This window comes from Euprymna scolopes, chromosome 10 (genome assembly GCF_053919585.1).
Source record: "Euprymna scolopes isolate OS-2025 chromosome 10, ASM5391958v1, whole genome shotgun sequence".
In the NCBI taxonomy this organism is placed as follows: Eukaryota; Metazoa; Mollusca; class Cephalopoda; order Sepiida; family Sepiolidae; genus Euprymna; species Euprymna scolopes.
In genome coordinates, this window is record NC_136491.1 from 143,187,743 (window position 1) to 143,259,831 (window position 72,089).

Sequence of the window (72,089 nt, forward strand, 5' to 3'; positions counted from 1 at the left end):
CGTTGACAAAGCAGACGTTATAGATAGAGAAAATGTATTGAGGTTGCTGTTGTTATTGCGAATGTTAGTAAAGCAGAATTTATAAAAGTATATTATAGTATTGCGAACGTTAGCAATGCATAATTTATTGATAAATATATTATTACGAACGTCTACAGAGCAGAATTTATTGAGGTATACTTTAATGTCGTAATTTTAGCAATGCTTGATTTATTGAGATGTACTTTATAATTGCGAACGTTAGCAAAGCAAAATTTATTGAGGTATATAATATTATTGCGACGTAGGAAAAGCAAATTCATTCAGTGATATTATATTATTGCAAATTTTAAATAGCATTGTAAAGTATATTATATTCCTTCAAATGTAGGTACAGCTAAATTATATTATTGCTAACGTTACCAAAGATTAAATTATTCAAGAATTTTATTATTATCGCGAATGTTGTAAAAGTAGAATTGTTTGGATATTTTATTATTTTTTTTCACACCAGACTTTTTTGCGATATATCATGTAATTTAAAAGCAGATTTATTAGGACCGTCAGAGATGCATAATTTGAGATAGATTATACTATTGGAAACTTTCGCAATGCAAATTAAGTTGAAGTATATGACGGCATCACAACAGTTTGCAAAAAAGACATAACTAAGGAATGTTATACAATTGCGAACGTTGGAAAAGCATAATTTATTGAGTTATATTATGTTATTGAGAAAGGTGAAAAAGTTTAATTTATTGAAGTATATTTTATTGCGAACGTTGGCAAAGCATAATTTCTTGATGATTGGTGATATTATAGCGAACGTTTGCGAGACATCTTTTATTGGGGTGTTTTATGTTATTGCGAAAGTTGGTAAATCGGACTTCATTGAATTATATAATAGTTTTGCGAACGTTTGCAAATCATAAATTATTGGAGTATGATATATTATTTCGAATGTTAGCAATACATAACATATTAATATTTAATGTTATTGCGAATATTGGCAACAATAAATTAATTTAGGAGTATTAGATTATTGCATACGTTGGCACTACAGAATTTATTAAGGTGCATTACATTATTGCGAACGTTAGCAATACATAATGTCTTGAGATATATTATTGTGCACGTTGGGACAGCATAATTTATTTAGGTATATTATATTATTGAAAACATTGGAAACTATGTCTCCTCGTAGATAGTTTTGCAACGATTAATACGAAACTGAACCGATACTCCTTGTTATGAAAAATGCCCCATGACTCTTAATTGAAAACTGAAAGTATCTTCCTTTAATAATAGACACATACTTAATACCTACTACTTCCACTTATTCGCATCTATTGAAAACCTGTCCATGTATCTATTTACCTAATTACACATGACGCAAAACTTACCTACTGTTTTATCCGTACTGTATTGCATTAAACATTAACCCTCCTGTTATCTAAAATATACAGAGATTGGGCACAACTCTTAGTTCAATTTTTCATACCTACTCATACTGTAACGTTATCCTATACCTAAGCTAACATATAAATAAAATAAAATGAAGGAAAAGCTTCGAACCACATTAACTCCTAACAAGCCTGCTTACAAACTAAGTTGCTTACACTGCATGAACTTTACTAACTCCCTTTTATCCGGTAACAATGAAATAGCAATGCCCCTTAATCACTTTGAGGAGTGTAACTATTCAGCAGATATATAACCTCTACAAACTAACTCAGTAACATCAACTAACCACGCGGGGTCGCAGAAATACCTAAATTAGGACTCAGGCGCGGAGCAACCCCTTTCAGTGCTAACGGACCTAGTAGATCTTTCCAGATCATGCGTCTAGGAAAACTCTGGAAATAAACCAAAGGGGAGGGAGGCCTCGTCAGTCTGGGATGAAAACATTTCTAGAGCTGGTGACTACAAACAAATTACCGGTTTACAAATCTAAACTGCTAAAAGAGTAGATAGGCTCTATCTATCACCCAGCTTCCATACTCCTTCTTTGCCTATTAGGCGCAGAGACGCTATCACAGTGATTTGACAGAAACACAGAGTGGTAGATCTTCTTTCTTGTCTAGGGCAATGAACGCCGTTTTCACCACTCCCAACACATCCCACCGCTCAATACTGGGCATTTGGGAGTGCTTGAGTACCACATATGGCTGTGCAATTAGACTGGGTTGACCTTCTTCTGATTGGTTGAGGGTACCGGATTGACAGTTCTTGGCTTCTGTTTCCGACTGGTAGTACAGGGTCATAACTCTTTCGTAGCGCTTAGAGCGACTACTCTATCAACAGTTGTATAATGCCGGGATGTTTGTAGTGCCATGTCGCGCATGGAGAGGGGCCCTGCACTCATCCTCGGTGGGTTTTCTTGAGGCCACAGTCCTAGTTGAAGAAAGGTCAGCTGATTGTCTACTTGTGTTGCATGTGTGATACTCTGCATAACCTACTGTTCAGCTCCCCCCTCACCTAACTGGAACTCCTTAAAAAATATGATGACAGCACACTCTAAAAATAAGCTAAAACCAGGCTTAGGGTCAAACAAATCCAACTTGCCTCCTCCCTTGAGGCTTGCATTCACGAACATCCGTGGGCTTATAACTAATTTAGCTGATGTTGCAACATTTCTCCCAACAAATATCCCGGATATCTTAGCACAAAGTGAGACTAACCTATACTCCTCCATCCCCTCTAACTACTTTAACATGCCTGGATATCTCCCACTCTGCCGTAAGAACTCTGACAGACATATGCATGGACTTGGAGTTTACATTCGTAATACCCTTCCCTTGACTAGAGAAACAAACCAAGAATCGGACGATAAAGCCTTTATGCGCTTTAGACTTAACATGCAACACAGCATTAGTTACTTTTATTTTCTCTACCGCTATCCCTCGACCCAGGACTGCGCCATAATAAACAAAATATGTGACAGCATAGACACAACACTCTCCCTCGACACTAGCGCACAAGTACATGTATTTGGTGTCTTTAATGTCCATCACAAAAACTGGATTGGATTCTCTACTTACACAGACGCAGCGGGCAGCACAGCACATAACGTCTCTATATCTCATCCCCTATCACAAATGGTTACGTTCCCAACCCGTTTCCCTGACCAGCAAGAAAAACACGCATCACTGTTAGATCTGTTTCTGACCACAGTGCCCGATGATTTAATAACGAATGCCGACAGCCTACTTGGGAACGTTGATCATGCAGTGATAATGGTTGAAATGGCCATCAACTCTAGAGCCAAAACTGAAGAGCCAGTGCTCAAAACAACAAGGTATTATAAAAAGGCTGACTGGGAGGCCATCAGAGATCTTATCAGAGATGCCCCATGGGAAAATATTTTATTTTCTTCCTGCTGAACAGTGGGCAAATGAGACCACTTACTGGTTCAAAACTGCAATTGAAGCACATGTCCCCATGCGGAAATTTTATAGCAAGCCAACCTCTCCCCTATGCTTTACTTCGACGTTCACAACTGCCAAAGAGACAAAAGTATATAGAGGCTAGAAGTAACGTTAAGAAAGAAATGTCGATAGCTAAGAGAGAATTTTCTGAAACCACTAAAAAACGCATCGAAGCACAAAAATTAGGAACTCGTGACTTCTGGAAAATCTACAAAAGTGTAGTAAATAATGGGCAGTAACAATTCCCCACTAACTAAAAATCACGAGGTTGTTTTCTCAGCAACCGAAAAGGCTAACATGCTTGCCAGTCGGTTTACCTCAAACCCCACACTTGATCCTCTCAACCACCCCTTACCTGACTTTCCTATGCGGACAGACGCCACGCTAGACGATCTGAAAATCACCTCTGCTCAGGTGCATGCTATCATAAAAACCTTGACACTTCAAAAGCATGTGGACCAGATCTCATCCCGACTGTTCTATTAAAAAAGTGCTCCGCCGATATAGTTCCAGTTCTCTTCCAAACTCTACAACAAATGCCTTAATGAATCTTGCTTTCCGGACTGTTGGAAAACTGTTTCTGTGGTATCAGTATTCAAGAATTCTGGCAAAAGAACTGACCGATTAAATAAGTGCCCGATTAGTCTCCTCCCACCTTTCGCCAAAATATTTGAGACCTTAATTAACCAAGTTCTACTCCATCACCTTACAGATGCTAAACTTCTGACTGACCAACAATATGGATTTAGACAAGCCCGTTCCACAGCAGACATCCTAACTGTAATCTCTGAACGTATATACCACTCAATGGACAAAGCCGGGGAGGACAGAGCGGTAGCTCTAGATATATCTAAGGTTTTTGACAGGGTATGGAATGAGGTATCACTGGAAGAATACTAAACATAATAAAATCCTTTTTAGATAAGAGAAAAATCCAGGTTGTCATCGACGGTCGTACATCTAAACAATAGAATATAAAGGCGGGAGTGCCCCAAGGGTCTATCCTTGGACCTCCCTTGTTCCTAATATTCACAAATGACCTCCCCGACAAAATTGCCTATGAGTATATATGCTGATGACACCACACTCTATAACAGGCACAACAGGAAAACAAATGAACACATATCTAACGAAATGGCAGAAACACTAGAGGATGACCTCCAGTCTGTAGTGGAATGGGGACAAAAATGGATGCTCACGTTCAGTGCCGCCAAGACTAAACTTGTTTCCTTCAATAATTACAAGAAACCTTCTCTACAACCAATAGCAATGGCCAACGACTCTTTATCTAAGATTACATCTTTCAAACTGCTTGGCCTAACGTTAACAGGAAACATGAGTTGAAACAATCACATTTAAAGCATTGCCACGGCCGCTGCAAAGAAGGTAGGCTCTCTCTACCGTGCTAGAAAATTACTAACACCCGAAAGTATCCTGTACCTTTATAAGGCCACCATTCACCCATGTATGGAGAATTGCTGTCACATTTGGGCTGGTGCATCTGCTACTAGTCTCTCACTCCTAGACAAGGTTCAAAACAGAGTCGCCAATCTGATAGGCCCTGAACTGGCATTTAGGCTACAGCCTCTGTCCCATCGACGAAATGTTGCATCCCTCTGCCTGTTCTACAAGTATTTTAATTGAGAATGCTCTGACGAACTGCAAGCACTTGTGCCCCTACGACGTGAGCACCCTCGACAAACCCGACAGACAACTAAATCTCACCCCACACAGTAGAGATCCCTAGATGTAAAAGATATTTCTACTCCAGTAGTTTCTTCCCCAGAACCGCTAGACTTTAGAATTCCATTCCAGGTTCCTGCTTCCCCAACTGTACTGACGTGCAGAAGTTCAAGTGTAACGTGAACAGACATCTTGCTGCCCAAATCCCCACATAGTACCCCAGTAGACGTTACTCTTGATAGTAGCCCCATACACCAAAGTGGCAATGTCCATGGTTTCTGGTGAAAATGTAAAAAAAAAAATGGAAAAGCAGAATTTATTGAGGTATATTATATTATTGCGAAAGTTAGCAATTCCAAATTTATTGAGGTGTATCGTATAATTGCGAACGTTTGCAAAGCAAAATTTAGTGAGGTATATATTATTATTGCTAACGTTGGCGAAGCATATTTTATAAAATTGTATTATCTCATTGCGAATGTATGTAAAACATAATTCATAGAATTATAATATATTATTGAGAATGTTTTCAAAAAATGATTTTGTTGAATATATTATAGTATTACGAACGCTTGGAAGCATTTTTAGATTATATTATTGCGAACGTTGGCAAAGCATCATTTATTGCGATATTTTTAATTATTACAATTGTTTGCAAAGCATAATAGACTTAGTTACACTATATTGTTGCAGAAGTTGGCAAATCAGAATTTGTTGCAAACGTAAGCCACGAAATATTTTCGAGGTATTTTTTTCTTCCCAACGTAACCAAAGCATAATTATTTTAGGCATAATATATATTTTATAACGATGGAAAAGCATCATTTATTGAGCTATATTATACATTTGCAAACGTTTACAAAGACTAAGTTTGAGCTCTATTATATAATTGCGAACTTAAGCGAATAATAATTTATTGAGGTGTATAATATTTCGTCGAACGTTAGCAAAGCATAATTTATTAAGTGATATTACTCGTTTTGGGACGTTGACAGGGTAGAATTCATGAAAGTGCTTTATGTTATCGAAAACGTAGACTAAGCATGATTTAATAAGTGCTATGATTATATTGTGATCGGGAACAAAGCAGAATTTATTCAGGTATATTATATTATTGTGAACGTTTAAAAAGTAGAATTTATTAATTGATAATATACTGTTGCCAACGTTCGCAAGACATAATTTATTTAATAATTTATAATTTATTTAATGGGGTATAATCTAATATTGTGAACATTAGTAAACAGAATTTGTTTAAGTATATTATATTTTGGCAAACGTTGGCAAAACATAATTTTTTTAATTTTATAATTGCGAACGTTGGTAAAGTATAATATATTGTACGATATTATATTATTGCGAACGTGTACAAATAGAATTTATAGAATTATATAATTGCGAATGTCGTAATATAATATTATTGCGTGTGTTTATAAAGCAAAATTCATTGGGGTATATTATGCTATTGCGAACGCTGGAAAAGCAGAATGTGTGAGGTATATTATCTTTTTGCGACCGTCCGCAAGCAGAATTTATTGGGGTATATTATATTATTGCGAGCGTTGGCAAAGTACAATTTATTAAGGTATATTGTAATTTTGTGAACGTTTGCAAACCTTAGTTCATTGAGGTACATTATATTATAGCGAATGTTGGCAATGCAGTATTTATTTAGGTATATTATATCATTGCGGACGGTTTCAAAGCAGAATTTATTGAGGTGTATCATAATATTGTGGACGTTGGCAAAGATCAATTTCTTAGTAAATATTTGTTATTGCCAACGTTGGCAAAGCACAATATATTGACAAAGTTTTAACACCCGTATAGAATAAATTTTCTTTTGTTTGATTGTATTCTTGAAAATAAACATTCAGTGTGTTATCTTATAGAGAAGAACCATAGTAATTATAGACAATAAATTTTATACGATGAATTGAATATACGTTGATTTTAAACAAATATATTCAGACGTTTTCTACAGATAAAGTGTATATCAGATCGGCGGACAATTTATGTTGTCGTGTGGAGGAATCATTTTAAACGATTGCAATTTATTTTATGCACATTTTTTTTCAGAAATAGATAACCATGATACATATATGTTTATTTCTTTTTAATATTCTAAAAGCATAATTAATATTTGATTACAGCATTCTTACTCATGTTGACTGAAAAACAATTCATGAAATACTCGTTGTTGGACCATGTAAAGGTAATCAACATCTTAAATAAAATATTTCTGGGGGAAAAATGGATTCCATCTTGGCACATTTAGGTTCTCAGCTCGTGTCTTTAACTACATACACCCCACCTTTTTTCAGTTCTATTATTGGAAATGATTTACTGCGATATGCGTCTACTCAGTGTTACTACTCGGCACACGAATGTTGTTAGTTTATAGTTTATTCACCTAGCCACCTTCATCCACCTTCGGTAAAATAACCCATAACTTTCTCAATATCGCTTAAACATCATAGTACGATAATACTAAACTAGCAGTGGCAATAGGAGTATGCACACATAATATAAAATGTAACTTTTTATACCAGCTCTTTTTATTACAACTCGTGTCGTTAATGAAAATACTTCCTATAGAGAACACATGGGATTGTGTATCTCATTTTTTCTATGGTTTCTAATTATATTGAATTCAGAAATTATCGTATTAGCAATAAAAATATATCAATATTACTAGTAAAAATTTATTGATCTTTATAATATATATTAAATTGAAAATATTTATCACTTTTCATTTTTATGTATACAAGAAAGCTGCATATTGTAATTGTGATGCATTACGTACGTTTCATTACATTTAGTTGGTTTTAAAAAACTTATATAATCCTATACATTAAATAAACTGGGTTTTCTCTCGCATTACCGTACATTTGATAGGTTAATAAAGAGATATTGCTTCAAACTTTGATTTCAGCATTTATACTTTGTACTATGTGTGCTGCTTGGTTGTTCTGTTGATTTGTCACGTTTATATTTGATTTTTAGAGATCACTTGAGATAAGATATTAAGTCACTTGAGGTAAAGGCTCACAGTGACGAAAAAAGATATCTGCAAGGACACGCGATGCCGTTCTACCTCGGTCTTGAAATATCAAAGTTGTAGGCCGGCGAAAAACAATAAGCAAAAAGAGTTACATAATATTTAACTTCTTAGAAAGAATTTACATGAATAAGACGTTGAGTTAAAATGAGATATCAAAAGAGTAAAACTATAAAAACTAGTAGACAAACGAATTAAACGAGGAAAAAAAGACAAGGAATCGATAAGACATTTCTGAAGAACACATGCGATATTAATATTTATGGATGGGCCTAGACTAGCAGCATCATGTCTGTAAGAAGAAATTGTAGTGAAGAAGAATAGGTTGGGAGAGGGGGGGTCAATGGAATTGCAGATACGTTTCTGCACTTTATCAAGCACTTTCAAATTATACATATCAAATAAGTTGCTTTATAGATAAAGGATTCTAATATTTTGTATGCTTTACCTATGCTCGTAAGCTGCTCAGTCTCGTCATGTGTGGGTCAAGAGATTAGTACGTCCATGATCCGTTATTTTTTTACGCAGAAATTGCAATTAGTATTCATATTAGGTTTGTTATATAGACTTTAAAAAATAGGTCTATTTTTGCTTATATAGACGTTACTTTGTTATGTGAATGTTTCGACACTATGGCACTTTTGTGAGTTATTGAACACGTTAGTAATTCTTATACTGTACAATTTATTAAAAACGGGCTGCAATTAATTTTCATAACTGAAGAGAAAATAAAAATGAATATACCTTCCAGTATTATTAACGTTTCAATGAATGCTACATGTGACAGTTCCCTCATTCGCTGAGGTAAATAATCCGAACCTCCTTTTATGAAAGCTAGTATTGACATTTTTATTGAAAAACTTAGTAATATTGACTTTCATGTTTATGCGTCCGATATAACATCTTCGATCAAGTATTTCTATTTCGTATGAAACGCCTAGAGAATTGAAACAGCCATTACTAAACAGATTGAGGGCATAGGTTATGTTCTTTACAATGTCGAATGTATTTAAATGTTATCTATGTGTAGAGCTAGATTAATAAAAATATCGACTGTAATCTTCGCGGCCGGACAACAAATGTATGTTTGTCTTGCTATATCCGAAAAGTTATAATGCAGCGTAACAATGTATATAGATGGATATACATACAAACACACTATAATCAATATCATGGTAAATATTTTTCTACATTCATAGCAATACCCACATGTGTTTAAGCCTTTTCCGTGAATCATCAGCATCGAAGAAGAATTTCTGTCGGTCGTACGATTATAAACCAGACTCAGGTCACCTTTTCGGACGATTAGTTATCTGCACTGATTCGGAACTCAACCGAAAAAAGGATAATAAACGTCTTTTATGACAACAAAAATAAGCAACTTTTACGAGGAACGTTCCAAAAGTGATGCTATTTGTATTCTGCCCGATAGTATCAGATCGGATTGCAAATTCTACTATTATGATGATTTCAGCTATTTCTTACAGATATTGACGGTGTGAAACCCTAAGAAAGCAGGCATTGTCTTGAACGTACCTGGAAAGAAGATATGCGCCATTGAATTTCTGCATAAAGTGTATTTAAAATTGTAGTGATTATGTAAAAAAGAAGTCGTTCGTTTAATGTATATAACTCTCGTATTCATAGCTTCAAAAAATCATTTTGAAAAATTAGGAGGCCTTAATTTTGGAACGATTTTTTCTAATATTAATTCTCTCTTTTAAAATATTTTCATCAATTTGCAATGATCTCACAAAAAGAAACGTCTTATTAATTTGTGGCAATTACTTAGTGTTCGTGACCTGATATTTGGAAAAAAGGCAAATCTCTTTATATGTAGCACAGGACTATAAAATTGTATCAAATTATTTAAATATCGCATAAGAAAGATTCTCTTAGATTATTATCAGGTATTCATGGTGCTAGTATTTATTGCGACTGAAGTAATTCCAACAATACCTCACAAGTCAGAGAATAAATGCATACGTTGTACAAGAATTAAGTATTGGCTTGCCTAAATGCCAAGGTGATGCTCCTACATATCGGGTAAACGCATGCACACAAATATATATATATATATATATATATATATATATATATATATATATATATATATATATATATGTATAAGGAATTAAAAAAATATACCAGCGGTGGTTGACGTTATGTTTAAAGAAAAAATTAGAAAAAACCGAATGAAATCATTAAAAAATCAACGTTTCGTCCCTGTCTCAAAGGACATCTTCAGGATAAATTGAGATAAAAATGTGATAAAAGAAAAAGTCATAGATCGTGCGAAAAAAGACAGTTTTTTAAAATCCAACCCATGTTGGGAAAGGATGAAATATGTGTGCGTATGGGAAGGTTGTTTGATGTCTATATATACAACTTTTAAAATGCATTAAAATAAATATGTACATTATTATTATTATTATTATTTTTTTATTTTTTTTTTTTTTCTTTCCTTCTTCTGCAAAAACTACTCATTTTCCTGAAACATTCAAAGAAAAAAAAAAAAAATAGGCTAGCCAGGATCCACCCTGATACCTTGCTCATTGATTATTATTTTCCCTATGCTAGGGGTTAAATGGTAGAAGCCTTTTCTTTGCGTAATAGTATTAGTATTCAAAATTAGTGCTGATTCTAAAAGTCTTCTTTTAGCTCTATCTATCACGTATTTAATAATTTTCGCTTGATCTAAATTAAATGAGTCAACAAGCGTACATAGGTGAAACACAACGAAAATTGAAATTAAGACTAAACGAGCACAGAAGAGATATAAAGAATGGTAACGCCCTAAATGCACTCTTTTGCCATTGTGCAGAACACGATCACTCATTTAATTTAGATCAAGCGAAAATTATTAAATACGTGATAGATAGAGCTAAAAGAAGACTTTTAGAATCAGCACTAATTTTGAATACTAATACTATTTACGCAAAGAAAAGGCTTCTACCATTTAACCCCTAGCATAGGGAAAATAATAATCAAAGAGCAAGGTATCAGGGTGGATCCTGGCTAGCCTATTTTTTTTTTTTTCTTTGAATGTTTCAGGAAAATGAGTAGTTTTTGCAGAAGAAGGAAAGAAAAAAAAAAAAAAAAATAATAATAATAATAATAATAATAATAATAATAATAATAATAATAATGTACATATTTATTTTAATGCATTTTAAAAGTTGTATATATAGACATCAAACAACCTTCCCATACGCACACATATTTCATCCTTTCCCAACATGGGTTGGATTTTAAAAAACTGTCTTTTTTCGCACGATCTATGACTTTTTCTTTTATCACATTTTTATCTCAATTTATCCTGAAGATGTCCTTTGAGACAGGGACGAAACGTTGATTTTTTAATGATTTCATTCGGTTTTTTTCTAATTTTTTCTTTAAACATATATATATATATACATGTATATATATATATATTTGTGTGTATGTGTTCTATATACATTATATAAATTATATATAGTATATTTAAATATATATATATAATCTATATATTGTGTGTGTTTATTGTGTGTATGTGTTATACACACACACACACACACACATACACACACACACATATATATATATAGTTTGAGGAGATTTTAAAACCTTGAAAACTATGCAAAAATATGTTTTTTAAATGTCTAATAGTTTAGTACATTGTTGGAAAAGAATTTTATCAGTAAGTAATTTAATGCCCTGCAACTGTAGAAGAAACTTGTTTTTCAAAATTACAATAGTCTTAAGTTGCAGGGAGGAAAAGTACCATGAAACACAGTTTCGGGGATTTAAAAAATATATATTTAATTACGGTTCCGTCGCAGTGTTGATTGAACTCGACCACAAGAAATATTTTGGATATTGGATGGTGTTTTTTCTTTGGGTGGGGGGTTATAGATTAATTAGGTTAAGCTATTACTGTTATCAAATACATATATATATATATATATATATATATATATATATATATATATATATATACGCATATCTATAAATATATAAATAAATATATAAATCTATCTATCTATATATATTCCTCCACAAAAAACTTCCCCCACTCTATATCTGTGCCTAAATCAAAACGCGGATTCCATGAACAAAGCTTCTTTCTAAGAACTGCACGCCTGTGGAACTCTGTTCCGTCTGCCTGCTTCCCACCAGACTACAACTTGGATGTCTTCAAGTTCAACGTTAACAAATTCCTAATGAACCGCCCCCTTAAGTAAACACTTCATCAAATCTCCACACTAACGTAATGTACTTGCAATAACCCTTATACCTGAGTGGCTTCCTGGCCTTATAAGTGGTGATAACTGTGTAAAAAATATATATATATATCCACACACACACACACTCACACACACAAACACACACAAACACACACACACACACACACATATATATATATATATATATATATATATATATATATATATATATATATATATTGTTTCCAATCGTTCTGGATTCTCCTTGCCTCTGGACTCAAGCAATGCCGATTTATGAGATGTGGTTGGTATTGCGCAACACTTATATCTTTACGTTTGGTCAGCTGAACCCATCGAGACACGACAGTGGAAACACAGATTGAAGCCCGACGCTCGATTTGTGAGTCAACGACTATTAATAGATTAAATGTATTGTTTGTAGCTATTATTTACTTAAGGTATTTATTTGCTTCCCCATCAAAGCAAATTGGGCACAAGACCGTTTTTAATGTGGGGTAAAAACCAGATCTTCTAAAAGTAGGTAAAATGGCGTTACTAAAAATAATAATTGTCTCAGTATAGAGGGTTTCCACTCCATTTACTGAGACAAATTATCTTAAGTGCGGCATCTGCAAAACAGATACTACACTTTGATCTCGGCCCGAAGGCCAAGAAAAACAGAAAAAAGACAAGCCTCTTTTCTATTAAGATATTTTAGATATTATTTTATTTATTATTAGATATTATTCTCTTTAGATATGTTAGATATTATTTACTTGTTTCATTTTATTTTTTGTTGCATTCTCTGTTCTATGGCGATACCTAGAGTGGATGAAACGTGGAATATTTAGTGTAGATTCATCGCCATATATATTTTATAAATTACTAACTAGCTCTACCTATGTATTGAGCACTTTTGAAGTAAATACTTAAAATTTACGCATAAATCTATACTTTCGTATATTAATTTTATGTGAGTAAATTAAATAGTATATATATATATATATATATATATATATATATATATATATATATATATATATATATATATATATATATATATATATAGGAAGCAAATGTATATTAAAACACGTTTGATTGAACACGATTACACGACTGATTTTTGATGGATAACCTTTCAATTCTCTTTTTATATTGTATACTATTGCGCCCAGTAGTAAATATGTTTATCAGGCGGTTTTAATCGGTGCATCTAATCGTCGTCAGGAGCGATTGTTCTTGTTATTTTCTTTATTAAGGCTTAGTGTATTCATAGTTTGCTCTATTTTTATATTGGTTATAAAATTGGATCCAGGATGTGTAGGGGCGAAAAATTTATTTTTAATTTCGATTTTCTTAGTTCCTATCTTATTTATTTAATTATAAATAAAATATAGAATAAGGAAATCAAAATTTCAAATAGGAAATTCGGCCCAACCTATCGTGCACTCACCTTTACAGCCAATCTATCTATCTATCTATCTATATATCTATCTCTCTCTCTCTCTCTCTATATATATATATATATATATATATATATATATATGATAGAACTAACAATCTGCCGTGCTAGAAAGTTACTTACACCTGAAGGTATCCTACAAAGCTACCATTCGCCCAGGTACAGAGTACTGCTGTCGCATTTGGGCTGGTGCATCTGCTACTCATCTCTCGCTCGCGGACAGAGTCCAAAAGAAGTCGTCAACCTAATGGGTCCCGAACTGTCATCAGCTATATCCCATTGCCGAAATGTGGCCTCCGTCTGTCTATTTTACAAGTATTTTAATGGTGGATGCTCTAACGAGCTATAAGCTCTTGTACCCAATCGATGAAAGTAGCCCCGACAAACCCGACAAGCAGCAATGTCCCACCCCTATACAGTAGACATCTCTCAATATAGGAAGGCATTTTACTCTAATAGCTTTTTCCCCCAGAACTGCTAGACTTTGGTATTCTTTACCGGTTTCCTGCGTCCCAAACTCTACTAACATTCAGAAGTTCAAGTGTAATGTGAACAGAAATCTTGCTGCTAAACAAGTCAGGAGTTCCTAATTTCTGCGCTTTAATGCGTTTTCTGATAGTGTCCTCTATTCTATCTTTGCTGTGACTATTTTACTCTTACAATTATTTTTACCTTCTATATACTTTTGTCTATTTGTACCGGATTTATGTCGGATACGTCTACGATATGCACGCTGCCTTGTGTATTTGTGGATTTGCATTGCCACATCATGCAACACAAGTAATCCATCAGCCGACTACTCGTCCCTAGGAATGTAGCCTCGGCAATACTAACCGGAGATGAGTCCAGGGTGCATTTTCTATGCGCGACATGACACTACAATCATTCCAATTTTATACAAGCGATAATAGAGCAGTCGCTCTAAGCGCTACAAAAGAGGTAAGGATTCTGTACTGTCTGTCGGAATACAGCAGCATAGCAAACTGTAAAACTGGTACCTTCAAACCTGTCAGAGAAGAGTAGCCCAGTCCAATAATGTTAGTAAACAATGGTAAACAAGCACGTCTCAAGATACCCAGTTTTGGAGAAATGAGGGGACGGCGTTCATTGCCCTAGTAAGGAAATAAGACGAAACACTAAGCGCCTGTAATAAGTCCTTGGGATTGAACCTCTGCTACTTGCTATAGGCAAAGAAGGAGTATGGAAGCCGGGCGATAAGCAAACCCTACCAACTTATTAAGCTGTGTAGGTTTGCAAACCGGTGATTTGATCAAGTAACCAGCGCTGGGAAGGTTGTCTACCAGAACTAAGGATGTCTCCCTCCCCCGTTTGGTGCCAAGACGTATGAGGTCAGTAGCACAAGTTTAACATCAGACTTTTTCTACTCCTAGATCGATGACCTGACGAGATCTACGAGTTGATCAACACCGAGAGGGTTTGCCAGCCAGGTATTTCTACGTCCCCACATGGGTAGTTGAAGTAAATCAAGTAAGTTCCAAAGAAGTTAGCATCTTCTATAAAGTTGCACCCCTAAAAGTAATGAGTGATTATAAGTAAGATTATCACTGGAAGACGTAGTTATTTACACGTTATGAGTAGACACGTTTGAGGAGACATGTATGAGTAATGGGTGTAGATTAATGGTTTGTACTTACTAGAGTTTAAGGAAGATTAAATATAATTTTTGGATTCATAAATATATTGGAAACAGTATAGTATAAAGCGTTAGAGTACCATCTAAAATGAGCTCCATATTCTTGATTTTCGTTTTCATCCACAGACAATTACCAGTAGGTTTGCTCCTCTAAGTGAAAAGAAAATATAGAGTTTCTACTCATTTTAAGTCTACGTATAAGTTAATCTATAGCTAATATATTTGTATCGTGTAGATAGATTATAAGGTATAAGTTCATCTGTAGCTAATATAGTATTACCTTATAGATAGATTATTAGGTATAAGTTCATCTGTAGCTAATATATATTAGTATCTTAGTTTATACCTCAGTGTCTTGACATGTGAAAATTATGAGCGATGTTAAGTATTTCCGGTCTGTAAACGTTTGGGATCACTATGTGGTTACTAATTTCCACTGTTCGCTTAAATTGGCCTCAACTGGTGGTCATGTTCTCATTAAAGGGCCATCTGTCATGTAAAAGCACTCCCTAACCTTTCTGGCGTCTTCTAAAGGAAATATTTTCCTTTAAACGACAAATTGAAATTTTTGATTGAGTCAGAAAAGGGCTATTGAATATGTGCCTTTCTTTTTTCTGTAAATATTTTTTTCTGAGATAAGCTGTTAGTGTGAGACACACGTAATGTTCTCTTATCGGTCACTTTAGTCTTTTCATAACTCTTTCTTAGTGTTATGTTAAGGGTATTCCGATTATTGCAGCAGAGTTAAGAGGTTCTTTTTCTTTATCGTTTAAATATATTTTTCTATCAACACGTTGTTTTAATTCTTCAATTAAAATGAGTTGATGTGATTTATGGTAATCGTTGTTTCCTTTATCTATTTTTTGCCTCAAGCCATATATTTAAGTAGTATGTTTTCTCTCTTGCGAATTCTACAAAACTATTATTTTTAGATTGATTTAAGTCTCTGAATTTTAAGCTATACTTCTCTGGTATTAATACATTACATTTAATATAGCATTTTTCATTCTGCCATACTCCACGATATCTTCTATGTCCAGCACGATGTATATGTTAGCTGCTCTTCCAGTTAAGACGGATTGAAAAAGTGTTGCTCAAATCTCATAGGGCCATCCTAAACCTGTAGCTACTTTCTAAAAAACAGGGACAATTTTCTCTGCTCGTTTTAGTAAATTACGGTACTAACTTTATATATTTTCCTACATCGATAATTGTATTAACAGAAAAGTTATTGGCATTTTAGTTTTTCTTTTTTTAGTTGTAATTCAAGTTTTTCCAGTTCTATTTTTTGATAATTCTATGTTTTCTTGTATTTCTATTTTTCTGTTTCTAGATGGAGACGTAAGTTCTTCTGGTCAAATATTTCGATACTACATCAGTCTAAAAGATCTCTTTCTACTAATTCTTTTGGTATAACATTTCAACTTTTTTTCATTGTTGAGTTTTTATCATACTTGAAATAATCCCCAACTTGTAAGAGCTCCGATTTTGGAAAATTATATAATTCTTCCCCCAGTTTGGTTTAACGTGAAACGCTCTTCATGGAAAAATACATGTCTAATCATATTTCTATTTTAATTAATTTTATAAATAGAAATATGCCTTATTATCAGTCATAGGCATATTGTAAACTTGGCTACTTTCTGTTGTTTCTGTTTTCTTTCTAATTCTTTTTAATTTCATATTATTTTCTAATATTTATTATATTAATGTTGTATTTGTAACACAGTTAAATATATATATATATATATATATATATATATATAAAGTTTTTTATTATTTTTTAACGGTTACAAACGCTGCGTGTTTTTTTTCTATAAAATGCCTATCAAATCAAGCCAAATTACAACGCGAAATGATTAAAATAAACAAGTGTTTATTTTCAAAACTCCCTCTTTTATATATTTTCTCTTTTTTCTCGCCATGATGTTAAGTTTAAGAAAGTGGAATAACGAGTCCACCTGATGTTTACAGGGGTGTTGTATTTAAAATTCCAGAAGGATAGGCTTGACTGCGCGATTGGAATATCAGGGTAGTTTTGTTTTTCCTTTTTTATCCGTGTTGGTCTGAAATTCGAATTTGTTTTCTCTCCTTGATTATCATACCGTCTAGCGTGTTCTTTAGTTTGTATTTTAAATGCTTACTAACTCTGTTTATTTTTGATAGGACAATTATTGTTTTTTATAAAACATTTTAATATTCAAATTATATAGATTTCATTTATATTGTCATTTACCTTTTTTCTCTCAGCAATGACAGACACCAATTTTAAGTGAGAAAAGAAAATGTATATAACACATAAACAAATGGAAAAAATATTTACAAAACACGCGTTAGAGAGGTAACTCAAGTTCTTTCTTACTAGTTTTTTTCGCGGAATAATAATAGAGTTTACGAAACTATAATATATATGTTTACTCTGGTCAGAATATAAGATGAGAAACCCAATATTTACCAAGTCTCCGTTAATTTTTTTAGGGAATTTGCAATAGGCTTGTTTACGGAAATTCCTTACGACAGGAAACTAACCGAAGCCAGAACTAGTTGAAATGTCCTAACTTAGCGTTCCATCTCAGAGCTGATGTAATAACTGAAATTGTGATGCCATTAGCGTCTTTTTAGTCATGAGTAGTGGCCCCTTCTTGAATTCCCAAAAATAGAACACCTCGACTTTTAGAGACCTCGAAAAAAAAAAACACTTTCCTGTTCCATTTTAAAATCTCTCCAGAGATGCTAAAAACGACTCCGTTGATTTTATAACCGTAATGTAATGTATTTTAATAGTAAAAATTATTCAGTATTATGTATTATATAAATTTATTTAATATAATATATTTTATAATATGACATCTAATACTTAGTTTATAGCATTATATATATATATATATATATATATATATTCATTTTTTAAATTTATATTATATTTAAAATTATTATTTAAGTATGAAATGGTAATTTCTGCAGATTTTAACAAAAAAACATGGAACGATCATATATATTCAATTTGTACTATGGTCTAATTTATGTGTCACGATAAAAAAGTAGGAGGCATTATTTTTAAAACGTTCATCGTATATATATATATATATATATATATATATATTTATATGTGTGTGTATGTGTGTTTGTGTGTGTGTGTGTTTAAAAAATTGATACAAAATGTGTAAAATTTTATATATATTTTTTTATTGATCACTTATTTGGGGGGGGCTATTTTTTCTTCAAAAACACTTTTTCCCGACTGTACGTTCAACTGTTGTCCATGAAGTGTAAAAAATGTGCGTATAAGAGAAAGTGAGAGAGAGAGAAAGAAAGAGTAGAGTAATGGAAGAATAAGGTGAAGCCAATAAGTATGTTCCGTGTAAGCCTTATTTATATATACTTATAAGCATATATATAATACTTACAAGCATATATATATATATGTAAATATATACAAATATATATGTATATATATATATATATATATATATATATATATATATATATATATATATATATATATATAGACGTACGCATATATGCGTATAATATATCCAGAGATAAGTAAAGTCAAAATGCAAAATTTATCTTACATCTTACAGATAAGGACATCTTATCAGTTATATGATGTTTTGAAAAACTAGATGCTATAATATTTAGCCATTCCTTACAAAACGTGTTTTTTAGATTACAAACATTATATATATATATATATATATATATATATATATATATATATATATATATACATATATATATGTATATATGTATGTATCCAAATTTATATATATATATATATATATATATATATATATATATATATATATAATATAAAGCTAAACGTATGTGTATGTGTGTCTGGTCACGAATATGCTCCTATATGGTTGACTATTATAGAAAAATTATAGAAGATGTATTGAGGAACAGGAATGGGTATGTTTGATCTATCATAATGATGACTCATTAAAATCGTAGGGTCTGCGTACGCGCCTGATCCACAAAGTATGGGAATAAAAAAATAAAAAAATTAAAAAAAGAAACGTTTACAACTGTTTTGATACAGATATACATAATAATACTTTTATGATAGTGTTTTACCCTCAATAGGGATGGTATAATAAGATTGTGGTGGCTGCGTTCGCGCCAGGCCTCCATAGAATGGAAATAGGCACAAACTTTAATAAAGACTTTTCATATCTGTCTGCGTAAGTATACTTTGATAATTATGTTTCAGTTTGAAGAAATATGGTATGATAAAATTATGGGGTGTTCGTTCGCGCGAGACCTCCATAGAATGTAAATATGTCACAAAGTTTAACAAGGTTTTTTAATATAGATCCACAGAATATTGTGATAAGTGTTTCAGTGTGAACAGGTATGGTATAATAAATCATGGGGTGTATCTATTTTTTTTCGTTTAATCATATTTTGCTTGGGTTCTGAAACCCCCAAATTTTACGCTATCTCTTTACAACCCTTCTTTTCATAACCTATCATACTTTCATAAATCAGAGTCCATTTTCTGTAGGCTGTTTTTGAACCCAGTCAACGACGGGTACTTTTGCTAGTATATATATATATATATATATATATATATATATATATATATATATATATATATTTATATATTTGGGGGGGGGCTATAGATTAAATGGGTAAAGCTATTACTGTTATACAAATATATATATATATATATATATATATATATATATATATATATATATATCGTTGTTTATACTTCTTCCCCGGGCATTTATACTTTTCATTTTAATATTATATTCTTCTGATTATGATTACCATGTTTTATGTCTTACCAATTAAATCTTACCTTTATATTACCAATTTGCTAACTCCATGCATTATTTTCTACTATTTTATTACTTATTTATTTAATAATTTCTACTTAATCGCTATTTTGTGAATTTTTATTTCATTCCTGTTTATACTCACTTTTTTATCTATGTCGTTTCCTCGTCGTTTTTAGGTAATTTCAATGTTTGCATTTTTCACTCTCTTTTTTCTGTCTTTTATCGTCATCATATGTAACAATATTCTATCGATGTGGTGCTTAGTTATCTGAATATGTCATTGCTGTAGAAACCATCAAGATTTTGCGCTCAATTGATATGGATGTGCTTAAGGAAAACACGAAAAAACAAAAATAATAGAAGTATATATCTTGGTAAAAAAAAGAGAATCTTCAAGACATCTGTTTTATTTCAATTGGCCAACCCTTCAATGATAAAAAGTGTACAAAAATAAAAATTTAAATCATCGATGTGGAATAATACAATATCTTCGATATCATTTTTATATACCCTCCGCCCTCCTATTCACTCCTTCCCTTAAAGTAATTCTTGCATTTACATGCCTGCATATAGAAAGACCCCAATTGCCTATGCAAACACATGCACTGAAATGTACGCACAAGCATACGAACATAAAATATATCGTTTATTCATGCGTTGATTTTTTATGTCTTATGCGTATAAATATTTACAATCACATGCATCTATTATAGCTGGTTTTGAATCGAAATGGTACGATACAGATTTAGCGTCCCATCGTCCGAATATATATATATATATATATATATATATATATATAGTAATTTATAAAATATATATGGCGATTAAGCTACACTGAATATTCCGTGTTTCATCCACTCTAGGATTCTTCAGGCTTATGCGCGAATTTTTTGGTTGTCTGTCGTATTTATATACGCAGCTTCTATTGAGATTTTAGTTAGCCAATCAGCTTTTAAGTATCCACCGCGCCCTTCCTATCAGCCAATGGACATACACTAATAGGACAAAGGCCCATTTGACCTCTGATTGACCTGATTCTTTTTGCGTGTTCTATATAGTTTGTGTGTGCGCTATATATAATTTATAAATAACTAACTTGCTCTACCTACGTACTGAGCACTTTTGAAGTAAATACTTAAAGTTTACGCATAAATTTATACTTTTGTATATTAATTTTATTGGATTAAATGAAGTAGTTATATATATATATATGTATATATATATATATATATATATATATATATAGGATAAAAGACCAATAATTTTGGAATTATACGTCAGCTATAACAAGAGGAAGAAACACATATAGAGTAAGCGTTCCATGGTTTCGAAAACGATATCAATTTATTTATTTATTTAATGTTGACAAATAAAATATTTTTGGATACTGTCTCCTCATCAGCACAAATAGAGGGGAAGAGTATACACTAAAATTAAAGTTGTGCATTGGAGCAAATAAAGTTGACGAACCATAGAAATGCTTTAAAAAAAAGAAAGAAAGATTGCGTAGAAATATTGAAAATAATTACATCATTTTTAAAAAAATTATAAGGATTAAATTGCTATTTTCTTTATATTGTATAATATTAGATGTATTTCTTATTATATATAATTAGTATATATATATATATATATATATATATATATATATATATATATATATATATATATATATATATATGAGAATTTACTTGAAAGACAAGTAATAATATAGTATTGGAAAAATTAAACCATTGGATAAATTATGTTTAAAAGGCAAATATAAAAAATGTTAAAAATAAAAAAATTACATCTTGAAAATAATATTTTAATGTCAAAACGTAATTTTTATCATACAAGGTTTATATAAACAGATGTTTGCTGGGATTAAATGAAACAAGTGCAAAAGAGGAAGCAATATTGTATAAATGAAGTTAAAAATATGACAAACTGATATACTGAATTATCTTTATACTATAAGATAATATATGATATATAGAAATGTAAAGAATTTTATTTAGAAAATAACTCTATGGAAAAGCTGTATCGGAGTGGTTTCTTTATAGTCCGTAAGTAGATATATGTATGTGAAATATTGCTTGTTTATTTGATCTTTGAGCACAACATTTCAAAGACTTGTAGTATATAAGAATATTATTTAATAAGTGACTAAAATAGCTGTAACGTAAATTACAAAAAAATAGAACGCCGGATGTACAAGCATTTTTTCTTAATCTAAAATAACGAAAATCAAAAATAGAACGCTAGATTAATAAGCATTTAATTTAGATCTAATATAACTAAAATATAACGATGATAACTGGTATATATAGATTTTAAACAAATCCCTATGTCACTTACTTTTATTTAAGAGAGATTAGTAAAAATTATAAAGAATTGAGACAAGTGTTGGTGGATTATTTAAAAAAAAACTAATATTATGAATAAGGGTATATATGTATATATATATATATATATATATATATATATATATAGGTCGAGTCAAGGGGTGGGGGTAGTGAGAGAAGAGTACCAAATCGTAGCCCTCCTTTTGAAGGCAAGCCTCGGTCTCTCTGGCCTTGTGGGCCGGCGCTGAATCCTACTGTAACATTTAATGTCTGCTTGACGCTACCTGATAGTACCAGACGTTCACCGCATTCTTCAGAACATTCACGTACACTTAAGGAAAACCGGTTTTCGTCAAACGAAAATGGAATTATGTCGTCTTTTCTACGGCGACGACTTTATTGATCCATCCTATATATATATATATATATATATATATATATATATATATATATATGTGTGTGTGTGTGTGTGTGTGTGTGTGTGTGTGTGTGTGTGTGTGTGCGTATATATATATGGGCGTGTGCGTATATATGTATATATATATAACAATTATGGAAATCATATTTCATTTGTCTATGCATATGTAAAGTGAAAAACAGAGAGAGAGGGGGAGAGAGATAAATTTATATAGAGAGAAAAAGAGAGTAAGAGAGAGAGAGAGTGGGTCAGAGAGCGAGAGAGAGCACGAGAAAGAGTGAGATAGAAAGAGATACTAAAAGAATATTCATGACAGAAAAAAATAATACATGACAATTTTGTTACAATTTTATCATCCCATGTATAGATAAATATCAATTCATAATAGAGACCTTTATGTCTAAAATGTTTTATTTAAATGCTGGCCCAAATCCATTAAGGGCTTTGATTATATGACAAAGTTTTTAAAAACATTAACCATTCAAATTACCTGAAATTCAAAAACATTTATTTTAATTGGTATGAAATTATAAGAATTAAAAAATTTCCGAATGGGAACTCGATACTATACAAGGTTGCATAACTTTTATAATACTATGATAGAGCCCTTCTCATACGTGCGCTACATGTAAACATATAAATTATTATCGATATGTATACATATATATATATATATATATATCTACGTATATACACATATGTAGAAATAGACACACATATACAATATCTCCATATATATAAATATCTACATGCATATAGAGATGTCCATATCTACTCACACATCCATATATATATATATATATATATATATATATATATATATATATATATATATAGTAATTTATAAAATATATATTGCAATTAAGCTACAGTAAACATTCTGCGTTTCATCCACTCTAGGATTCTTCAGGCTTATACGCCTAGAGTGGATGAGACGCGGAATATTCAGTGTAGCTTAATCGCCATATATATTTTATAAATTACTAACTAGCTCTACCTACGTATTGAGCACTTCTGAAGTAAATACTCAACGTTTACGCATAAAATTATAGTTTCGTATATTAATTTTATGTGAGTAAATAAAGTAGTTATATATAAATATATATATATATATATATATATATATATATATATATATAAGCGGCTACCATTGGCATCATGCAGTAGAGCTTAATACAACACATTTTTTTCATTAGCGGTTATGATTAGGTGAAACGAACAACTAACTTAATCAGAAAGATCGACTTTGGTACGACAAATACATATGTGAAATTTGAAATTGCATCCTGTGGCGAATACATTTTTGTTTATTTTGCATCGATGTGATGGAAACATAGAAATCATGAATCATCAAATATATGACAAAGGTTTATTATTGATGTCATACAATATTGGAGTGGTTTTCTATTTGGTGATAAAATTCTGTTGAGATCTTAGCTTATTTTTTTAGAGATGAACACTTCAAGATCTATTCTGAGAATGGTACAGCTTTTAGCAATTATTGCTGTAGAATCTGAAAGGTTTGGCTACAATCCGCTTTTCTGGTGTGCATACATATATTCAGGAAAGTGCATTCTTGACATGTCTTATATATCTATAAAATGAATTCCGCCTGGAAAGCAATGCGCTTTTAAGGAAAACAATTATTGGTACTATATCAAGTGGAAAGATAATGTCCAAATTGTGTAATTTTAGCAAATGCATTTTATTAGTATGATCGCCGTTGGAAATATAGTCAAAGCCTTTTCATTGCTACCAGAACTAAACTATAGAAAATATGAACAAAAGTACGCCGTACTAGTGTCAGCACGAACAGATATTAACGAGTGATTGAATGACAGGAACTCTGATGAAAGTGGTGAATGCCTAAACGGCATGTGTCGACGAAGTCCTTTGCAATGTAAGTGATCGTTTGAGAAGAAATGCAGCGTCAAGAGATAGGAATTGTGTGTGCTGTTGATTATTTACAAACCCTATAGTTCAGTTGATTATAGTTCTTAATCGATTGAGCAACAATAGCGAAGATCAACGTCTCAGTCGTATCGGCTAAAGAAGCTACCAAATTAGTTGTACCATGGCTCCAAAAGAGGCACAAACGAAAGAGACAGCCTAGCAATTGTTGTGAATGTGATAATCTTAAAAAAGGGTAAGTGTAATTGACAGATACAACCCACTGTTGTATAAGACCAAAAGTGTGTTGTGCATATAAGCTTAGAAGTGAAAGTTGCATTACTGTCTACTTAACTAATAAAAGAAAGGAGTTTTGAATGATAACAGCACAGACTAAAACGCTATGAATACGAAGATTTTTATTACAAAAGTGTATTGGTTTTAGTTTGTCCATTGAGCTTTATATTTTATATTTTCCTCAATTTATTTATGTAATTTCATTAGTAGTTCAGTTTAATGCTTTTTCGTTTCATAACTTATTTAAAGTGCGTGTTAAACATATTTGTGTAGAAAACGTTAACAAACGATAAAAGAAGTCATAAACATGCAAAGTAACGTGTAAAACCTAAGTCTGCCTTTGCATTCGTCATTGGTATTTTCATATTTTATATACTATTAAAAAGTTATATTGTTTTTCATGTAATCTGTTCTTGCGCAAATAACAACGTGATTACATGACAAAAGAAATGAATATAGTAGATATACTAAGATACGAAAAACAGGATTTATTATGGAAGCAAGATTCAGCTAAGCATTTGTTAAACAGTTTGAAAGGCGAGGAGGCATATCACTGATGTATTTCTTAATGGCGGAGATGAGATAAGGTCATCAGTCCGTGGACGTGTCTAGTTGTTTTTTTCTGATTTCACGGACCTTAAAAATAGGTAATTCTGAGATCAATGGGTTTGGATTCTGTATGCAAGGGGAAACTTTGGAGAGAGTACTTAAAGGGGATTTAAGGTGAGTCGGAGGTTAATCACTATGTAAGCAGGTCAATTTTCCCGGTGGCTGTGCAACCGATATCATTGTTGTGACTAGTACAGAAATTGTTGAGTATCTCTATTTTACCACGGTATTATATTTTACCACGCTATTATATTTTTCTTGAAATTATGAGTTCCTTTTCTATACAACTTCATACGTTTCCTTATTACTTCGTTTTGTCTTTTCTACGCTGCTGCCGTTTCAATTTTTGAATTATTTTAGCTTCTATAAACTTTAGTATGTGTTTGATTAGTGTAGTATTAATCGGCGAAATGCATAATGGAAGTTAAGCAAGTTGAAGTTAACCACTGAACAAAGTGGGGATTGCTATATTACTTTCCTATGGCAACATGTGCTTCAATACCTGCTTGGCGCCAGTCAGGTTCATCCAACATTGGCTCATCCAGCAGGAAGAGCAAAGATAATAATCCATGAGGCATCTCTTATGTATCCCAAATATTATAGGTTCCGCACTGGTGACAAAGTTTCACCTCTATCCAATTGCCGTAATGTCTCATCCATGTGCCCGTTTTACAAGTACTTTAATGGAATTGCTCTAACACATGCCCCCCTTGCTACCTAGGCATATATAGCCCATGTTAACCTGACCAGCGGCAAAATCATACGGTTTCACTGTTGATGTCCCTCAATTCTGCTCTCTTAATGATAGACTCTGGAAATCTTCTTAGTTTTCTGCTCCCTTAACTGAAGTAAAATGCATAAGTTTAAATTTAACGGGCACAGACACTATCCTACGTAGTGAACTCCTGCAATCAGGGTGATAACTTGCATTGTTTGAGTTGAAAAAGAGACAAAGAAGTGGAAAGGAAGAGGTTGTTTTTATAGATTAAAAGTGTTTGCAACTGTTCGCTGAAATGCTTCACTTTCATCTTTATCCTTAAGAATACATGGGTCTTCTTGTAAAATACAGTGTTCTATTTAAAAACATGCCGTTTATTTTAATTGAAACCATATTAAATTTTAGGAGATTTATGATGTGTCGGTAAGTGCTGAGATAAAAAATAGAGTTTCGTCGGGTGAAGATGAAAAAATGCATACGACTAGCGATGATCTGTCTCGTGTGATTATGAAAATTATATGCGGCAATTTTAAAAGAGCCAATATTTTTATTGAGTTGTTCCATTTTATTCCTAAGTTCCTATCGTTAGTGTCTATAAATGGAACTATACAATTTTCTTTAATCGTGCTCTTCCATTATATCAAATGTATTACAACAGCATTATAAAAATATACTTTTTAAAAGGTGTCCTTTTTATATATCTTGGTTTTTATCTTCGTAGTAGTACATAAAGTGAAACAAAACTTTTCTGCTAGAGGAAGTTATTTTACCCGTCATGATACGCTGAGTTTAATTATTTAATGTATAATCACTACATGGGGTTCATTCATGGTATTTGAAAAAATACTGTCTTTAATCCTATAGTGTAGCGTTCGAATATGTACAGCAGGATTTCATGAACACATTGCTTACCGATAAAACGACTTCGAGCCTGGTCAATAGTAAATTGGTGACCATTTGGGAATATCACGTGCTGTCTGCGCTCTCCTCATCTAGGCATTGTTTACAGTCGTATTGGTTTTTTCTTGTCCCTGGAATCAGTGCACATTCAGGGGAGGATCCGTTGGGGATTACGTAAACTTTACATAGGTTATATTATCGTACACCAATTCAGAACAGAGGCCATGAGTATTTAGATTACAACAAAACAATTTTGTTTTGTTTGGAAACATTCTTTACTCATCTTTATATCTTTTATCGACCTCACAATTGTGAAGAAACAGCACTGGTAATAAAATAAAAATGATTATCTAGATGCAGAATTCAATATTTAGCTCCTTTCTCTCTTTCCCTCTCATATCGACCAGCCCTACCTATTCATCCAGTAATTTGAGCGACTTCTAACTGCACGCAGAGGACGCGGCGCTTACCGCATGCACCTTCATCGCCATGACAACGATTGCTTGACAGATTCTCTTGTGATATTGGCTCAGCGTCTTGTAGAGCTTTCTTTAACTCTGGGACAAAGGCATAATAACAACTGACCTTAATGACAAAATTGAAAACCGCCAGAATGTTTCGCACACAAGACTGCATCAATATTTTGCCCTTTTCTGATCTTTTGACTTTTGTGCGTAAACAAGGAATTTACAAAAGCCTGGTATATATATATATATATATATATATATATATATATATATATATATATATATAAAGAATATACAAAATATGATTTTATTTAAGACAAATAGATACTAGTACCTATCTTCTTCATTGCATTCGAATATAAAGACTGCGTTTGAAAAAAGTAGATCAATTTTAACACGTACAATACAAACAAACCGAAAAATAAAACTATTTAGTATAATTGGCAATTATTTGAATAGCCGAACCAGAAGCGAAAAAAGGAGTATAAAAGGTGCTGTCGGTTAAAATCAATAAAGTATTACATATTAAATTTCAAGAAATACATTCTGTATTCAAATAAATATGTAGGTTATCGACTTATTTTTATATTACATTGGATCAGGTTCCAGGAAAATATGTAATGCTTGTTACAAAACTAATATGAATAATAGTCCTATAAATTAATATATAGGTATAACAGCATAAATATTATGTTTAAGCAACACAAATGGACTAAAGTATATACTGAAACATATTTAATCAGTTCTCATATTATATGATAGAAAAATAAAAAAATACTACAACTATATTTAAAAACTTTTATTGAAAAAATCAATTCCAGTAACTTGATTATTTAGTAGAGCTGACATATATTTAATGCAGCCACCTTCAGCTTCAATACTGCCTCGATACGAGTCTAAAACAGGAAACATACCTTCTCAGGACAGCTACGTATTTCCTATATCGCTTGTTTAATATTCTGTCATTTTAAGCCATAATAGAAGACTCCTATAGCTCTTAGGATTTGTACACAACTGATTAACTAGTAGATGGTCTACAACAATAAGGAAAACCGGTTTTATCAAACGGAAATAAAATCATGTCGCTTTTTATGGTGATAATTTGGTAATCCCTCCCCCACTTTGAATGTCATCAGTGTTGTTCTTTGCACATGAAAAGTTATCTGAAAAAAACTCTTTGTACGAACAGTCACAAAATAATTTTGAAAAATACTTAAATAGTGGAATATTTTGTTTATAGTTATTACTTAAACTAACGTTCTGTGTATTTATACATTAAATCGGATATAATTTCATAAACCGATTTACCATCTATCCAAATAAAATTTATAACGACTGTATTATATTTTATTTTTGTTACATAAATATTAGTGACATACAAACATGAATTATTTGCGTTAATAAAAGAATTGTAATTCTTTCTCATTTTAGAATTTTTGACATTTTAGAAATTTTGGTATACCGTATATATCGTATATGTATATATATATATATATATATATATATATATATATATATATATATATAGTACTTTATAAAATAGATATGGCGATAAAGTACTAACTAGTTCTACCTACGCATTGAGCACTTTTGAAGTAAATACTTAAAGTTTACGCAAAAATGTATACTTTCGTATATTAATTTTATGTAAGTAAATGTAAGTAGTTATATATATATATATGTAAATATATATATATATATATATATATATATATATATATATATATATATATATATATATATAACCCGAAAACCCCTAGGGTCCCTTATATATGCAGGATGTCCATAAAGTTCGTGTGCACTTTAAAAAACGTATAACTTTATTTATATTTGCGATAGAAATAATCTGTAAAAAATGTTATAAATTTCATGTATCTAGTTTTAAGTATAGTAATTGGATAATTTTCACCACAAAATTCATAACAATTTTTAGATAAGTTAAAAATAAGTAAAAAATATTTTCTTTTTTTTTCACAATCAATTTGATCCCATGGCTTCAATTGAGGAAAAAGTAAACTGTGTCCTTTGGTTGGCTGAATTGAAATCTACTATTGCTGTATAAAGAAAGTTTAGAATTGAATGCAATAAAAAGGCGCCTCATAGGAACACCATTGTTAAATGGATGAAAGAATTTAGAGACAGGCTCTGTCCATGATAAATCACAGCCTGGAAGGCCATGTGTCAGTGACGAAAGTGTTGCTTCCATAGAAGAATCCTTTACTGCAAGTCCAAGAAAGTCTGTAAGACGGGCATCATTGGAGCTCGGGCTGCCAAAATCTACTGTGCATAAGATTCTGAGGGCAAAACTTCATATGAAAGCTTACAAAATTCAATTACATCAACAGCTGTTAGAAGAGGATTATTATGCACGGCAAACTTTCTGTCACCAGTTCAATTAAATCCTTTGCAATGATGATGCATTTGTGAGTAATTTACTGTGTTCTGATGAAGCAACATTTAACATTAGTGGCAAGGTCAACAGCCATAATTGCCGAATTTGGGGAACTGAAAACCCAAATGAAAATGTTGAACATGAAAGGGACTCTCTTAAAGTAAATGTGTGGTGTGCTTTGGGAATAAATCTAATCATAGGGTCATATCTTTTGAAGATTGTGTTATTAACAGTGACAGCTACTTGGATATGTTGCAGAATTACTTTATTTCGCAACTTGAACAATTAAACTTGAAAGATGATACAGTGTTTCAACGATGGAGCTCCTTGTCACTTTGCTCGGCATGTTAGACAGTTTCTGAATTAGGAATTTCCTAACAGATGGATCGGAAGGGGGGACCGTTTCATTGGCGTCCACATTCGGCAGATTTGACTCCATTAGATTTTCTTTTTTTTTTACACGGTGGTCACAACTTATCAAGGCCCGGAAGCCACTCAGCGATAAGGGTTATTGCAAGTACAGTACGTTAGTGTGGAGATTTGATGAAGTGTTTACTTAAGGGGCGGTTCATTAGGAATTTTTTAACGTTGGACTTGAAGGTATCCAAGTTGTAGTAAGGCGGGACAAAACATCTATGGGGACACGTGAAAACAATTGTGTATGCAACCAACCTAGTTAATTGGAAGATTTGAAAGCTAGAATAACTAATGTGATTCATGCATTACTATAAATCATTTGGCAAATGTTTTTCGTGAACTGCAGTCGTATTACCCTATGTATTGTTAATGATGGAGGACATATGGAAAGTAAAATAAAATTTCAATAAAATCTTAAAAAATATAGATTTACTTCTTTCAAATCCATTTTACAAATTATTTCTTTGCAAATACAAATAAAATTATAATTTTTAAAGTGCACATGGACTTTATGGACACCCTTTATTTATGTTGATCTGCACTAAATCAATAAGATTCACCTTCGATAACATTATGTACGGTCAGATGACGAGGTTCAGATGGGAAGCCGTCAAGTCCATGCATTAGCGGATGTGTTTGTGTTTCTGTGAGTCGACACTGTTTAGTAATATATTTTAGCTCTCAATATATTTTACATAGGTCGATGACACATTGTAGCCTTTGAGAGAGTAGCAAAAATCTTTTTCAATAATCCCAATTCTCTCCACATAGCATTATCATTTACGATCATGGAAGAGAATTATTGTTACTTGCCTTTCTTAGATGTTTTGATCGAATGAAGTAAGAGTTATTTCCTTACTACAGTTTATCGCAAACCGACCTTCAATGATCTTTATATGCAGTCGCACTTATATGCCCTTACCTCCAGAAAAATAGGGCTTATTCAAGCATTAGTGAATAGAGCCCTTTGTTCGAACAAATTGAACACGAATTAAACGCTGGGAAAGCCAGTTTCATTCGTAATGGTTATCCGGAAAATTTGAGTAATTATGCTATTAATAATCCAGTACTAAAATACAATTCTTCAATAACCCTGGGTCCCTCGAAGTGTCCTGTTTATTTAAACCTCCTTTGATAGTAAACGTGTGTCAGTATTTGAGGAGACAGATTATAAACTCTATAACAAATTGTTTCTCGTTTATTGTATTACGTTTGTTTTTTAGTGTAAAATCTGCTATCCTCCTTGTCGCAAAGGCATAGTTTGCCCTACATCACACAAATCAATGTGATTTATGAATTTGGTTGGTCATGGGATGCGGGCGATGTGGAGTAAATCTCCTTAAATGTGCAGACTCACATTTACCAACACATATCGACAGCAATTAGATTGGGCAAGCCAAGTCGTATTCGCCTCTATTTTGCGTTGGAATCTGCCATTAGCCAACACACAATCGAAAATCTAACTTGTGCCAATGCATATAAAATGGACTGTTTTAGAATCTTCCATCGGTTTGACCCTCAAAATCATTTAAAGATCTTGGACTTAATCTCGTTTTTTACGCAGATGGAATTTATTAAATAATTGAATATGCTCGGAAATATATTTTTTCGTTATCATGCCCCCTCCATCTTAGTTGTCCATACATTTTATATAATTGTATATATATTATTTTACACGAATTTCTATTGGCTTATATATTTTTACTAGTATTTGCGCTTTCGGGATAATTTAATTCGTTTTTTTTTTTTTTTTTTTTTTTTTTTTTGCATTTCTGTGACATACAAACGATTAACTCCCGATAAGTTTGTTGACCAAAGGTTCCACCAGGGGGTTTTCCGTATATTATTTTTAAAGTAATGTAAAGATTTTGTATCGTAAAATGATATATATATATATATATATATATATATATAAATATATAAATATATATATATATATATATATATATATATATATATATATATATATATATAATATAAAGCTGAACGTCTGTGTGTGTTTGGTTGACTATTATAGAAAACTGATCACATATAATGATAGAAGATGTATCGGGACACAGAAATGGGCATGTTTGATCTGGCAGAACAGTGGTTCATTAAAATTGTGGGGTCTGCGTTCGCGCCTGGTCCACAAAGTATGGAAATAAAAAATTAAAAAATTAAAAAAAACGTTTACAAGACTTTTTAATATAGATATACATAATAATACTTTGATTAGTATGTTTTAACTTAAATGGGGATGGCATAATAAAATTGCAGGGGTCTGCGTTCGCGCCTGGCCTTCACAACATGGAAATAGGCACACACTTTAATAAAGACTTTTCATATCTATCTGCGTAATTATAATTTGATAATTATGTTTCAGTTTGAAAAAATATGGTATGATAAAATTATGGGGTGTTCGTTCGCGCCCGATGTCCACAGAATATAAATATGTCACAAATATTAACAAGGTTTTTTAATATAGATCCACAGAATATTGTGATAAGTGCTTCAGTGTGAACAGGTATGGTATAATAAATTATGAGTTTTATCTATTTTATTTTTACTTTCAACATATTTTGCTTTGGTTTTGATACCCCCAAATTCGAAGCTATCTCTTTACAAGTCTTCCTTTTCATAATCTATCATACTTTCAGAAATCAGAGTCCATTTTCTGTAGGCTGTTTTTGAACCCAGTCAACGACGGGTATTCTTTCTAGTATATATATATATATATATATATATATATATATATATATATATATATATATATATATATATATAATGCCGGTAAAAAGAAAATCCGCGCTAGTAATTTATTTAAACACTGCCAATTTAAGTTAAATTTAATGTAACTGTTTAAACAAACTATACATCATTTGGTTCGTATGTTATTCATCTATAATTTTACCTGTTTGTATTTGACCTTTAAGTGAAATATTCTAGTGTTCACGTCAATTTCAAAAAATAACTTCAAATTGAGGAGGCAGAAAAGCCCGCAGCAACAAATTCGCTTAAAACCCGCTTGAATTGTCACAAAAAAATCAATTAAAAATATCCACTAACAGGTAACAAAGCATCTTTAATCGTAATTGTTGTTGTTCGAGGTTATACAACGTGACATTTAGTCCAAATGTCACGACTTTCTCTTAGTGATCGTCATTAATCTCCACCTTTCTGATTTATCCAATCGAGAAATCGGCCGCAGATTGAAATGTTATGAGAAAACGGTACGGAAGACTGTGCAAAAGCACCAAAACAGCGGCAGTGTTCGTAATTGCCCATAAATCTCGTCGTACATGTGTTACTTCTTAGAGGGAAGACAATGCTATCAAGTTCCGCAGCCTACAAAACAGATTTGAAACGGCTCCCCAAATCAAACAACGGTTAATCTTGTTAAAAAGTGCTCTCATTCTAATGTCAAGAACAGATTAAAAGAAATTAAATATGCGAGGATATGTTGCAAAACGCAAGCCAATGATTTATGTAAAGAAACAGAAAGCGCTGCCTGGACTTCGTCAGATGCAATGAAGATCATGACTCTTCATATTTGTCAAAAGTGTTTTTAGCGACGACAGCAAGTTCAATAAGCTAGACAGTTATTGTAGGCGTTACATCCGTCGGAGGAAATACGAAAAATTTTATCCTAGGTGCTCAATGCCAACGCTACAAGGTAGTAGAGGTTAAGTTTAGGTGAGGGGCATTATTAGTACCAATGGTCCAGGGCCTATAGTACGTTAACAAGTTCGAATTTATTCGACCAAGTGCATTAATATGTTGACGGAGCATTTTCCGCCCTACTTTGGTCGGAATGTGGATGATAATCCCATCCTCCCTATCAGGATAATGCTCTCATTCACACAGATGGCAATGTCAAGACGTTCATGGACAAGCATGATATTCTGTATTTGGATTGGCCTGCACAATCTCCAGACATCAATCCTACCAGAAACGTATGGCATTACATCAACCAAAAGCTATACAATGATAACATTTCAAATTTGGAAGAACCTTGGACAAAAATTAAAGAAAAGTGGGATGCCCTTTCCCTTGAGTATTGCTGCAGTCTAATTAAATGAATTCACAGAAGATATCAGGCTGTCAAATTACAGAAGGACTGTGCTACTAAATATTAACTAAGTATTGTGTTCCTGTTGTATTTTTGTTGCACTCGTGCCCTAAGATTACATTTAAAAAAACAATATTCCATTGTGCGGATTTTCTTTTTGCCGCTTCAATTTTAAGTTAGTTTTTACATTGAGGTGACGACTAGAATATTTCAATTTAAATTCAGATATGAACAGGTAAAATTACAGAGGAATATATATATATATAAATATATATATATATATATAAATAAATATATAAATATATATATAAATATATATATATATATAAATATATATATATATATATATATATATATATATATATATATATATATATATATATATATATATATATATATATATATATATATATATATACAAAGGCTGTAAATTTTATTTATGTGACTTTTTGTTCGATAGGATACTCAAGTAAGATATATTGAAATGTTGGAGTTTCAAAGTAATGCATTAATTAAAGTATATATATATATATATATATATATATATATATATATATATATATATACATTTACTAATATATATATATATATATATATATATATATATATATATATTAGTAAATGTATATTATAGGTAAGTTATTAATTTGCTGGTACGAAATTAACGGAAACAATATTACATAAAAGCTATTCATCAATGTAGAAAATAATTGTGCAAAGAGTTCATAAAATTAGTGCGAAATAATATATATATTTATTTTAAATAGGCATAACCACTAATCAAGGCGCAGAGAACACTCGAGGATAAGGGTTAAGAGTGTACAGTAGTCAATTGGTCAATATAGTAATCGTTAGTAATTGAAATTAGGTAAATTTGTTAACGGCTCCTCAAAAACTTGTTTACTTGAAGACAATCAGATTCTATTCAGCTGGAAAGCAGGTGAAAGAAAGAGAATTCCACAGGCGCGCACTTCTAAGAAAGAAGGTTAGTTCATGGAATCTAAGTTTAGGTTAAGGAAGAGAGAAAAATTGGGAGGAATTATTGATAGTTTTTTCAGCTAGACGAGTGTTTCTTGTGAAACTTTGGCGAGGGGGGGCCGTAGATTAAATCCCAGTTGAGCACTGTCGATGAGAATAAGGATAAAGAAGAGACAGACTCGCAACATCTCTTCTGTGAGATAGAGGTTGCAGGGAAGAGAAAATGGCATCTCTTACTCGGCAACAAAGTCTATTCTAAACTCTATAAAGTCAGGGCAAGTCATTTCTAGCAGCTCCTAACCAGATGTGACAACAGTACTGCATCCTTGGACGTACATGGTTCGTATGTAGATAAAGAATTGCATCAGCAGTGAGATATCTACTGGATCGATAGAAGAATTTGATGGATTGGTTCCATTACAGATCAGGAGTAAAGGTTAAGGTCAAAGGCTCGTAGTGTCATCCGCATAAATGTCAACGAATGGTGTAAAGATCTAATTTGAGAGATCATTGATGTAGATCAGGAAGAGAGTTTGGGGCCAGGATGGACCCCTGAGAGACTCAAGCATTAATACTGTGAGCTTCTGATTTTTGCCCACCAACCACTACGCTTATGAACCTATCAGAGAGAAATGATTTAATAATTGAGAAGACATTTCAAGCTATATTATAGCTGGATATCTTATAAAGTAATCCTTTATGCCAAACCCTATCAAAGGCCTTTTTCAATTTTTTTTCAATTGCCCTAGAAAGGTAGCATCCGACGAGAGATTCGCTAATCCTATGATATAACTGTTAGCACATCTGCTGTAGATCTAGCAGAACGGAAACCATATTGTGTGTCATTTCTCTATTTAACACAGATTCCAGCAACTTACTCATGACGCACAGGAGACTTGTCGGCCTGTACTGAGAGGGGGATGAGCGATCACATGAATTCATAAATACAGAGCATACTGATGAGATTTTTCCAGGGTGATGGGAAGCAATTCTCCTTAAGACAACGCTTTAACAGTTTTGTAAGGATGGGCGCTAGTCTGGTTGAAATTTTTTGAGTACTATAATTGGAATATCGTAACGGCTGGTTGCATTACTGGAGTCAAGGTTTTTGATTAGCTTGGCAACATCAGGTACAAATATTTGTATATTACATAGCGTGTTTTCTGATACATGAGGACATATTGAGGGTCGGCGGGCTTTTGTCGCAAAGGGTAGAATTTGCTGCAAAATTCCTGGCAAAGAGTTTGGCTTTGTCTGATGCTGATGAGATTACCTTCGGTCCTGTGATGATAACAGAGATAGAGCACACGCTTCTGTTCAGGATTCTGTTTGCTATTTGCCAAAACAGGTGGGAACCAAGCCGCTGCTCAGCTACTTCGGACTTGACGGACTGATCATACAACTCTCTTGCGTTATTTATTACTTTATTACAAGAGTTGTTGGCAGTCCTGAAAGTGGCTTTAATCTCAGTATATCTATTACATTGGAAGCAATGGAAAAAGTTATTTCTGTGCGCAGTGGTAACGCCACATTCTGGAGAGAATAATGTTTGGCTGTTAGGTTTTTACTGTAACTTTTTCGATGGTATAAAACGGTCTATACCTACAATTAACCATTCCGTCATGTCTGATAATATAGAAGCCATCCTTTTTAAACATTTAATGCAGAGGTAGATCTGATATAAATGTATGAAAGTTATCCCAGTTTGCCATGGAGTATCGATATACTCTACGATGGAGAGGTACGTCCTACATTTCATTTTTATCTTAATCGATACAACAGAGTGATCGGAAGATCGGAGTGGAGACAGAAGAAAAACTGAACATAGTTCAGAACAAGTTGTGAGAATAAGGTCTGGGAGACTTGCACATTGGCCGGCACTGTCGGGTATACGTTTTAGTTCGTGAACAATCAAAGTGAGGTCATAAGCAATGAAGAATTATGACAAAACCTCCCATCATCATCAGTTTTGTTTGAGTGGGTTAACCATTCCACATTGTGAACATTGAAGTCTCCATACCTGAATGTTAGCTGAAGGATAAGCTGAGGGACGTGGTCAATTTTCTCAGATATGTTTTCAAAGACTTGTTGTGGGGGCGATTGAGAGTAAATATAAACGCAGTAGTGTGAGCAAATGCAACCCGGAAGCACATATAGGGAAAGTTAGGATCTTCTCTGGAGGTGGCCCTACTGCATGGAAAGCCATCTTTTATATAGGCACATATCCCATGTCCATGGCGATCTTGGGGGTCAGATTTGTAAGTTAAATTAGAGTATCCTTTAATTACGAACTCATCTAGGGAAATAGTCTCTCCAATGCCAGTTTCGCTTAGAATAATAGGTCTGGTTTAGTTTCCTGTAATTGGGTTTCAACCTCTGGAAGGTTAGAACGTAGACCCCTGATGTTTGAGAAGGAGACACGGTAGTGGGGGTCTACGTTGAAAGTTGGAGATCATGATTTACTTTGGGGATTTGTGGACGAACTTGCTTAGAGCAGGACATAGGGGGAATGTTAGAGAGAAAAAAAACGAACAAATGTATTTTGTAGCACATTATAAGGTAAAGTCGTAAAAATTACCCACAAATATGGCATCGAGAGGCCACACCACAAGCTACCTCATGGTCCCGAATCCAATCACCAAATGTCAAAACGACAGCCCCAGTACTTTGCACCTGCTGATAGGACAGTCTCTTTAGTGGTTAATCCACGGTCCGGCTCCCTGACTATCAGGCGGATAACGTCAGCCCAGATGCAACGTTTACCTCCCGCACCCTTACTTGTGACATGGCTACGGTGATAGACATAGAAACCGAAAATTTCCGACATCTCTGGCAACTGTTCGCGCAAAAAAACTGCCAACCTAGAATACAGCTGTTTCTTCTCCCTTTGGCAGAAAAATCACTCATCAGAAAATGAGGACTGAGGGACAAATAATTAGAAGCGGAGTAACGGGAGCTGCCGATAACGAATCCAAAAACTCTCAATTAAAAAAATATTTTATTAAGTATTGTACTTAATAAAATTCCAATTGGCGTGTTTAAGGAAAGTATGGTGATAGATTCCCCTCTCACGAACTGAAAGTGGATACAGTTACCTAATCTCTTCATGCAATCAACTAGGTAGATATAATAAACTAAAGTTATGGACGAGAAAAGCTATTATTAAAGAAAACAATAAAAAATAACAATATAAATTAAATGCTGAAATAAAATGTACTTATTAACATTTGAATGTAAACATATAAAAATTTATATTTATATAGCAACGACTTATCTCGAAAGAGTTCCATCTCCAAATTGCAAACTGTTCAAGGAATATTTGCCATAAAACATCAGCGTTCCAATGACATATATATATATATATATATATATATATATATATATATATATATATATATATATAGTAAAAGTTTAGTCATGTAAACGACGGGTAATCTTCAGAAGCAAGGGTACATGGATAACGTTTGTGCCTAAAAGATGTTGAAAAAATAATTAAATAAAAATATTTAAATATTAAATAAATTTATATTATTATACAAAAGTACGCCCCGAAACAAAAAAAAAGGCGAGTAAAATATTTGTTTATTTTTCCTAATATTATGTTGTGATTTGGTTTTAAGCGCACTTGAGGCGAATTTTATTTTATTCAAATTAAAACAACGTTTCTATTGAACTAACTCTAATTCTTTGATGTTATCACAACCGATATAATGTTTATTTCTTTCAGAGACCATGCCGTTTTTTTTACCATTTTTAGGTCCTGATATTTAGTTATCTTTTCCTGTTCAGCTCTGTTAAGGCCAAACTAATTTGGGACTGTGACATCGACAATGAATGTAGTTCTTTCAGGCTTGTTCCATATAACAATATCTGGTTTGATGGTGTTGTTTATATGTATCTGCCCGCCTGTATGTATTTTTCATAGAACACGGTCACTTTTCCGTTTGATGTTATCGATGGTGGTTCATGTTCCCAGATTTTCGGCGATCTGTCAAGTTACATCTCTCTACAGATCTTCCAATAGAGGTATTTAGATACTTTGTTGTAACGATTGGGCATGCAAACATAAGTTGGCTTGGGCTTTTTAAATTAGAGTACTAACCAGACTTCTACTGGAAAATTGTAAAAAATGCTAGGATATTAGAGTTTTATTATCACACCAGTTTCAGATGAAATACCAGTGAGAAGTCAGTGGTAAACGGTTATTGTGATAATATAATGTATTGATTATCGTACGGAATGGGCGTGTTGAACATCAGAAGATATGTGCGGTGAGAGGGATTTCAGGTAATGCCGCTTGTTAATACCAGAAGGAACCTACTAATATTCCTTTCTATGAACATTTTTATGTACTAAAAAAATATAAGAGGAAGAACAAAGAGAAAGAAAAAAAAGCTTATAATAATTAAAAACATGTCTTACAACAAAGATCCCAGGATCCTTAGTTAGAATCGTGTCTGATTTCTAATGCAGAACACTTTGTATTTCAAATGTAACATAGGAAAATGTGTTATGTTGTGCGAATGAATACGTTCTATAACGACGTACATGTTGAAAACTGGGGTTTATCTTTTCTGTGTATTCACGTACGTGTAAATGCGTATATGTATATACGTCGTATCATTTAGTTGATCGTTTAGTGTGTATATTTTAACATTTATCCAACAATTCACACAGGAAACGATTGATGTGGACGTATCGAAACAATTGTAGATAAACAGTTCTTTTTAACAGATGTTAATTACAAAACACATACCTGAATGATTTACGAACATTTATTTGCATGATGCGGCCGGCATCTTCAGAGATCAAACGTTTTTACACCTTGGTTGACTGAGACCCGCACCCCGCGTCCTCGAGAGACCAACTCCCATTTCTAAGTCGTTTGGTCTATCTGATGTTCGACTAACGACTGACTAGAATCTCTCCAAATCTACATCTCATAACGTGTCTCACTACGTGTCTCATTACATGTCTCAGACAAACAGCTGATGTAACCCCAATCTAGTTATTTGTTTATGCAAACCAAAAATCATGTCTACATCTACTTTCTATTTTCACATTCCTTTTGCGATATTATTAAATTATATGTCAATCAATTTTCCCCAATTTAACTGTTTAATTTTATAATCATAATAATTGATCCAGCAACTTGTCGTCGCTCGAATAACTTAATAATAATAATAATAATAATAATAATAATAATAATAATAATAATAATAATAATAATAATAATTAAATCACACTGTGTTAAACATTTGTATGTACATTTCTACCGAACATAATATGCAGCAAGATTAATAGTTTCTGTGTATAGAAGTTTGAAAGTTAAAATAGTACTACAATTATTTTAACTGAAAATAATACAATAATAATAATAATAATAATAATAATAATAAAGATTATATATTTCGCCGCTCCAGCAGGCAACTCAAGACAGAGAAGAGAAACAAATACACGAAAATAGCTAGAGAGTTTACCGGGATAAGGAATCTAAAGAAAGTAAACATAACACGACTAATTAGATGCTCTAAGAAAAAAAAAGTGAATAGGAGGGAAAGGATGGTTGAGAAGATACAACAGCTAACAATTATGAAAATGGCAGAAATATTAAAGAAAACTCTTGAATGCAGAAACTAACACACATGAATTCCAAGCACAAGCCGGACATAAAGAAACTGATACAGATGAAAAACCCAAAGAAACATCACATAGAATCATGAAAACTGAAACAGTATAATCAAAAGTTAACCTTCCTGACCCCCTTCTTGCTCCTTTTTTGTGCGTATGTAACCAATAAACTGGCTTCACATAAAATTAGTTGGGAGGTCAAGGAAAATGGAAGAGTCTAGGAGAAAAGGTACTAGCAAGATCTCCGCTAGATAAGTTTAAAGAGTACGAGGACATTGGGGAGGCTTATTGCCAATCAAATTCCAGTGATGACAAATGCGAAATTATTAGTATTTGGCTGCAAATGTGAAATTATTCGCATTTGGCTTTTTTTTTGATAATGCATTTCAATGTGCAAATGTTTCCGAAAGAGGTGGAGAGTACTTGAAATATTGAGAGACTTGTTGTCACTCAGACTCTAGAGAACGCTAAAAGTGGTTTTCCAAGAGAAATCTTTGATGATGGTCTGTTTTACTACTCCTAGTAAGTACATAATAATATTAATATCAACGCATACTACTCGATTCACAACTATTGTTGTATTTGGGAGGAAACACCATGAGGCGTCGAAGTAAAATGTAAAGAATTGTAATTGTTATGTTAACCCCAAAAAATTTCCCCGTGTAGATGTTGATTAATATGAATAAAACCAGATGTATATTCTTATTATGTAAGTAGGAATATGTATTAAATATGTAGGTCGTTTGCATCAGAAAGATACCAACATGCAATGTGTGAATACATATCCTGTGCGTTCATGTCCGTGTTGAGGAAAGAACTGACCTATATAAACGTGTGTTTTCTATTATATGCAACGGTATTTGTACTCAGATGAAAACAAAAATCTCAATGTAAAATATATTCATATGTTTTTAAGTATGGTGACCTATCTATATGTTCTGCTTATATGTAGGATTCCTGAAGTGGGCGTTAATGCCCACTGGATTTAATGTTTGGATCTCGGTGGGCGATATGAACAAATCTGCGTAATTATCTAAAATAGATTTGGTGTGTCGTAGGTGTCAGATGCAGCAAACAGCCCTTGAGAATCACGATTTTCTTTAGTTGCAAATCTCTGCACATCTATTTCTGTACTTTTTATGCCTATCTATCAAACTAGCTTTATGTATGTCACAAACATATTTTACCACCTACGATAGCTATTACAAACGTAATGCCTCCTATTTTTATTCAATCTGAATTGATCACAGGGCATACAAAATTGAAGTGTGATGATAGCATAACTCATGCATTGAAATTTCTTGAAATGTAACCTCTGTTTCCTGCAGACATTTACAGTTTAAGACTAACAAATCTACCTTTTTCATAGGTGTGCGTTAGAATCAGAAATGCGTGATTGAATTCCTGGTAAAACTACATTGAGAATGATGGTAACTATGTAGTAAAATATGTCATGGGTGCCCAAAAAACTAGCTCACTTTTAATTTTCTTTTTTGACATAAGCATAACCACTTATCAAGACCCAAAGACCACTCCACGATAACGGTTAAGAGTGTACAGTAGTCAATTGGAAAATATAGTAATCGTTAGTAATAAAAATTCGGTAAATTTGTTAAGTGGAACGGCTCAAAAAGAACTGGTTTACGTTGGACTTGAAGACAACCATACATTTAGGTTCATGAGCAGATAAAGAGTGGGGGGAATTATTGATAGTGTTTTCAACTAGACAAGTGTTTCTTCTGAAAGTTTGGCAATGGGGGACCATAGATTGAAGCTCAGTCGAATACTTTCCATGAAAATAACGATAAAGCAGAGACAAACTCGCAACATCCGTTCTGTGAGATAGAGGTTGCAGGGAAGAGAAAAGGACATCTCCTACGCGGCTACGAAGTCTATTCTAAACTCTATCAAGGCAGGACAAATCCTTTCTAGCAGCTCCTGCCCAGATGTGGCAACAGTATTCCATCCTTGGACGTACCTGGTTCTTATATAGATAGGCAATTGCATCACCCGTGAGACATCTACTGGATTGATAGAATGATCCAACCATTTTTCCAGCGGCCTTGGCAACCGATTTTATGTACCTGTTCCATTTCAAATCAGGAGTAAACTTCAAGCCCTGAAGCTTGTCAAAACATGACGCATCCACAAGACGAGAGCCATTCATTTCAATTGATGCCAGGTGGGGATCAGAACGTTAATGATGTAAAGATAAAAGATTAGTTTTAGATGCGTTGAAAGTAACCAGCAAACCCTTTCCCCATTGTCCTACGTGCTAAACATACGGTGAGAGAGAATCGAAGAGAACTTGGTCGTTTACTGTCTTAGCTGTGCTACCATAGATGGTAGTGTCATCAGCATAAATGTCAACGAATGATGTAAGATGTGATTTGGAAAATCATTAATGTAGATCAGGAAGAGAGTTAGGACTCAGGATGGACCCCTGAGGGACTCCAGCATTAATACTGTCAGCTTCTGATTTTTGCCCATCAGCCACTACGCTTATGAACCTATCAGAGAGAAATGATTTTATAATTGAGAAGACATTTCCAGCCATTCCATAGCTGGGCATCTTATGAAGTAATCAATTATTCCAACCCCTATCAAAGGCCTTTGATATGTCAAGTGCAATTGCCCTAGAAAGCTAGTTCCGTCGAGAGATTCGCTAATCCTATGAGATATAATGGGAAGCAATTTTCCTAAAGACAAAGTTTTGTAAGTATAGGCATTAACTCTGGTTGAAGTTGCACTACTTATACCTCGGTAGCATTTCAATTTATAAAAGTAAAATAATAGTTAACCTCATATTTGGAACGGTTTTCTCTGGGCGCGTATCAACGGTCATCGTTTATCGTTGGTAAAATTGAATTGGAGATAGTTGTAATTATTTAGAAAAATAAATTCTGGATCACAAATGCCCCCCCCCCCCCGATTTAATGACACTGCACACGTTTTCGTAGTTATTCAACTTTTTGAGTAAACAGAATAAAATGCATCACTTTTAGAAGGACACTTTTTTACTTGTACTTGCAAGAGGATACACTTATAAAACAATGCTTGCAAATCTTTAAATCGGAAGTGTAAATTAAATCTTGTGCGACTAAAAATTAAGTATTTGGTTATTTCAAGATTTTGGAAGTTTTAGGTTTATCTCAATAAAAAAAGCGAGTGCGATAAAATAATTACTGCTATAAATGTGCTACATAGCGTTCTTGATAACTTAAATATTTCCATTCGCGCTAAATACATGGAACTGTTTTCTCAAAAGCATGAAATTTGATATATATTTATGACTTTATTTACTTTGACATGTAAAGAATCTTTAAAATCGGTTTTACTTGAAATCTTAACTTTTAAAATCGAAAATAATAAGTTTAGAAGAAAGCTCTTGCGGAATGTTTTATTTTTAATTTCTAATGATGTATTTTCACATCAGTTTTCACTATAATATTTTTACGTTATAGATCAGTTTACAGAGCGTTTTTTGCTCTATCCAATCGTTTTAATTACAATCGTTTTTTATTAATTATTCTTTCTTTCCAGAAACGTGAATACAAGATGGCAAAAAAGCTAATTAGCGAATTTTTTTCATTTTAATTCTTGCTAGACCGGAAAATTGCAGTAACATTTCGCGATATAAACGAAGCGTTTGGCTCAGCAACTATTATTGAACGCACAGCACAATGGTGGTTTTATAGATGTCGGGACAGCGACAAGAGTTGTGAAGATGATGAGCGATCCGCTATTTGATGTTGACAACAAGCAATGAAAAACCTTAGTCGAAGCCAATCCACACACAGACTTTTGATGACTTGCTTTCGAATTAGACGTAAAGTATACGACGATTGCCAACAACTTGAGAAAGATTAAAAAGACAAAAGAATGATAAATCGATGCTTCAGGAATTGAACGACAACAAAAATAAACGTCGTTATGAAGTGTCATCTTCCTTTTTGTACGCAACAAGAACGATCCGTTTCGTAACCGGGTGGTTATTCTGGGTTATTTACGATAACTGGCCAGTGGTAAGACGCCAACGAAATTCACGAGACTACGAAGAGCATTAGTTGTACTTGTTAAATGTTGTATTGACTGTTTGGTTGTTTGCTACAGATCTTATGCATTAGAGTGTTTTGAATGCAAACAAATCTATTACGATGGAAAAGTACTGTCGACAAATGAATGAAATGCATCAGAAACATCGACAATAAAACCAAGTATTAGTAAACGAGAAAAGGCCAAACACACTTCCAGGACAATGCCAAAATGCATGTTGCTAAATCTACGATACAGAGGTTGGACGAATTAGGCTGCGAAACTCTTCCTCATCTGCTATACTTTCGAGACATCTACGCTACCGATTACAACTTTTCCAAGCATATCCACAACTTTCTGCGTGAGAAATACTTCACAACCTATGCGATATCAATAACGTTTTCAGCAACTCTATCACCATCAGAACGCAAGATTTTTTCTAGAATAAATTTGTTTTGCATTGGAATATACGTTGAATTTCAACTGATAAATTTTCTTTCAACCGAGATATGTTCATCTGAACGTAAAAATCACAAACCGCGAGAACTCCATTTTCAACCTGCTATATTATACATATATATATATATATATATATATATATATATATATATATATATATATATATATATATATATATATATATATGTTTTAAGAAAAATAGAAAAACCGAATGAAATTATTAAAAAAATCAACGTTTCGTCCTTATTTCAGATAATTGAAAAAAATGTAAGAAAAGAAAAAGTCATAGATCGTGCGAAAAAGACAAAGCATAGCATAGGGAAAATAATAATCAAAGAGCAAGGTATCAGGGCGGATCCTGGCTAGCCGTTTTTCCTTGAATGTTTCAGGAAAATGAGTAGGTTTGCAGAAGAAAAAAAAATGTACATATTTATTTTAACGCATTTTTAAAAGTGTATATATAGACATCGAACAACCCAACCTTCCCATACGCACACATGTCTGTCCTTCCCGACATGGGTAGGATTCAAAAACTGTCTTTTTCGCACGATCTATGACTTTCTTTTCTTACATTTTTTTCAATTATCCTGAAGATGTCCTCTGAAATAAGGACGAAACGTTGATTTTTTTAATAATTTCATTCGGTTTTTCTATTTTTCTTCAAACATAACGTCAACCACCGCTGGTATTTTTTCATTCCTTATATATATATATATATATATATATATATATATATATATATATATATATATATATATATATATATATATATATACATATATATATATAATCACCGACAACATCAATAAGCGTGAATATATATATGTATATATATATATATGCGTGTGTGTATGTATGTGTGTATGTATATATGCATGTATGTATGTATGTACGAATTTTGGAAGTTTCTTTTAACAAAATAATGCCACTCGTTGGAACATTATTTCTTTTTTGTCAGTAATACAATCGTCCGTATTGCTGAATAGTTTAACTTACATAAACAAACAACTACCGATGTTCTTTAAAGGATCACTTGTTGTTCACGATGAAATACTTTAAAAGGGATAATCCTGAACAGAAGTGTGCGTTCTATACCAACCATTATCAATGGACCAGAGGTCATCTCGTCAGCGTCAGACAAGGCCAAACTATTTGCAAAGAACTTTGAAGCTAATTCTACCCTATGCGACGAAGGCCATCAACTCCCCATATTTCCTCCTATAACACAGAACAAGCTAGGTAACATACAAATATCCGTGCAGGAGGTCCCCAAACTAATAAAGAACCTAGATTCCAGTAAAGCAACTGGCCCTGATGGCATCCCAATTGTAGTGTTAAAAAAGCTTCAACCAGAACTTGCTCCCATACTTACGAAACTATTTAAGCGCTGCCTTTAGGAGAAGTGCTTTCCGACTCCCTGGAAGACCTCTTCAGTTTGCCCTATATTTAAGAATTCAGGTGATAAGTCATCTCCCTCTCAATACAGACCTATAAGTCTCCTCTGTGTTATGAGTAAGTTGCTGGAATCCATATTAAATAGAGAAATAGTCAACCACCTCAGCAGGAATAACCTTCTTAGTGACACTCAATATGGCTTCCGCTCTACAAGATCTACCGCAGATGTGCTGACGGTTATATCCCACAGGATAAGTGAATCTCTTGACAAAGGCTTCCTTTCTAGGGCAATTGCTCTTGACATATCAAAGGCCTTTGACAAGGTATGGCATAAGGGTCTACTTCACAAGATTTCCAGCTACGGTATAACGGGAAATGTTATCTCAATCATAAAATCATTTCTCTCAGATAGGCTCATAAGAGTAGTGGTCGATGGACAAAAATCGGAGGCCTGCAATATAAATGCTGGAGTCCCCCAGGGGTCAATCCTGGGCCCAACTCTCTACCTGATCTACTTCAATGACCTCCCTAAACACATACTTAAATCATTCGTTGACATCTATGCTGATGACACAACCATCTACGGCAACACATCAAAGGCTGTAAATGACAAAGTTCTCTCTGATTCTCTATCCTCTGATCTCGAGCGCGTGGTTCAGTGGGGGGAAGATGTGGCTAGTTACCTTTAATGCATCCAAAACCAAACTCCTATCCTTACATCATAAACGCTCTGATCCCCAGCTGGCATCAATTGTGATGGATGGCTCTCGTCTGGGTGAGGCTCCGTGTTTTGACAAGCTTCTGGGTTTGACCTTTACTCCTGATCTGCAATGGAACACGTACATCAAGTCTGTTGCCAAGGTTTCTGGAAAGATGGTGGGATCCTTCTACCGCTCCAGAAGATATCTCACTACTGATGCAATTCTCTATCTATATAAAAGCCAAGTACGTCCAAGGATGGAATACTGTTGCCATATCTGGGCAGGAGCTGCTAAAAACAGCCTATCCTGCCTTGACAGAGTACAAAATAGACTTCGTGGCTTAGTGGGGGATGCCCTTTTCTCTACCCTGCAACCTCTCTCCCACAGAAGAGACGTTGCAAGCCTGTCCTTGTTTTATCCTTATTTCCATGGCAGATGCTCGTCTGAACTCCAGTCTCTGGTCCCCCCTCGCCAATCTTTCACGAAAAACACCCGTCTAGCTGAATCCACTGTGAAAAATTTCCCCCAATCTTTATCTGTGCCTAAACCAAAACGCGGATTCCATGAACAAAGCTTCTTTCCTAGAACTGCACGTCTGTGGAACTCTGTTCCGTCTGCCTGCTTCCCTCCGGACTACAACTTGGATGTCTTCAAGTCCAATGTTAACAAATTCCTAATGAACCGCCCCCTTAAGTAAACACTTCAGCAAATCTCCTCAATAAATTAATGTACTTGCAATAACCCTTATCCCTGAGTGGCTTCCGGGCCTTGATAAGTGGTGATCACTGTGTAAAAATATATATATATATATATGATTTTATCTATAGATATATCCTTGTTTTATCGTTATTTCCATAGCAAGTGCTCGTCTGAACTCTAACCTCTGGTCCCCCCTCGCCAATCTTTCACGAATAACACCCGTCTAGCTGAATCCAATGTGAAACATTTCCCCCACTCTATATCTGTGCCTTAATCAAAACGTGGATTCCATGAACAAAGCTTCTTTCTTAGAAATGCACGTCTGTGGAACTCTGTTCCGTCTGCCTGCTTCCCACCGGACTACAACTTGGATGTGTTCAAGTCCAATATTAACAAATTCCTAATGAACCGCCCCCTTAACTGATTAATTGTTAATTCTTTGTATGCAAAATTTTTTATGTAAGTCAAATTAAAAGGAGAAATGGTTAAGAGAAAGTGTCCGTGTAGCCAAGCAAGTGTGGGGGGGGGGTAAAGAGATATATGGGTGTGCTGATCAGTATTAAGATCAAACACATGTTTAAATATTTTGTTTCTTAAAATGCATTTATTTTTTTAGTTATTTATAACTATTTAAAATCTCACCTTTGATCGTATCCACACTTAATGTCAAGTGTTTTAGGCGTGTTATAAATATAAATGTTAAGTACGGGTCGATGCACTATGGGATGAATAAAATCATGCGCAACACAATTCGATATAATCACCGACAACATCAATAAGCGTGAGTATATATATATACTAGCTTTTCAGCCGTCGTTGCCCGGGTGTTTGGAGGTGTATGCTGAGCAAAAAAAAAAAGAGTAATTTTTTTTTAATTTGACCCCTATTATGACCCCTTAAAATTTATAGTTTCGAGCTCAAATCACTTTATTAAGTTAGATCCAGGTTCAAGGAACCTATATCTAAAATTTCAAGTGTCTAGACCAAAAATTGTCGGAGGAGTTTGGTAGAGTTCTTAAAGGTCAAATCGTTGAAATTTGACCCCTTAACAGCCAAATGTCTGGTTGACACCCGTCACATCGATTTTCCCAAATCTCAGTACCCTGTATTTCAAATTTCGAGTCTATAGACTAAAAATTGACAGAGTTATTGCGTAGGGAAATGTACACAGACATACAGACAGACAGACAGACAGACACGTTCACTTTTATAGATATATATATATGTATATATATATATGTGTGTATGTATGTATGTATGTATGTATGTAAGCATTATGTATGTATGTATGCATTATGTATGTATGTATGCATGTATGTATGTATGTATAGAAAGAGAACGACAGATGGATAATATATAATGTCTCTATGTGTTCTTATTACAATTGAGCTTTCGCGACAATGAAAAATGTTGTTTAATAAAAAACTAATTTGTTTCATTGTAGGGTAACATTAATTTCATAATACATGCTTAATCTCTATAGGCTTATATATCTAAATATTAGATTGGAGAAATATGATTTTCCGATATTTTATTGTCTTAATTCGGTTTTTGCTTACAAAATTCAAAATCTTAAAAATGTGTTTTGGATTTTTTTCTGAAAATGCACATGGCGGCTTAAAACGTTGTTTTAGATGGCATAAGTTTAAGATGTTTCATTATGAAAATTACATTACGAAATATTTTTATTGTATGTTTTTGCTGATTATACATATCTTTATTTTATTTTTATTTTCCAAAATTATTTTTATTCCACATCTACAAATGTCTCCCTTGTTTAAGAATATACATTTCTTATTAATGGTCTGTTCAGACTTTTTGCTATCCAACGAATCTAGTGTAAAACGTAATATTATAAAAATTAACACACTTGCTGAAGACAAACATTAACGCTTGAATTATGAATGTATTTGTTATGATGGCATTTAGAATGGTACGACGTTGTTTGGCTGTGGAAATAATAATACATATATTTATACATGTATATATATGATAACTTATATATATATATATATATATATATATATGTGTGTGTGTGTGTGTGTGTGTGTGTGTGTGTGTGTGTGTGTGTGTGTGTGTGCGTTAGTATTTATATAGGGAGATTATGTCGGTAATGGATGAAAACTCTAAGTAAATGAAAGTTTAAGTTTCCAAATGGAAATGAGTTTTAATTAATTAAGTATGTCTGTCGATTGTGGAACGGTCTGTTCATCTGTCGTAGTATAATAAATGTAATCGATGAAATCGAGTTGAATGTAAATTTTATGTAAAAATATCCATTAAAAGTTTAAGTCAATTACTTCTAAGTCAGAATGAAATATTGATTTCTTGGGCCAAATCCATTTCGTGTATTACGCCTGATTGATCTTTCTTTCTCTATTTCTCTCTCTCTCTCTCTCTCTCTCTCTATATATATATATATATATATATATATATATATATATATATATATATATATATGTGTGTGTGTGGTTGTGTGTGTCCATGTGTGTGTGCGTGTGTGTGTGTATACATACATATATATATATATATATATATATATATTTATGAATTGTCAGATTTCCCTACAAATATATTACACCTTATGCAAAGAACATATATTTCTTATATAAAAGACTTACAACTGTTCAATTTGTTAATATAGCTGTTATATGCATAATAACATTGTTGGGTTGAAGCAATAACTTATTCATCAAGCGCATTGAACAACTTTTAAAGGTAAGCTAAAGGATAATTTCATAGAGATAGTAATATACCCACAAATTTCTAATTAATATATGTAATTTATTAACTGGAGAACAAGTCATAATAAACAGTTTTTACAGTGTTTTCCAATACTGACCTTGCTATATAAATAGAAGAACTCTTTTATGCATACGAATTTTTGATGTTTTGAAACTGACCTTCGACTTCTGAGCGGTCACACAAAAATGATAAAGTACTAGGCAATTATTTCTTCAGCTATTGTTGATGCCATTTTGTATTTTATGCATGTTAAAAAAGTAGAGAATCAATGCCAATACTACTAATTTAAAATATAGAAATCATAATATAAGCAGTAATTATAAAAAAAATGATATATATATATAAATAAATATATATATATATATATATATATATATATATATATATATATTCTGACTGCATACTACATTCTTGCGCGGGAAGATGGGAATTAAATTCGGCAGTGATTGTTGGTTAATGGCGATTTTAAAAGTATTCCGAATTTCCATGTAGATGTTGTAATATTATGTGTTTTCTTCACCAATATATATTTTCAAATGCAACGTTACAATATGAAATGGTTTTTGTTAATTATTAGATATTTGCCGTTATCAGGAAAATTAAATTACTATTTATGAAAATTGATACCAAAAGAGAAAGCGAAATCATATTCTAATATCTTCATGCAAAAAAGTCTAAATATAAAAGCTGGTCTGCACATATCAGCTACTTCATCAGTCATCAATTACAATAAACATAGGTCGATATTCTATTTTTAATTACTAGTAGTTATTTAAACATAACTAGAAATTAAATGGTGTTTAATAAATAATGAAATCATTATTACGTACTCAAATTTTACATCGCACTGAAATATTTTCAGTCATTAAAATGCTCCTGGTTGTAGGGATATTGAGTTCTTGTTGTAAAATGGAATACTAACCTGGATATAACATGTATTTGATAAAATAGATTGGAATTGTTTTTTTTTACAAAGGCATCACCACATTATCAAGGCCCAGAGGCCACTCAAGGATAAGGGTTAAAGAGTGTACAGTAGAAATTGGTCAATATAGTAATCATTAGTAATGAAAATTTGGTAAATTTAATAACTTATATGGAACGGCTCATCAAGAACTTATTTACTTTAGACTTGAACACAACCATATTGTAGTCAGCCGGAAAGCAGGAAAACGGAAGACAATTCCACAGGCGTGCAGTTCTAAGAAAGAAGCTTTGTTCATGGAATCTACGTTTAGGTTTAGGCACAGATAAAGAGTGGGGGAAATTATTGATAGTGTTTACAGCTAGACGAGTGTTTCTTGTGAAAGTTTGGCGAGGGGGGACCGTAGATTGAAGCTCAGTTGAACACTTTCCATGAAAATAACGATACATCAGAGACAAACTCGCAACATCTCTTCTGTGAGATAGAGGTTGCAAGGAGGAGAAAAGGACATCTCCTACGAGGCTACGAAGTCTATTTTGAACTCTATCAAGGCAGGACGTCCTTTCTAGCAGCTCCTGCCCAGATGTGGCAACAGTATTCCATCCTTGGACGTACCTGGCTCTTATATAGGTAGAGAATAGCATCAGCAGTGAGATATCTACTGGATCGATAGAAAGATCCCACCATTTTTCCAGCGGCCTTGGCAACAGATTTGATATACGTGTTCCATTTAAGATCAGGAGTAATGGTCAAGCCCAGAAGCTTGTCAAAACTTGAGGCCTCCTGAAGACGAGAGGCATTCATTTCAATTGATGACAAATGTGAATTAGAATGTTGATGGTGTAAAGAGAGAAGCTTGGTTTTAGATGCATTAAAAGTAACCAGCCACTCCTTTCCCCATTGTACTACGTGCTCAAGATCAGAGGAGAGAGAATTGGAGAGAACTTGGTCGTTTACTGTCTTAGATGTGCTACCATAAATGGTAGTGTCGTCAGCATAAATTTCTACAAATGATGTAAGGATATGATTTGGAAGATCATTAATGTAGATCAGGAAAAGAGTTGGGCCCATGATGGATCCCTGAGGGACACCGGCATTAATACTGTGAGCTTCTGATTTTTGCCCCTCAACTACTACTCTTATGAACCTATCAGAAAGAAATGATTTAATAATTGAGAAGACTTTTCCAGCTATACCATAGCTAGCGATCTTATGAAGTAAACCTTTATGCCATACCCTATCAAAGGCTTTAGATATGTCAAGTGCAATTGCCCTAGAAAGATTGCCACCGTCGAGAGATTTGCTAATCCTATGCGATATAACTGTAAGGACATCTGCTGTAGATTTAGCAGAACGGAAACCATTACATTGACAGATTGTACTTCTTTTAGTCTTATAGCGAATATGCAACAATAATGTATATACAAGATATGATTTGCGTGACTTTCCCCTGTGGTGAACAAGAAGTGATTTACCAATAGTAAAAAAGAGAAAGCTTTTTATTTATTTATTTATTTATTTATTTATTTAAGTCCATGTGTTATTTAGAACAGCACTCTAGTCGTAATATTATGGCATGTTTTGTTCTAATCTTATATTTTAAATGATGCGATAAGAAAAATGAAAACAGCCGGCATTTCTTCGACCACACATACTATCCTTCCTGTCTGTGTTGTATCCGGTTCTACCTTATATCAGTTGGGATTTCATTGATCAGAACATAGGAAATGCTGAACAGATTAAAAAAATGAGAGTGTAACAAGCAGCATATAAGCTTTTTTGTTTGTTTTCTTTTCCATCTTTTCGACAACTTTTAATATATATATTAAAACATGAGAACAGATATTTTAATATATGTATTAAAACATGAGAATAGATATTACAACCTATTTTCATTTATTATCCTAGGGTTCCAAAATATCTGTTCAGAACCATTATACTCTGTCTATATACATAAACATGTGTGTATGTGCGTATGCGCTTGTGTGTATAAAACATGTGTGTATGTGCGTATGCGCTTGTCTGTATAATACAAAACGTGTATTATTCAGGTAACACATTTCATATATCCATCAATATGACTTATATTTACTAACGAGTGGTCCTGTTCATCTGGAAGACATATAAAAATATCACCGACTTTTTGTAAGGTTTCCTCACTGCCCGACTGCCCGACCTTACTTGAATCTATTCTATCAAAAACATAATTTCCGTAGAAATCGGATCGCATTTAATAAAATCCGTACTCCTATCTACAATCGGGCCATACTGTCCCAATAAACTCCAGTCTTTGACTGACTTGTAGATATAGTGCCAATAATAAAATAATGTTTTTTATGCTTTTGTTTCGGTTTCGATTTTAGCTAATTGCGCTAAAATTATATATTTTTAATTTCTGAAATATTGACTAAATATTGAGTACAATATAATATGAAATAATTGACTCTATAATAATATAGACGGGATTTGAGTATATATATATATATATATATATATATATATATATATATATATATATGTGTGTGTGTGTGTGTGTGTGTGTGTATGTATAAATAATATATATATATATTTATTTATAAGCATATACATACGAAACTATTATATATATATATATACACACACACTGTATATATATATATATATATATATATATATATATATATATATATATATATATATATATATATATATTAGCAGATGCGCTCGGCGTTGTCCGATCGTTAAATACGGATAAATATGATATTTTAATTCACGCAACTACCGTATATATTATTATAGAGTCAATTATTTTATATTATATTGTCATAGGATTATATATATATATATATATATATATATATATATATATATGCCACTTGCAAAAACTTTGTTTTTAATAACAGCTACCAGATGATTTTTAAATGGCATTACTAAATGCCTACACACATCAACAGGAATATTAAACCATTCTTCCTTGGTGATATCTTCTAATTCCCTCACGTTCCTTGGTTTCCTTCTTGTCACGCACCCCTTCACCACAGCCCCCCAACTTTTCCATTGGATTCATGTCCGGGTTTTTACTTGGTCACTTCAGGACGTTTATTTTATTGTCCCAAAGCCATTTCCTCAACGATATTGCCGTAAGTTTTGGAAGACCCAGTTGGTTCAACGACTAAGGGCTTCTGCAGAAGGTTTCAGATTTTCAGTCAATATTTTAATGTATTGATCTTGCCTCGTGATTCCATCCACAGTGACAAGTTCTCCAGTGCCATTGGCCGAAAAGTAACCCCAAAACATACGGTTTCCTCCACCATGCTTCACCGTAGGGACTGTATTCTTTGGGTGGAAGACTTCTCCTTTCTTCCACCACACAAACGACACATCTCTGCTTTAAAAAGTTCAATTTCATTCTCATCCGACTATAAAACTGAACCTCAAAAAGTTGAATCCTTGTCAATAAACTCCCGTGCAAACTCTAAGCGGGCTTTAACATGTTTCTTGGAGAGGAGAGAAGTCTTCCTTGGTCGGTACCCCTGAATCCTGTGTGACTTCAGTGCTCTCCTCAATGTCGAAACAGAAATTGCAATACCTTGATCGTTCAATTGTTGGACTACTTTCTTACCAGTAGTTTTCGGGTCCTTTTCCATTTCTCGAATGACTTGACGTACAGTTCTGGGAGAAAGTCTCTTTTTACGGCCTCGACCCGTCAAGTTTGGAGTCGTATTGAAAACAGCGTACTTCTTGATAATGTTTTTTACTTTTGACACAGGAACTTCTAAACGCTTAGAAATGGATTTGTATTCACTACCTTTCATGTGTGCACCCACTATTTTCTGTCTAACTTCGAAACTGTGTTCCTTTATTTTAGCCATCTTTGTAGTCTGGTGTTACTGATAAAGTGAAAGATTGCCTAATGCACGTTATTTATAGAATGCTTTGGAGTCTTCTAGAAGACGATGCAATACTCAAATCATAATAAACAAACATTATTTTATCATAAATATCGTGAATTCTATGATGAAAATCATTGGTGTCAATAAATTTTAATTCGTCTGTTTTTTGTTATCATTAATAATATTTATTTTGAATATTTTATAATAAACTAAAAGTGTTTCAGGAGATCTTTAGATTGTCGATATAAATGTTAATCAACACTTTAATAAAAATTACTAGTGAACAATTTTTTTTCTCCAAAAAACGCAAAAATTGAAAGGTGGCCTATAATTTCGGCTTTAATTGTGTATATATATATATATATATATATATATATATATATATATATATATATATATATATATATATATATATATATATATATATGCCATATATAAGCCAGAGATATCTCGTGTCGCGGGGTTCGAATCGTTCGACTGGTAGTAATCGTGACACCCTGCACTGAAGAATCCCGAAAGGAAGAAACACTAGTGTCTGTAGGTATTTAATTATTATAGTAAAAAAATAATTATATATATATATATATATATATATATATATATATATATATATATATATATATATATATATATATATACAATCCAATGTTTCGTGTAAATGCCCATATTACATTAAGGCAATACATTATGCATTCTTTTGAATGTTACATGCTTGGTCTCCTCGGTGCTTGAAGACCTGGTTTAAGAGTGTTAGTCAAGAATCTATTCTTGACAATCAACCGGGCAAGTGATGGATCATTTACGTGACCCAGTACTTCTCTGAGTGAGGTACGCTGCCTGGGTATTACCTAGGAGATCCACCCTTTCAGGCCTTGCGACTCGTCTTTCGTTTGAAGAAAGTTTATTGCTTGTCGCCTGAGCTGCACCCACAGGGGAATGCTGATTGGTATACCAAGGCATAGTTTTACTAGGCAAAGAGGGGCATTACTTTATGATTGTGTACTTGACATTCACACTTTCTGTCAATTTGGAGTTTTATCTACATTATGCGTTGCACTTTTTTATAATTATGTTTTTATTGAATTGATAAATCTGTAAAACATACAAGCGTCATTCCAAAAGTTAAGCCTCTTATTCTTTAGCTTAAAAAAGTTTTAGCGCTACAAAAACGGGGGTGATATTCGGGCGGAATAAAAATAGGAGTCAGTACGTTTGAAACACTCATCCGTACTTTGAAAGTAAAAAATAATATTAATAAACTTTTTGCTGCGTAATCATATGACGTTATATCCGTTGTCTTATTTTCTTCTTATTTTGTTATCTTTATTTAGACTTTTTTTTATTTTTCCACGTGAAAACACTCACATGTAAGTACTTTAAGTAACCTGTCAGTGACAAAATTTATTTTTAGAATGACACCCTTGTTTAACACAATAATGCCGCGTTTGCTTCGGCTTACTACGACATGATTGTTTCGAGTCCAACGTAAATAAAATCTTTTTTTGGTGTCCTCTGAAATAATCAAATTCTGCCCAATCAAAAGCTTTACCATCATAATTAGCAATCATAGCAATCATTGCCAATAATCATGAGCATTAGAAATAATCACGATCACTACGAATCATCACCAGCATTACCATCATAAGCAATTATACTACTAACAATTATAACCATTCTTTCCAATCATCACGATCATGTTCAATCATCATCATCATTTCCAATCATCCCCAGCATTTCTAACCATTATCATCATTACCAATTATCCCCATCATTTCTAATAATCACCATCATTTCCAATAATCACCATTATTTCAAAGCATCAGCATCATTTCTAATCGCCATCATTCCTAATTATCACTATCATTTCTAATCATCACCATAATTCTTATACTCATCGTCATTTCCAATCATCATCATCATTTCCAATCATCACCATCATTTCTAACCATCACTATCGTTAACAATCATTACTATCATTTTTTTATAATCACCATCATTTCCAATCAATAATGACACCAGCATTGCCATTATTAGCAATCATCAGAATCATGAATAATCATCTCGGTCATTACCAATCATCACCAACATTACTAACCATCACCACCATTTACAATCATCACTATTAATTTCTGATAATCTTTCCTGTGTACCGGATGTTTGCGGCAATTTTGCAAACATTCATCATATGTTTTATTACAACGAGATGTGCTAATCCACTGTTTTGTTCCCACTTGAATCATCAGAGTAGCAGGTGGCATTGTGACTGGGTTCAAGTATCACCACCCGCATGAATTTTTATCTTACACAGATGATAACGTATGCATAAAACACTATTGTTTGCAGTATAAAAGAATAATAATTATTTCAGAATATGCAATGATGGACACTGTCTGAAACGTATGAAGTAAAAAAGCATTTATGCAACGTTAACGATGTCCTTCGCTCGAACACTCTTGATTGTCTAATGTCACCGCTGGTCTTGAACGTTAAAAGCTATTGATATTTTTAATTCCTGTGGCAATAGTTTGGTGGCATAGAAGTAGGGACTTATTAGATGGACTTTAATGCGGCCTCGTATCTGAGTAAAATCTCCTGATATACAGAAATAGTCATCCTGTACTAATGGATGTGTAAACATAGAATACTATGGCCCTGGAAAAGTCACTTCTGATTCATATATTACGTTGAAATATGCAAAGGAGGAAATGATTTGCTTCGATATTAAATGGTACTTCTTCATTTACAGTAAATTGAACTCATAAATAAGAAATACATAAAATAAAACGGTGATCTGCACCCGATCTTTAACAGGGAATCACTCGATGCCTTACCACTGAGCCATACCTCCAGACGACAATAAATCTGTTTATTATTTGCTGAGATTTTGTTATCTCCCTTGGCCAGTATACACTGTAAAATTTATTCTTTATTATCTATAGATAAAAAATGTTTTTCAATATGTTTTTTTTTAATTTTTGATAATTATCCGATGAATTTCTGTACAAAACATAACAAAAACACTGTCAGGCATATAAATTAGCTTTGTGTGATATTTGCCAAAGGATATGCTTAGCTGATTTGGAATCTATGTTAAGGGAAATCACACACACACACACACACACACACACACACACACACACACACACATACAAAGTCACTTTTATATACGAGTAGTGATAACCGCAATACAATTATATATATATATATGTATATATATATATGCGTGTGTGTATGTATGTGTATGTTTGTGTGTGTGTGTGGCACAATGACATTTTTTGAAAGAGCTGGGGGGCTTTTACTTAAATAAACCTTATGCTTAACTTTGTCTGTACTTGTGAGGTGCATATATTTTAAGCAGGTGTTTGTGATTTTGAAAATATTCTGCTATGACTCAAGCCAAGAATGAAAGTTTGTTCATAATATTGAACCAAGGCAAAACGATATAAGACTTTAGAATTTGAAAGGTCAAACCCGAAAGACCTCATGAACACAGAAACAAAGCAATGTTTAAACGTTATGTATGAATATCCATCTCTCTCTCTCTTTCTCTATTTCTGCCTTTCAATTCCCTTTTCTCTCTTTCTTTAATTGAAAGAGAGAATCAAATAAAATTATATTCGTTTAAACAGTTGACGCTTGTATTCTGGAGACGGTTGACGCGACATAGCATGCAACTGGTTTCAACTAGTCTTTATAAAAGTATGCTCCTCGTTGTTGAATCTTAAATAAATTATACATGTGTATATATTTTTTTCGAAAAATGCATTTGTTCGCTATTTTTGTACAAGCTTTTGATGTCAGCCTGTTGTTCCTCCCATTAATGCGATGACGGAAAGCTGCCTGTAACGACGCAATGAACACACAAGAAGCGACACATACCAGCCGTTAAAGCCGACGACATATCGACCCGTTGCGTTGATGCTTCCATGTGCTTATCGTTAGATATCTTTGGATATCGTGCCTAACACACAGGGATCTGGTTACGTTCCCAGGACGTTTCTCGACCAAGTAACTCGCTCCGGAAAAAGATAGTGCCATATATATATATATATATATATATATATATATATATATATATATATATATATATATATATATATATATATATATATAGTTAAATTCAAATTTAGCTTTGCCTACACAGTCGAGTTTTAAATTTCTTCCATTCCTTTTTTTTACGTACGTTATATCTTTCTTTTAATAATATTATTGGAATGCATTCCATTTTTGTGCATTGTTCCACGGATTTCTGTATTTTGGATTATTTTGGACCATCTTCCAATTATACGATTCCCTTGGATATTACTTGTGCGAATGGAAATTTAACTAACTTTCTTGTTCTGCATTTTTAGATTTTACCATCATTGGATATTTTACCCTTCACCAGACTATCCATTCACGTAAAATCACTTTTTTATTCACCCTATTTCCTCTGCTTTACTTTTTGTTATCAAGTAAGATCTATGATTCCAAGCAAAATCTGATCCCACATTTTGCTAATTCCTGCTGATGAGAAGCAAAGTATTTCTTCAAGACTATCCACTTATTTAGTGTTTCCTTTTTAGAATTAAATATGTTTTAACTCTTTTTCAAAGTGTTTTAACATCTTTCATAAACAATTTGTTCTTTATATATATGTATATATATATATATATATATATATATATATATATATATCAGTGGTAAGCGAGCATTTAAAGAAGCTTATAAGGAAAAAATATAATTACCAAATGTCTTACTATAAAAGTTATTATCTGTTGTGTTTACCACTCTTTTTAGAATATATTTGTTTTTTTAATTAATTCCATGTAAAAAATGCCCTAAACCACCAATAAAAATCATTAATCTTCTGATCAACATTAATAAATTGCAAGAGTATTTTAATTATTTGTTAATTCATATGAATAACTTCTATGAGAGTGTTCTAAAATCCACAGTTTTCAGCGTGTCATATTTAGTATTTCAATATCAATATTGATAACATCATCGCAGCGATTACGCGCCGCAGGCTGGCTCTTCCCGTCGGCGTGACGCCAGGCATCGCATGCAAGAGAATACATTAACTATTGAACAATATAAAAATTTAATTCCAAGGTCAAATATCATTTAAAAACTGATGAATAAACAATTATATTCCTCGCGGCTTTATTTTTACAATTACTAAAAGAATTCTTTTTTAATTCTTTCCTTAAGTATATGATTGAAAAAGTGTTGCTAATATCGACATCTGTAAAATATATAATAGAAAAATTTTCACTATCTCTTTCTTGAAAATTTGCATAAATATATAACTGTTGAAGAACATTTAAACGTGCAGCATTTATTTTGCAGCAATCAGTTTGAAAATTTGATTGAGAATATTTCCAACAAGAACTCGTCTTCGTACAACAACACTCACTAATTTTATTATCACTGTACGTTAAACGAAAGGAAATATTCATGAAATTTTTTTTCCTAGAACTGATCGCTTGCGTAATAAAACTTTCGAGGGTCTTCTTCCCAACTGACTAGAACGTTGTCGTTTTCAAGTTAAACGTGAATAAATTTTTGTTTAGAAATCCACTTGAATAATCGAATTCATTGAAACTTTCACAATCATTACCAATCATAAATGTGTTCTTTTACCACCATCCTTACAATCATTAACCCTCATCCTTGATTGGGTTTTGGGACTTAATAAGTAGTAACGTGTAAAAAAAATACATTTTCTTGTAAATTCATATAATAAAAACAAAATATATAGAAGAACCAAATCATAAAAGTGTTTTTATTTGGATTCATTTTCTGTCCATAAGCGAAGAAAAATACAGAATAATCACGTTAGCGTCCCGATTCTCGTTACATAATCGTAATTTAACAGCGTTCGATCTGTCCAATACAAGACGCGCGTACTATTTCATAATACTAGGCACTGTATGCAAGATGGCATGGATACTTCCGTGTTATGCGGTTAAGTTGTAATAAGAACGAAGGAACGCAGAATTTTTAGGAAGGAAACATGTATTCACATATATTACAGGCAAAGTGAGTTGATTATACCATTCCTCAACGGTTGGGCGTGTGCACACGACTTGCTCGGTCGCGTGCCAATCTCAGACTGCCTGGCATCGACACTTGATATCGGAAGTGACGTCACGAAAGTAGTGACGTTATAAGATAGTCCATTAATCCCATGGAGGAGAATCCTCGATAATCTTGCTGTTCCTGCATCCAATGTAAGCTCTCATCTTTCCCCGACTTATCTCCACCCTGTTTTGTCGCTGGATCCGTTTGCTTGAGGCGGGAAATTGTAGTGTGCTTTGAGAAAACAAACTTCCCTTTAAACAAACTCCCAGCGCGAGGAATCAATCATATTCACTAGAGTAAAGAAAGGTTGGGTTTTTTTTTTCTAGGTTCCACAGAGCAACCTCTATTTGTTCATAATACTGCGCATTCAACTTGTCACATGATCAAAATATTCGGTAAGGTGGCGGTCAACAAACATAATCTGAATTATTAATTTTGAAGTGTTTTCACATGTGAAGATAAAAAATAGCGTGTGTATTATATTTCCAGTTATATTTTTAGATTGGTAATCATAATTTGCATAATTTAGATATTTCATAATGTTTCTAAAGTCCAATTTAAAATTCCGTACAACACTGCGAGTTCGGCATAAATATTCGTACACATGTATAGATATAATAACGTATGTTGTAAGAACATTATAGTTTACACCGAGAGAGACATTATCCGATTAATAAATATCAAAGTAAAAATAGATCAACTTCTAAATATGTTAAGTTTTGAGACATTGTGTTGAACAAAGATGCCGGCGTAGTTAAGATCAGTAACCAAGATGGCGACCAAGAATCAAATGGGGTCCGTGGCGTAGTTAACTTCTTAAGTTCTGAGATATTGTGTTGAACAAAGATGGCGGCGTAGTTCAGATCAGCAACCAAGATGGCGGCCAAGAATTAAATGCGGTCCGTTACGTAGTAAACTACGAACTAATTGAATCAAAAATTCAACAATTTTTATAATAATTTTGGGACGTTTTCATTGGTTGTTTAGCACAGCCGTTGATTATAAAAATTATTGGTGAATCCATTCCTCTCATACCCCCATTACTGCGTCTGATGGGGAAGGTCTCCTAGCGGCTTCGGTTGCATGGAGACAGGGTATTACCAGTCAAGAATTCGTCACTTGACACTCAGCCCAACAGGTGAGGGGCCGGGAACCGGCCCAGCACCTGTTGGACTGAGGTACACTACCTGGGTATTACCTACGAGGTCCACCCTCCCAGGCCTTGCCACCGGGCTTTCCGGTGGGGCAAGTTTATTGCTTGCTGCCTGAGGCGCCCCGACCGGGGAATGCCGACGCGGTTACTCAGGCAATTTTTAAAATTGCAGGAGTGCCCCTCCTTTAAGAGAGCCTGCGGGTATCCCACTTTCCAGGCCTTGTGCCAAATATTGCCGATGTGGGCGGCAATAAAATATATACCCCCATTACTTCGTCTGATGGGGAAGGTCTCCTAGCGGCATCGGCTGCAGGGAGACAGGGTAGTACATGTCAAGGATTCGTCACTTGACACTCAGCCTAATAGGTGAGGGGCCGGGAACTTTTGAACTGAGGTACGCCGCCTGGGTAATACCTAAGAGGTCCACCCTCCCAGGCCTTTCCACCGGGCTTTCCGGTGGGGCAAGTTTATTGCTTGCTGCCTGAGGCGCCCCGACCGGGGAATGCCGACGGAGTTACTCAGGCAATGTTTAAAATTGCAGGAGTGCCCCTCCTTAAGGGGAACCTGCGGGGTTCCCACTTTCCGACCTTGTGCCACATAATGCTAATGTAGGCAGTAATTAAATATATACCCCCATTACTTCGTCTGATGGGGAAGGTCTCCATGCGGCTTCAGAAACAGGGAGACAGGGTAGTACAAGTCAAGGATTCGTCACTGGACACTCAGCCCAACAGGTGAGGGACTGGGAACCGACCCAGCACCAGTTGGATTGAGGTACACCACCTGGGTAATACCTAGGAGGTCCACCCTCCCAGGACTTGCCACAGAGCATTCCGGTGGAGCAAATTTATTGCTTGCTGCCTAAGGCGCCCCGACCGGGATATGCCGACGGGGTTACTCAGGCAATTTTTACAATTGCAGGAATGCCCCTTCTTTAGGGGAGCCTGCGGGGTTCCCACTCACCGGCCTTGTGCCACATAATGTGGGCAGAATTTAAATATATAGCCCCATTAGAACTCTGATGGGGGCGGTCTCCGTGCGGCTTCGGCTGCAGGGGGACAGGGTAGTATAAGTACAGGGTTCGTCACTGTGCTCAACAGGTGAGGGGCCGAGAACCGGCCCAGCACCTGTTGGACTGAGGTACGCCGCCTGAATAATACGTAGGAGATCCACCCTCCCAGGCCTTGCTACCGGGCTTTCCGGTGGGGCAAGTTTATTGCTTAGTGCCTGAGGCCTCCTGACTGGAGAATGCCGACGGGATTACTCAGGCATTTTTTTTAAATTGCAGGAGATACCCTTCTTTAGGGGAGCCTGCAGGGTTACCACTTTCCGGCCTTGTGCCACATATTGCCGATGGTGGCAGCAATTAAATATATACCCCCATTAGAAATCAAAAACATTTTACACATCCCCTTTTTTGATATAATGGAAAAATCCTTTCGGATTCAATTTTGGTTTCATTTGAGAAAGGGAAAGAAAAATAAATAAATAAAAAATAAATGAGCAAAGGAAAATAAAACAATAAAATAATTGTTTTTTTTTGTCTTTGTTTTTGTTTTTCTTCTGGTTTTATGGGAATCTGTCTTTATTCTCATCGGTCAAAAAGAATTATTAATATATTGGTATAATGTGTGTAAAAAGAAGCCATTTTTTTGGATACATATAAAAATAAACACTTTTTAAATGTATATAAACATACAAATAGAATACTTTTCAAATACGTATAAACATATGCCCAAAAATTCACCAATTATACATTTTTTGTTTTGTTTTAACAAATGTTTGCCAAAAAAGAGATACTAAAAGAACTATTTGACAAAAACGAAGTTTACAAATGGGTTTTTTTTTTGTAACAAAAGTGGCTTTTTTTGTAACAAAGACTGGAAACATTATGTTAGGTATTTGTTTGTTAATTTGTTTAGTAAGGTAGAAATTGTCGCAGTTTAAGGTCATGCCCGGGACAATTTACATTTTTTTTCTCTTTTTTGTGTTATTTTAGCTGTTCATGCTTCTCCTTTTGGGTTTCTGAAAAGAGATTTATTCATAATTAGATTCCAAAAAGTTCGGTTAAAAATGTCTTTATTTTATTCTTTTTATAGGTTTAGTGAAAATGTTGGCTATATAATTTCCACACGTCACATAAGTAAGAGTAATAGATTTTTTTCTTATTTCGTCCCTCATAAAATGATATCTCATATCAATATGCTTCGACCTTTGATGAATCATAGAATTATTTGCTAATAAGATACTGCTCTGATTATCACAATGAATTACTATAGGTTTTTTACTTAGATCTGGTTTTAAAGTAGATTTTAGAAGGGTGTTTAGAAAAATTGCCTCCTGCGTGGAATGAGTAAGAGCCAGATATTCTGCTTCACAAGTAGAAAGTGCAACCATTTGTTGCTTTTTAGTTTTCTAAGAGATGATAGGTCCAGTCTTGGACAGGCTAAAACAATAACCCGCTATACTCTTTCTATCCTCAGAGTTAGCCCAATCTGAATCCGAAAAGCCTTCTAAATTTAGAGGATATGTAGATTTTTTAAATCTTAAAGAGTGTTCCTTGGTTTCTTTTAGGTAACGAAGGCTTTCTTTTGAACGATTAAGGTCTTTAATTGTCGGTTTCGATAAGTTTTGAGATAGCTTTGTTACAGTGTAACATATTTTAAACCCTGTTGCGGTCATCAAGTAGATGAGGCTTCCTACCATTTCCTTGTGCATTCAGTTATATATGAATTTTGTTTCGGTCCCTATATTTTTATTCATGTCAATTTCGACGAGAGTTGAACGCGGCTTACAATCTTGCATTCCGAACTTGAGCAGAATTTTTTCAATGTATCGTGATTGGTTTATAGTTATAGCTTCATTTTCACAGATAAATTTTCCAAGATCGACCATTTTAAATTTTTTATTCAATTCATTTTTAACATCTTTTAAAGTGCTGTCACAGTTTGAGGCGAGTAATATATCGTCCACCCAAAAAACCAAAATAAACCATTTATTACCTACATTTTTGGTATACATGCACGCGTCTACGGGGCATTGTTTGAATTCCTGTTCTATTAAATAATTATTGAGTGTTAAATTCCAATTGTGTGCACTTTGTTTTAGTCCATATAACGATTTATTTAATTTCCACACCCAATTTTTATTTTTCATTTTAAATCCCTCTGAAGGGTAAATGTAGATTTCACACTCAATCGGATCATTTAAATAAGCATTTTTCACATCCATTTGATGTATTTTTCAATTGTATTGAGTGGCATTGTAATAAAATTCTAATTGTCGTTAAATTTTCGTTGGTGAAAATGTTGCACAATATTCCACTCCAGGAATTTGTGAGAAACCTTTTGCCACAAATCTTGCTTTGAAACTTTCACTGTCCGAAGCTGTGATTTTTTTTTGGAAAAAACCCAGCGTGAAGAAATTATATTTTTATTTGTTGGTTTTGCCACTATTTCGTATGTGTTATTTTTAGATAAATCTTTCAATTCGGATACCATAGCTTGTTCTCCTTCTTGGTGATTTTCTGAATGAATCGCCTCATTATAACTTTCCGGTGCGCTGTTCAACGAATAAGTAATCCACGGCGTAATTTTGTATCTTTTCAATTTGTAAGAAGTCTGGCTTTTTTCACTCCCTTATAGGGTATCGGCGTGTCGGGTTACTGTTTTCCTCAGAAGTACTGTAATTGTCGCCGTTATTAATATTTTCATTGTGATCGATTAAGATGCTAGGCAATATTTCATGTTTTTCATTCACTGGATCGCTATTTTTAAATTGAATGTATCATTGAATTTTACACATCTAACCCTTTTTATGGCATTTTGAGCTGCCATTTTAACAATTAATAACAATTATGAATTAAAATTATATTTACAAAATTAATTACAATTATCAATAAATTGTATTTAAAAAAGTTGTGACAATTAGCAATTAATGTTTTATCAAAAACTGATCAATAAGGTATGAAAGTCGAAAACATCAATGACTATATAAAGATGGATGATAAATTTGTTTACGAAAAAGAGAAAAAAAACAAATTTCATAGTAATATCACGCAACATCAGATAATCTATAGATGGAGGATTCGTTTCGATGGCAATAGCTTTTTACATAGCAAAGGCTTTTGATAGGGTTTACATAAAAAACCTGTTTAATACACTTGCTTGCCTTGGAAAAACTTTAAATGCATCCCCAATCATCAAATCATTTCCGTCCGATATTTATATGTTGTAAAGTGGAAGACGTTAAAATCACACACATAGCATCAATGTCGGCATGCCACAGTCCTCCCTTCGTGGATCGAACGTCTTTCTAGTGTTTCACAAGAAACTTCGAGATCAAATTAAATGCTTCTAATGAAGACGATTTGTCTGATACATTCTCCGTTAATTTGAATTTTTTTTGTGTAATTCGATTTTATTTAAATGCATCAAATCTTAGTTTATTTTCTGTTACCTCAAACACTCCTCACTTTACTATGCTTTAGACTTGAAATGGAAGACATATTACTTAGGCATGTGAAAAAAATTATCGCTCTAGAAGGTATTTCACTCCTGGTGCAATCCTCTTTCTGTACAAGAGTAAACTACCCCCTAATATTAAATACTATTTCCAGATTTAGAGAGGTGGCGCTTAGGGAACCATTTCCTACTTTGGCAGAGTACAAAACTAACTTCGTAATCTAGTGAGGAGTTTCCACTTTATACATTTTTCTACCTTTCCTCTATTTTTTATAGTAAGTGTTCAACTTATCTCCAATATACCACCTCTGCTGAACATTTTTAATAATAAAATTCTGATCATAGTGTCGTCTGACCTTCCGATTGACAAATGTAGCAACCCTCATCCTCGAGTTGCCTTTCGGCCTTGCTAAGCAGTCACTTTCACAATATCGAGCATAATTCAAATAAAATTATTAGGGATTTTAAAAAATTTTCCCCAATTGTAGATTTGGCAACTATCAGCTCGTTTGGATTCAGCTTGATTTGGCAATGATCATGTAGTTTCGGTAGCACAAAGCGTCGCTTGTTTTAAGAGTACCACTATCGTCTTTGTAGCTCTTCAACATATTTTAGATAAGAATAGAATTATACTTTCGGAACGAAACTTGTACATGGCGAGATATAATTGCATAGAATGTACAATGTAAAACAACTGTTTTTATTACTGGCCCACTTCTCTGTTGTTTCCGGATATTATTACCTTCCCATGGACATTAACCGATTCTAGTCGTTGCTCCGAAATAGCATTCTTGAATACCAAACATGTTCTGACATTCACTGCTCTCTAAAGGTGATAAGTAGGCATCTGTGATATTATTCCGGATTCCAACACGGCGAGTTTGAAGTAATTACCGTTTTTCTGAGAGTTTGTTACACGTTTCAGGCTGGTGACAATGTAATTCATCAATCTTCTTTGTTCGAGGGTGTGAAAAAATGGTTTGTTTTGCTACTCGTTCTTAGGAAGAGGAGGATACAGACTAAAGATAGATGCATGAAGTAGGTATTTGTAACGCACGAGGGCGGACAGAAGCGATAAAGTAGGTTGGTGTGAGTAAGGGCCTTGTTTGGGCGTGGATTCAGAAAAAAAAATGGAATGAAAAACTGAAAGACGTTGCAGCAGAATAATACCGGATATGAATGAAGTCAGGAAAAGAATAAAGGAAGAAAAAACAAAAATGAATAAAAAAAATTTATTGAAGGAATGAACGAAAAACAAAAGCAAAAGAGTAACAAAAGAAAAGGTGATCGAACAAAAAGAAATGATAAATGCTAGAACAAAGCAAGAGAGGAAAACGTAATGAGCTATGGAAAGAAAAACTATATATAGAATAAAGAAAGTTTTGCTAAAAGAGAATACGGAAGAAGGAAATAAAAAAGGAAGTAGGAAATAGAAAGATGGTAATAAAAAGAAAAAATACACAAAGAAGGAAAAAGGCATAGCAAAAGTAAGATAAAAAATGAAAGCGAATAAAAGAAACATACATGGAGAGAAAACAGATGAGTAGAAGATAAGTAGTAAGAGAAAGGGAGAAGGGGATGGAAAAATGAAGTAGAACACATAAAAACAACAGAAAAAAGTAATAAAGAAAAGAAGAACGATAATACAATGAAAAAAGGAACTGAAAAAGAATATATAATGAAAGGATAAATGAACTATAAAACGAAAGGAAAACTAGTGAAAAATATCAAATAATGAATGAATGCGTGAATAAAAGAGAAATGAAGGAATTCATTAATGAAAAAGAAATCCACTTATCTGAAAGTACAGCTTTAAAACTCCTCGGCCTAATGTTCACAGGAAACCTGAGTTGGAACAATTACTTTGAGAGCATTGCCAGGATCGTTGCGAAGAATGTAGGTTCTATCTACCGTGCTAGAAAGCTACTAACGCCCGAAAGTATCCTTATACCTCTATAAGACCACAGTTCACCCATGTGTGAAGTATTTTTGTCATATTTGGGCTGGTGCATTTGCTACTAGTCTCTCGCTCCTAGACAAGGTTAAAAAGAGAGTCGCTAACCTGGTCGGTCCTGAACTGGCATCTAAGCTTCAGCCTCTTTCTCGTCGACGAAATGTAGCACCCCTCTTCCTGTTCTACAAGTACTTTTTCCGGTGATTGCTCCGACGAACTGCAAGCACTTGTACACCCTCGACGTAAATACTCCCGACCAACCCGACAAGCAACCCTGCCTCCCCAACTGTACTGACATGTAGAAGTTCAAGCGTAACGTGAACTGATATATTGCTGCCCATCTCCCCACATAGTACGCATGGAGCTTATATCCTTGATAGTAGCCCCCTACATCAAAGTGACAATGTGCCTTGTTTGGGGTGAAAATGTAATAAGAAAATCTGTATATATAAAAGCAAAAATGTGTGTATGTGTGTTCGCTTTTTGTGTATGTTCAAGAAAGGTTTTTTTTTCCGAGAAGCGGTCGGTTAGGTGTGTCAGAAACTTCGAGAAAAATATAGAATAATTCGACCCCCTGACTTTCCAAGCTTATAACTACTCGAAAAATATCATTCAAACCCTAATTTTTTTTCAATTACGGAGCAAGGCCAAGGTTTCATTAAAAATAAAACAAAAAAAAACAACGTGGTTAAAAAAAAGGTTTCAAACTTCGGACTTTACAGGTAAATTTCTAAAATACACTTCTTTTTTGTTTTAAATGTGAATATATTATTTACTGATCTTGTATCTTCAATTTGTAATATATAAAACTTTGGTGAGTAAATTAATTATTTACTTTTTAATAGACATTTCAAAATGGGGGGGCTGAATTAAAAAAAACGTTTGTCTAAAATATTATATTCGATTTATTGAAAAGAGCATAAAATTTCACATTGACCCTAAAAATATCGTAAAAATAGAATCAATATAAAAATTTTGGTAGATTTTTAAAGTTTAAAAATTGAAAAATACTGAACTCGTAAAATTCAATTAATTTCATTACTGTTTTTTTTTAATTAATAAAATAATATTTCTATTACTTTTTAAACAATTTAATAGTTTATTTTGGAATTATAATATATAAAGAAAATAAACAACCCACTTTTAAAAGAGAAAGTACGAGTTTTTTATATTTAATTCGCAGTTTCGTATTAGGGGTGTCAAAAATTCCTACAAAAATTCTGATACACCTAGCGGTCGGTCGGCTAGCAACTTCTTAAAACTTTTTTATATCACATATAAATCATAATATCTACGCGTTAATAACGGAGGTCGCCTGTCTATTAACTTAGCTCGACTTTGAAAAGATAAATATTCAATATTTTTCGCTCGCCACTTGTGGCTTAGGCTTTTTCGTATAATAAACGCGACATTAATTCTGGCGGTATTTTTCTGGTCGCGATCGCCGGAAATGTCCGACAGCAATCAGTTTTGATCAATGTAAAAAATGTCCTTATATCAGACAATTACTATTCAATTTGGACAATCCCCTTGCTATGGGGAGTTGGTTCCACCACCCAACATCTTGATAAATAAAATACCACCCCGCAGTCAAAGTTGACCTCATTAAGTCATTAAAACCTGCAACTTCCAATTAATAATTAAATAAATTCAAAGGTATTTCCGTTAGTATTTCGTGGTGGCGCAGTGGTTAACGTCGTACTTTTTTTTTCACACTTTAATTTCCAACTTTGCCTCAAGGGTTCATGTTCGATCCTCATACCTACCAAAACTTTTTTTACCCCCCCCCCGACACAAAAACGTGGGTGACCACACACACCTCCAAACACCCGCGCAATGCCGGGTACCCCCGCTAGTATATATATAAAATAGAAAGAGAAATAGAAATAATGAGAAGAAATGTAGAAAAGTTAGGCGAAAAAGAATAAAAATCATATGAAGAATAAAGAAGAGTAAGGCGAATGCGAGAGAAAAAAAAGAAAAGAACAGAGAAAGTGAAGAAGAATATAAAAAATGAGGAAGGGGAACATGATTTTATAAATTATTTTTATATAATATCTTGAATCGAACTTATAAATACAAAAACTATATTGTTCTGTAAACAGAAGCATTTATTTCTATTGCAACGTTATCTTAAGAAACAACTTTAGATTTTTGAAGTCGCGTCCTTTTGCTTGCGCCATGATAAACTTTTAAAATACACTTGTAATGTTTGGGTTTATATGTGTGTAAACTTAGGTCAAAATCGGACTGTTTCATCTTTAA